The sequence below is a fragment of the Geotrypetes seraphini genome, chromosome 15 (assembly GCF_902459505.1).
Source record: "Geotrypetes seraphini chromosome 15, aGeoSer1.1, whole genome shotgun sequence".
Taxonomy (NCBI): Eukaryota; Metazoa; Chordata; class Amphibia; order Gymnophiona; family Dermophiidae; genus Geotrypetes; species Geotrypetes seraphini.
In genome coordinates, this window is record NC_047098.1 from 4,472,747 (window position 1) to 4,542,678 (window position 69,932).

General features: G+C 46.4%; 4 protein-coding genes across 8 annotated transcripts in view; 2 read left to right on the forward strand and 2 right to left on the reverse strand.

Moving 5' to 3' along the window:
- Positions 1–6,933: 6,933 nt before the first annotated feature.
- On the reverse strand, positions 6,934–33,271 carry P3H1 (prolyl 3-hydroxylase 1). 3 transcript variants are annotated; one of them, XR_004537122.1, is made up of 16 exons: positions 32,726–33,271; positions 30,226–30,378; positions 29,021–29,210; positions 27,054–27,185; positions 26,171–26,310; positions 23,316–23,405; positions 22,172–22,224; positions 18,654–18,775; positions 16,134–16,261; positions 13,750–13,845; positions 12,587–12,737; positions 12,207–12,324; positions 11,985–12,060; positions 9,634–9,774; positions 8,432–8,801; positions 6,934–8,340 (listed from the first exon to the last, which is right to left on the reverse strand). XR_004537122.1 is itself a non-coding variant. In XM_033922285.1 (15 exons), exons 1-15 carry the CDS (start codon positions 33,188–33,190, stop codon positions 8,505–8,507), a joined length of 2,352 nt encoding a protein of 783 aa, XP_033778176.1. In that variant the 5' UTR covers positions 33,191–33,271; the 3' UTR covers positions 6,934–8,504. The 3 variants fall into 3 exon arrangements, 2 of the variants coding, with proteins under 2 accessions (XP_033778176.1, XP_033778177.1); XM_033922285.1 differs by having other exon boundaries at positions 6,934–8,801; XM_033922286.1 differs by lacking the exon at positions 32,726–33,271 and adding an exon at positions 32,140–32,264 and having other exon boundaries at positions 6,934–8,801.
- Positions 33,272–33,671: 400 nt separating this feature from the next.
- On the forward strand, positions 33,672–43,636 carry C15H1orf50 (chromosome 15 C1orf50 homolog). The gene is made up of 5 exons (XM_033922287.1): positions 33,672–33,828; positions 34,706–34,821; positions 36,718–36,804; positions 39,535–39,666; positions 43,317–43,636. Exons 1-5 carry the CDS (start codon positions 33,795–33,797, stop codon positions 43,500–43,502), a joined length of 555 nt encoding a protein of 184 aa, XP_033778178.1. The 5' UTR covers positions 33,672–33,794; the 3' UTR covers positions 43,503–43,636.
- Positions 43,637–49,252: 5,616 nt separating this feature from the next.
- Positions 49,253–56,475, reverse strand: AP5B1 (adaptor related protein complex 5 subunit beta 1). 2 transcript variants are annotated; one of them, XM_033921652.1, is made up of 3 exons: positions 56,258–56,475; positions 54,931–55,131; positions 49,253–52,688 (listed from the first exon to the last, which is right to left on the reverse strand). In XM_033921652.1, the coding sequence occupies exons 2-3, from the start codon at positions 55,078–55,080 to the stop codon at positions 50,058–50,060; spliced, it is 2,781 nt and encodes a 926-aa protein (XP_033777543.1). In that variant the 5' UTR covers positions 55,081–55,131; positions 56,258–56,475; the 3' UTR covers positions 49,253–50,057. The 2 variants fall into 2 exon arrangements, with proteins under 2 accessions (XP_033777543.1, XP_033777544.1); XM_033921653.1 differs by lacking the exon at positions 56,258–56,475 and adding an exon at positions 55,269–55,636.
- Positions 56,325–69,932, forward strand: part of CDC42 (cell division cycle 42) — a 23,501-nt gene continuing 9,893 nt past the window's right edge. The window contains exons 1-3 of one of the 2 annotated variants that reach the window (XM_033921656.1): positions 56,325–56,477; positions 65,744–65,897; positions 69,847–69,919. In XM_033921656.1, coding sequence (XP_033777547.1) covers positions 65,793–65,897; positions 69,847–69,919 — 178 coding nt within the window. In that variant the 5' untranslated portion in view covers positions 56,325–56,477; positions 65,744–65,792. The remainder of the gene's footprint in view (positions 56,478–65,743; positions 65,898–69,846; positions 69,920–69,932) is intronic. The other variant, XM_033921655.1, reaches the window with a different exon arrangement.

Consider the following 69,932-nt stretch of genomic DNA (forward strand, 5'->3'; position numbering starts at 1 on the left):
AGAATTTTTGTTGCTGAACCTGGAGTCACTTCACTGGGTGCAACTTTTTACTTGAGACATCCTTGCAAGTGTATTATTTGCTACCGTTCATTTAAATATGTTTTCTTTGAACCACAACAATTAACAGCTTTTCTGGCTACGTCTCGACTGGATAAAGAGAAAACAACAGCTCCGTAATTATATATCTGCCTATCTCTCAGTTTAGTCTGTATTCTATTTTTTAATAATATTTCTTTGTTCGCTCCAATGAAACCTTGGATCCACATTTTGAGGACTTCAGTTGACTTAGATGGAAGATTTTCTTGTATTTAGTTTTTTTATTGGACTGTATATGATTTATATTGGATATAGGTCATATCCTTACTAACTCACTTTCTGTACAAGTGAATATTGATATGTCATTTGAAAAATTAACAAAAATAATTAAAGATGAAATCAAGACCGCTCTGTTCAATAGATTTATTTCCTAGCCAGTCAACTCCCCCTTTTTTAAGACCTTACTCGTCATGCTGACACTACGCACCATCTCTAACGTTTTTGTGTTTTTTCACAGATAATTCGATGTCTTCCTCACCTTCTGTATTCTGTAAATCGGCATTCCAGCCGTCTCGATGTAACTTGTTAAGATTATTTCTGTAACCTTTTGTACCCTGTAATCACTGACCGTTCAGTGACTTCTTACCTAATATTCACCCTGTAATTCGCTGATTGTACAGCCCTCCTCACTGTGAACCACCTAGAAGTCGCAAGATTATGGCGGTATAGAAAAAATAAAGTTATTATTATTATTTATTATTATTAAAGCAGTGGCTCCCAACCCTTTCCTGGAGGACCACCAGCCAGTCGGGTTTTTGGGATAACCCTAATGAATATGCATGAGAGAGATTTGCATATACCGTATTTCCCCATGTGTAGGCTGCAGAAAATGTCGATTTACATTTTAAAATTCTTAGATAAGCCGCCCCATTAGATAAACCACGGCGTTACTGGAGTCCCCCTGTACCTTTTAAAATCCCTCTTAAATACCTCCCTTGCCGGTAAATAGCTCCCTTGCTGGACGGCTGCCTCCTCCAATGTCGCGGCCAGCGGTACAGGGCAGGAGCAATCTTTTTGGCATCCAACCTGGCCCCGTGCCACTTCCTGAATGGCTGCTGTCAGTTCTTGCGGGACTTGCGAGAACTGACAGCAGCCATTCACGAAGCGGGGCAGGGCCAGGCTGGATGCCGAAAAGATCGCTCCTGACCTGCACCGCTGGCTGCGACATTGGAGGAGGCAGCCAGCAACCATCCAGCAAGGGAGCTATTTACCAGCGAAGGAGACATTTAAGGGGGGATGTTTTTAGATAAGCCGCTCCATATAAGGAAGCCACACTCAGTACTCATGTTAGTAAAATCAATGCATAGGTCGCGGCCTATACTTGGGGAAATACGGTAATGGAGGTGACAAGCATGCAAATCTGTTCCTTGCATATTCATTAGGGCAGGGTTGGGAACCATTGCTTTAAAGCATCAGCCGCGAGGGCTTTGTCAAATCCCCCCCACTGTAACCAGCCAAAACACAAAATGGTACGTTGATGCTCTTTTTAAAATAGAAATCAGGAAATACAAAGCAATGAACATCCATTAGCTGCTGTATAAACACTATATAACAATGAGTAAAGAAAAATCCCCCCCACCCGACTTTCAGGACTTTTGAGATCCTGAAAACAGCCCCCCCCCCTAACTTAATCCTTCAAATTCCACACTTGGAACAAAAATATGATGGTATTTTCAGCCCACAGTGGTCAGCGTGCTTCAAGCCACTTACAGCCATGCGCTGAATTGACCTTAGATCAAGTTTAAATTGAGCGTCACTGCCTTTTACGATCCCGACACAGACTTGGCCCCCTACTCCAGGGTGCCTCCAACAGATATTCCACCAGAAACCTTTTCCACTTAAAATTCCCAGAATGCAACAATATACAGTACTCCCCCCCCCCCAATATTCACAGGGGTTCCGTTCCAGGAACACCTGCGAATTTCAAAAAACCCACGAATACGGTTTTTCGCCCGTCAAAAAGCAGGAGAGGGCAGCTGGAAAGCCGGTGAGTGAAGAAAATGCCTCTTCCTGTTACTAAAGTCAGGCTACACCAATCAGGAGTTGCTTTGATAAGAAGTTGCTGATTGGTGTAGCCCGACTTTAGTACAGGAAGAGGTGGTCGGAGAATACCGCGAATTAGTGAATTCGCAGGGGAACACTGTAAAGTCTACCAGGCAAATTACCTTATCCGTCCAATATGAATTAGCAAAATGCTGGAACCAGCTACCACGTGCCCTTTTACTTAGCCAGTTAGGGGACTGAATATTGCTGCAAACCGGTTTAATTTCAGCTGCACCCAGGCTCAGGTCCTGGAGCCTCTTCTGCCCGATTAAACCCTTCTCAATATCAGTCTCTTTGGGTCTGCTTAACCACTCTTGTCAGCAACTAGCGGAGGCAGAAGCAGCGAAGAAAGAGGCATCACCCTCCTACACCTGTGATAAAAAAATGTTCCTAGTTTTCTAGTGGTCCTGGTTTAAGGCAAAGGTCTACTTTGAAAGCCTGGACCTGACCCAGGAGTTGACCTCCCTAATGAAGGGCAGTGGGGAGGGTAACGAGCACCTGCTGCCCCGGATCTCCGACGGAGCTGTGGCTTCTGGCACCACTTGGTGACAAAACAGTGGACACGAATCAGAAGAGGAGGAAAAATCCCTGGAATGATTTTTCTCTTGACCTCTGTCATCAGCATGAGGAGTGGGAAGAGGGGTTAAGAAGCGTGAAGGGCAGAGAACAAGGAAAGAAAGACTTTATTGAGTGATGCTGGCCCTTCGCTCTCTATAAACATTATTTATCTGGCCGATTGTGTCTCCACATGCAGATGGAGCGGTACCGTTCGCTGCCATTCTCGAGATGCTTATGCAAACCATGTCAGCAAGCTAGACAGTCCCTCCATTTACTGCTGCCCTGGTGTACATACAGGGCTCACATTTTTCCAGTCTTTTTAAGACTTACCCCCTGCCCCTTCTTTTTTTTTTTACAAAACTGCAATAGCGGTTTTAAGCGCAGGCCGGCACGATTAATGCTCTGCGCTGCTCCCATAGGAACTCTATGAGCATCGGGAGCAGCGCAGAGAAATTCATCACACCGGTCTGCATTAAAAACCACCATCAAATTTTGTAATTGGGGGGGGGGGGGGGGGAGGTTAGTTTCCAGAGCCTGAGTAGCCTGGGCAAACTTTGAACCTTGCAGGCGGACTTTATAGTCTATGGCCCAGAAATATCAAAGAAAAAAAAGACCATTTAATTTCATCATGGATTTCTAATGCGTGTAACTTATTGGGCCGACTGGATGGAGAGACTGTTCAGGTCCTTTATCTGCTGTCATTTACCACCCCTCCCCCTTTTTACTAAACTGCGATAGCGGTTATTAGCGCACGGGGCCACGCTGAATACTCTGCGCCACTCAGAGTTCCTATGAGCAGCGTGGAGCATTCAGTGTGGCTCCCTGCGCTAATAACTGATATCACGGTTTCATAAAAGGGAGTGGGGAGTTTACTGTTATAGTTTTTAAAAATTTATTTAAGGAACTTATTATCCGCTTATCTCTTAAGCGGCCTACAAGTGATCATACATTTTCCAATACATTTACAATCAGCTTTCTTCACATTGTTCAACAAAAAAATGGTCCTCATTCTCTCTTTCAAGTCCCCATATACTAAAGAACCGGCCTTCATTCACAAGCTCCTTATTCCACATGACCCTCTAAGAGGGTTCATAGACAACCCCGTGAAAGACAAAGGCGCGCGCCAAAGAAAATTACAGTTTTTAGGGGCTCCGACGGAGTTTTTTGTTGGGGAGCCCCCCCAGTTTACGTTGTGTGGGGTTGTAACCCTCCACATTTTACTGTAAACTTAACTTTTTCCCTAAAAACAGGGAAAAAGTGAAGTTTTCAGTAAAATGTGGGGGGTTACAACCCCCCAAACCCCCCACAACGCGGTGCGATCTCTATTAAGTGGGGGGGGGGTTCCCCCCACGCTGGAGCCCTAAAAACAGTAATTTTCTGTAGCGCGCCTCTGCGCTGCGCTCAATTGTCTGCGCGCGCCTTTGACCTGACACCCTCTAAGAGTCCTAAGATCCTCCTCTCGACATCTTCTTCATACACCGTCTTTGAAAATCACTAGCACGCGTCGGGCCGCTTCAATTGGAGCTCCTTGCCACCTCATATTAGGGGCTGAACAAAACTTGGATAAATTTAAGGGAAGTCTAAAATGCTCTTCCAAGATGCATACGATTGCTGAATAGATTGGATGACAGCCAGGGTGGTTTAATAATCTATATTCCCCACTTTCCTTTAGTTTTTATGTCTGTCAAGTATTGTCTAGTCCAGGGGTAGGCAACTCCGGTCCTCGAGAGCCGGAGCCAGGTCAGGTTTTCAGGATATCCACAATGAAAATGAGATGGATTTGCATGCACTGCCTCCTTGAGATGCAAATCTATCTCATGCATATTTATTGTGGACATCCTGAAAACCTGACCTGGCTCCGGCTCTCGAGGACCGGAATTGCCTACCCCTGGTTTAGTCAGTACTCATCTGTTCAATGTTTTTCCCCTTTTTAAAATATAAATTGTAAAACGCTTAGAATTCATGATTAGCGTTTTATCAAAATTTTAATAAAACCTGAATCTTGATTTTATTGGATGTCAGAGGGACAGCTAAAAGCTAAGGAGAAAAAAAATGAGTCTTAAGTAATTTTTGAAATAGCAGGATATTGTTACAAGAACGTATTGCTCCGGACAGACCATTCCAAAGCACCGGACCCACAATTGAAAAACAAGATTTTCTTATTCTTGCATCTAACTCTATTAGGTTTATATATGTTCAAGCCTTTTTATCCAGTTTGGGGTCTTGACTGAGGAAAAGGAGATTTCCTACTGATGTGCTCACTGGCTCCCTCTGCGCTGTTCGCTTTGTTATTGCCAGCGAGAGGAGACTGTTACCGGAGCCCCTCCGTACAGAATTTGCAGCCTGTACGGTTGCACCACTCGTGCAGTAAAATGGCCCAAAAATGTATGGCCTCTTTACTGGGGATAGGAAGAGGTTATGCTTCATTTTCATTTAAATTTAATAAAAACAAGTGTTTTCAATAATACGGTTCTCTGACTTGTCCTGCATCCTTTCTCGCCTCATCAATAAGGAATACTTTTGGCGCCTTCTGCTGGTCGTACGGCTCACTGCAGTGTCTTTTGATTTTCTTTACTGCCTCCTGCACATCAGGGATGATGAGTCTCCGTCATGAAAACAGATGAGCACAAGTAAAACATTGAAAGGTCACAGATACCTCCAGAAGAGGCGAGGAGAGCAAAGCTCCCTTGATTAGTTAATAAACAAAATAGGATGTTTGGTCATCTGGAAAAACAAAACCCCGATTTATGAATTAAGATAACAGGGAACGTTATATAGAGGAACCTGAGCAGATATGTATGAACGCCTAACTTTGTAGTACATGTTTTAATCCATGTATGAAACAAATCAAGTTGTTTTATTATCACTGGACCATGGATGTGGTTTCTTTTCTGTGAGCCAAAGTTTCTTCATGCTACTGGAGGAGAGTGTGGTGCAGTGATTAGAGCCTCGGCACCCTGAGGTTATGGGTTCAAACCCCATGCTGCTCCCTGTGACCCTGGGCAAATCACTTAATCCTCTACTGCCCCAGGTACAGTAGATAGACTGTAAGGCCACCAGGACAAACCTGAAAAATGCTTGAAGTACCTGTATGGAAACCACTTTGAGTGTGCTTGTAAAACCACAAAAATGGTTTCTCTTCTCTGGGCTTCCAGCAGTTCTTTGGAACTGGTCTCCGATGGATTATGGTTCCATATTTTTTTAATTTTGTTTTTACAGCCAAGGTTCCTCTCCTCCCCCACATTATCCATCCAAATTCTAGGCAGGGACAAGAACCCGAGCCTGACCACTTGTGAAGGTCTGCCCGAGGAGAACCTAGGGCTGAGAACTGAACTCGGGTCTCACAAGTGGCAGGACCGTTAACACAGGTCAACAACTGGGTTTGACTAATGCTCATTCTGTGAAAAATTAGATGGATGCGGATTGCCGGTTTGAGAGTTTGGCAATTCATGAGTTGCGGTTAGGTCCAAGAGAAGGGAAAAGAGGTGGAGGAGGAGGGTTCCCATAGGTTCTTTTTTAAGAGGACATGCTCTCTTTTTGGACTTCTTCAGAAATGTTTTTTTTTTTTAATTTTTAGGAAAATACTCTTCCTTTTATGTACCTGAGACCTACATACCTAGTACTGCTATAAATTATTTCTATAACGCTACCAGATGCTGTACAAAGTCTCAAAGAAGACAGTCCCTGCTCCAAAGAGCTTAGAATCTAAACAGACAAACGGGATGTCATGGATACAGTTAATCTGCTGGCTGGGTTGGAGGGCAATCGAGCCGCTGTGACATCACTGATGAGGTTGGCTCTTACTGGTGGAAGGAAGCATTATGACATCACAATTTCAGCTCTGGTCACCAAAGACAAAGTATTCATTAGAATGTCCGATGTAATTTCGCTGTAAACTGCTCTGAACTGCTAAGGTATTGCGGTATATAAAGTTATTATTATTAGGTGCGCAACTCACTTTGCGCATAAACACAAGGGGGAGGGGCATAGTGTGGGTGGGGCATGTGTGGGCCCCACATTTACAGAATTATGTAACTTATATATACGTAAGTTATGCACGATGACTCTGCATTTACACCTGCTATAGACATGGCGTAGTGGGTACGCTTTTCCGGGGCATAAGAGAAAGGACAGCGTCCTGCTGAGAGCTGAACTTACGGAGCCAGAACCGGGGTTTGTACCCTTATGCTGCAACTGAACACTTAGCAGGACACTTGTTTATCACACTCAAGGCAGGAAAGTAGAAAAGAAACCTTTATTTAGCAAAATTCTACATATAAGGCACTTAAATAACCCAGCGGAAGAGGTACTGGGAGTACGGGACGGACACCAAGGGGAGCATTCAGTAAATGGCGCCGATGCGTGCTAAGCTCTGCGTGGAACTGTCATTACAGAACACTAGCGTAAATCATCTAAGCGTGCCAAACGCTGGCCTAATCTCTCATGCCCAAGGACTGTCAGCTGGCACAGAAATGGAAGTTTTCTATAACTCCGCCTCTAAGGCTTGGCATAGTAAGGGGTGGGGGGGGGGGTTCCGCCCCGGGCTCCTTCCTACTCCTCCCTACCCCCGGCTGAACGCGCACTTTCACTTCCTCTCCACCGTACCTCTAGCTTGCTCCAGCTCTCCCCGACATCACTTCCTGGTCCCGCACCAAGAAAGTGACGTCAGAGGGAGAGCCAACGTGGGCAGCATGTTGGCGATGCTGCTGGTGCTGGGCAAGTTAAAGGGGTACGGGAAGGAGAAGCGGCGGGAGACACCGCTGCCCATGCGCCTCCCTCAGTTACGCCGTTCTATGAGCTGTACACAAGTGGAGTTAGGTGCTGGGCTTGCAGAAGAGAGGCGCCAGTCAATTACACATGCAAATGATAATTACCGCCAATTGGGCCTTGTCTCCAATTAGCTAATTATGTGCGTAACCGACCTTATTCTGCGACCAGCACGCGCATTTCCACGCCCAACTGCAGGCACCATTTACAGAATCGGGAGGTAAACGCTGGCTGAAAGGTCCACCGTGGCAAGTGACCACTGTCTGACAACCTCCGAGATGCTGCGTTCGTTCTGATCCACGTTCCAGCCATGTTGATTTTAGCCACCGTCACAGGCACCGAGCCAAAAAAAAACAAGAGCAGCCCCTGAACACCTGGTGAAATAACCCTCCTCGTATGAAGAGCTGAAATCTCCCATTTGGCACTTAATGCTACACCTGAATCCTTGTTAGCAATGAGTTAACGGAGAGCTGCCACAAGGACACTTCCCGGAGGTGGAGGGATGAAATGGCGGCATCAAATAAGCCCGTAAAAGACAGCAGTAAGAAAGGTGGTCTGCAGGAAGGAGCCGATCGCTTGTGCCGCACGTTGACGTGTGATCTGCTCCGTATCAAATCAGCCTGGGCAAGCACCAGCAGCTACTGCCAACCTCGCATTGCCTGAAAGAAGCCAAGCAGTGCTTGCGGAACAAGCAGCTGCCCCAGTACTGCAGCAATACCCCCAAAACTTCTCTGGAGTCTGTCAGCTTAGAGGGAGGCTCCATAAGTCACGGTATCCGTTTCCACGTGCTTTCATAACCAGCTCTTCTTGGAAACAGTCCGGCGCTCCTGGGAAGCTAAAGTTTTGTTGTTTTTTTTCTCAGTGTGTAGATCACACCTGTAGTGAACAGTGAAAACGTGGTTTAGTTTTGTCTTGATTTAAAATGGTCTCACTATTATTTTTCAGTAAAATCCGAGCACCCCTTTACCATGGACTCTGCCTACGTCCCCTCTCCTGCAGCGCAGAGCTGGGTCGGGGCTCTTGCACAAGCCCAGTGACGGTCATAACTCCGTCTTCTTTCCCGATGACTCCAGGGCAGCGACGGAGGGTGGGGGCTGGGGCAGGGGCTCCTGGGAAGCCTTGGGATTGTCCGTTGCAGACGGATCTTGTGGCGCAGTTGTCGGAGCTGCGAGATCCATCTCCTGGGCTGCGGGGGTGGCCTCTGTTGTTGGCGGTCCTTCACTTTCTCCATCTATGCCGGAGAGCATTTCGGTCTTTTGCGTTTCCTTCTCCTGGGACAAGTCTGTTAATTCTGTCTCGAACAGCATTTTCACCAGGTCATCAGCCTGGACCCGCTCCTGCAGGAAAACAGGATGAAAACAGCAGCTGATGCTCACTTAAAAATATACATTTATTGAGTCATTGAATGTCCACATATCGTACATTCTCCAGTCAAACCGTGCGCGCATCCAGGAAGCTGTCCTGGATGTACAGTAAAGAAAGCAGTGGGAACGGACAATGAGCAAGCCACAAGAGCCAGCGGTAGGAGCCAAAAACCTTGTTTATTTTAATCCTGTTACGTACAGTAACAGGGACCCAGCTTATGTTCGCCGAAACACAATACTGTGTCGGGTCCATGTTACTGTACGTCCTGGATTAGAATAAACAAGGTTTTTGACTCCTACCGCTGGCTCTTGTGGATTGCTCGATGGCACGGGGACAAATATTTCCCCCATCCCTGCGAGAACGCATTTTCCCGTCCAAGCGAGTTCTTTTCCTATGTACTTCTGAATCCCTCAATGGCTGTAGTTTCAAGTTTATTAATTTTTAATATACCGACCATCAACTGGTATCTAGCCGGTTTACAATAAAATGATAAAATAAGAATAGGAGTAATTTTTATAAAAATTAATCCTTACGAGAAGGAGGGGATGTGTACATAGAAGATATTTGACAGTAACAAACATGATGTACAGAGTTGAATTGTGAACGCCGTTCGGTATTCTGGCCCACAGGGAGGGGAGACACTTTGTGCAGAGCGAACGACGTGGCTGAAAGACAAAGTTAGATGGGTTCCTGCTGGACCAGAACGTACGCAGGTAAGGCTAGACTCGGTTAGGGCTCTGGTCCTTTACTTGGGGGCTGCCGCGGGAGCGGACGGCTGGGCACGATGGACCACGCCACACTTACCCGCTCATTGTGTCGCGCATCCAGTGTAAACCACAGGGCAACTGCACAGCGCCGACCTTTAGTCACTGCCTTAACCCCATGAGGGTTTTCTGACCCGGAACTGAATCCCACCACACGACCACACTGCGGCCTCACTTCTGCCTGCGCAAAGAAATGGTTACAAGAAGATTAAACGCCAGCGGGCAGGATATCTGGTAACCCTAAAAATATCCTCAGTGGAGCTCCTGTACGGCTGAGGAGAGCAGAAAAGGCAAATTTATTTGTCTAAAATTTTTCTATCCCGCTTAAGAATTAAACGGTTCCACATGAGTTAAAACAAACATCATAATGATGACAAACTAAAATCTTTTCTTTTCCAAAGAACGGTTAAGTCACAGGAATTGTGGGAGTGTGTGGTGCAGTGGTTAAGAGCTACAGCCCCAGCACCCTGAGGTTGTGGGTTCAAATCCCGCACTGCTCCTTGTGACCCTGGGCAAGTCAGTTAATCCAATACCAAAAATACTCTCTTTACTGGTTTAACTTATATTTATTCCTTACTGTGGCATGGACATAGGTTATGACAGTGCGATTGCTAAGATTGGAGGAAAATCTTAGCAATCACACTGTTATACCTATGTTCATGCCACAGGAAGGTACAAATTAGAGAATGACACGGGGAAAAAATCTGTCCCCGTCACCGCCCCGTCACCCTCTGCACCGCCCCATCACCGCCGTTCCCTTCACCGCCCCGTCACCGTCATCCCTTTCACCGCCCCGTCACCGTCCCCGCTGCATCCATATAAGCCTTAGTACTGTAATATTTAGCTTATTCCTTTCTTATAAATCAAAGTTCCTGCTGCTGAACTAGAGAAAGAGATGTTCAGCTGGCAGGGCTTTGTTTATAAATTTTTATCAACACAACTAATATACTACTTTATCCTAAAGCAAAAAATAAATAAATAAATAGAATTTTTTTTTCTACCTTTGTTGTCTGGTTTCTGCTTTCCACATCTTCTCATTCAATTCCTTCCATCCACTGTGTGTCTTCTCTCTGCGTCTTCCATTTGCTGTTACTGTGCCTCTCCCTTCACCCCCCCCCCAATTGGTCTAGCACCCATCTTCTTCCCTCCGCTCCCACATAGTCTGGCATCTGTCTTCTTCCCACTCTGTCTTCCACATTTCCCTTCGGGGTCTGTTCCTCTCCACCCTCCTTCAATGTCTGTCCTATTCCTTTCCACCACCACCCTTCCCTCCCTCCTTTACCATCTGTTCCTTTCTACTACCCTTCAGCTCCTCTCGCGTGGACTATCTATCTACCTTCCTCCCTCTTATTTTCATGGCACGTTGCAATGTAATTTGTGCAAGCCACTGGAGCCTGCGAGCTCGGTCCCTGTCCCATCCCCACAAACCATCTCGCTTCTGTGCTCCTATTTTCTCCATTTCTAATATCTCCCCTATGTATCTGTCATTGCCCCCCCCCCTCGTGTCCATATACCATCCCCATGGCATGTCCCCTTTATGTCTCTGTCCCTATGCCCCATGCACATAATTTCCCCTCTTTCTGTTACCTTCCTGTGTCCAGATTTCCCCTATCTTCCTCTTCCATACCAGTGTGTCTCTTCTTTTCAACCCCATCTAGCTTTTTTCCCTCTTTCTTCCCCCCCCCCCTGCTTCTAGCATCTGGCTCACCTGCCTGTCCTTCCCTTTCTTTCCCGCGGTGGGTTTTTCTTTCCGTCTTCATCCCCTTGGCCCAGAATCCTTTTCCCTTTCACTCCCTCCTTCCAATTTGAGCCGGGAACACGAGCGATCGCACGGTCCCCGCAGCCACCACTCGCCTGCCCAACGGATCCTACTGTTTAGCCAGCTCTCTCCCTTCTCCTCACCTTAGTTTGTAGGTTTTGTTTTTCGGCGACATGCACGCTTTCCCAAAGAGCCGCGCACGCGCAGCTGCTCAGTGTTCAATCTTCTGCTCTGCTGCAACTTCCTGTTTCCGGTTGCGTCAGAGCAGAAGATCGAAACTGAGCAGCAGCGGGTGCCCGGCTCTCTGATAGTGTGCGGGTCGCCGAAAAAGAAAACCTACAAACTAAGGTGAGGAGAAGGGAGAGAGCTGGCTAAACACTAGGATCGATTGGGCAGGCGGGTGTGTGCTGCGGGGACCGCGCGATCCTTCATACCTCACTGCGGGGACAAAACCATTCACCGCCCCACGGGCGGTCAGAGAATGGGAAATGGGAAAAGGTAGGTGAAGAGAGAGGATCAAATGATATGTATAAAGAAGGGGAGGGGTGGCTGAAGCTGTGGGAAATGGTGAGGAGAATCTGCTGCCACTGATGCAAATAAGGAAAAATAATAATGTGGTGACCGTCACGTACCGTCACTGTTTTGGCATCAAGCTCCGTAAAATAGAAATTTCCTCCTTCAAAGTCCTCATTTAGATAAAGGATGGCACTGAAAGAGAACACGAGACCCATGTTAACGTCGACTCCAGAGATGGTGCAATTTAAATGACTACAATGGTCCGGCTAACGGTCCGGCATCATGATGTCATCCCTGGCGTTCTCATGTCCAAGTAAACCACACGAGAGCAGCGTTACCTATAATCACGGAAGGTGTACGCAGGGTAATCCTTCACACACATCAGGGCCTCAGCGTTCAAAATGCAGTTGTCCACGTGAACGGAATGGCTCTCGTCCTTTCGGCCCTCCTGCTTCCCTGAAAAACAGACGAGAGCATCTCTCTTACCGGCACACTGACAAATCCGCCCCGTCAACTGCTCACACCAAGTGGATATCTGGAAGGCCCCGTCCCTTGGGTGGGGCTTGAGGCGCCTCAGGTCCTCCTACATGTGAGTGATCTTTACAGAATTACCCCCCTGCCACGGGTGTGCTAATTAGCAGATGAGAAGACTAAATATTTGAAATCTTTTTTCGTTTTGGATGATTTCGGCAGTGTTTTGCGCTCCCCGGCCACTCACCTTCGATGGCCGTTCGACAGACGAGGTGGGAGTAGGAGAAGTGGAGAGGGGTGTCCAGGCGGAAGTACGACGCTACCACTCTTCTCACTTTGTCTGTGGCATTGTAGTACAGGAGGGCACTTCTCATGGGCACCTTCCTTTCCTGCCCCAGCTGAAAAGCACATAGGCCTAATTAATTTTATCTGACTCGCAGGCAGACACTAAGGGCCGGATTCTGTATAGGCCGCCCGGCCTCAGAAGCCGCCTATGCGGCTTTTGGGAATCACACGCGGGCGTCCTATATAGAATCGTGTCTGTCCTCGTGGACAGACGCCTAAGCCTGCCTAACACCACAATTCTCTAACTGGCGACCGTGTCACAGGCGCTGGTTAGAGAATTGGGTTGCCGCTGAGCTGATCACGGCAAGGGAATCTCCCTGCCGCGATCAGTTTAGCAGCAGGGAACCCGTCCTCCACCCCCCACAGAGACTACCGGCAGGAGAGATGCCCAGTCTCTCCTGCCAAAACCCCCTAAGCTACCCCCCGCCCCTGAATGTCAGTGGCAGAAGTGCCCAATTCCTCCTGCCATCACTACCCCAAGACATCCCATGGCAGGAGGGATGCCAAGTCCCTCCTGCCAGAACCCCCACTCCTGAGACATCCAATGGTAGGCCTTCCCCTTCCTGGTGCATTGTGGAATGCACTGGGGTGGGTCGAAAGGCCCTGATTGGCTCAGGTGCTTAAGGACCCTCTTGCAGTGCATTCTGGGATGCACTGGAAGTGACCTAACATTCCGATTGATCAGATCCCTTAGGCCACTCCCATGGTTTTCTTCTGACATGTTCTGTGGTCATTTTCACCTTCCATGAGTAGAAATAATATCAGGGTGTGCAGCATCCCTCTGTCTCATATAATCAATATACAAACTCTTGAGTACATGCTCCGAGGTACCTGAGATTCAACTGCTCTTGTGCATGACGCACTCCTAATCTTTCTGGATCCCATTGGTGTTTGCACATCCTTCCCCCAATTGCTCATCCAGCTCTTTCAGCATTTCCCTCACCCCATCAATTCCTTTGCTCAGAACCTCCGAAGCCCTCCCCAGCTTCTGCCTATGGAATCCTCCCCCCCTCTCAAGCAAATGCAACTTTCCCAGCCCCCACCCCCGTCTAGACGCAAACTCACCTTCAGCGCTCTGTACACAGTTACACCAGTGAAGTTTTCGTGGGGCGTGTGAGGAGAGGTTTTACCACCGTATCCATCCCCGACCTTGGCCGAAGCCTGCAACAGACAAGGCAGAAATGAGACAGAAGTGATGTGCCCCAGCCTGCAAACAGGATATCGAGTCTGTGCAGAAAAGAGTATGAGGAGACAAATACGTAACGAGAACCCTCAGGAATTTCATCCCCTCTCCTGAACAGACAAGGCAAATTTTGACAGTGTTCAGGGAGAAATTGGGTAGAGATTAGAAGGAAAAAACTGAGCCTGTGGTGGTCAGTGTTCTTTTAAAATACTAGTTGCTGTTTAGGACAAGACATTGTGAAAAGAGACTGAGAGGGGACATGATCGAAACCTTCAGGATAACGAAGGGAATAGACTTAGTAGATAAAGACAAGTTGTTCACCCTCTCCAAGGTACAGAGAAAGGGAGGGCACTCTCTGAAGTTAAAAGGGGATAGATTCCGTACAAACGTAAGGAAGTTCTTCTTCACCCAGAGAGTGGCGGAAAACAGGGACGCTCTTCCGGAGGCTGTTGTAGGGGAAAACACCCTCCAGGGATTCAAAGAGAGGGAAACACCCTCCAGGGATTCAAAGAGAGGGAAACACCCTCCAGGGATTCAAGACAAGGTTGGACAAGTTCCTGCTAAACTGGAACGTACGCAGGTGAGGCTGGACTCATTTAGAGCACTGGTCTTTGACCTGGGGGCCGCCGCATGAGCAGACTGCTGGCCACGATGGACCACTGGGGTCTGACCCAACAGCGGCAATTCTAATGTCCTTATGTGTCTGAGGGGAGTATACGAGTTAAACTCTCCCAGCATGCCGTTACGTTTCCTAGGGGGGATTCTCGTTTTGAGGGTTTGCCTGTCTGCAGTTGTTCTTTCTGGGTCTTCCTTTTCTCCCCCCTCTCGTTTCAGACGGGGGATGGGCAGCGGGACCCTGCATTGTGTCGCTTGTTGAATTTCACGTGTTCGCTCCCCATAGCTAGTCTCAACGCATGCCAGTCATGTTGACCTATCACGTGGCGTTTAGCCGAGTAGGTTAGGAAGGTTCACTGTACAAGCTTTCTTCATATGCAGGGGTGCCCCTCCCCCGCCCCCCTTTTCCCATATCTTTTTAACATCTCGGGCGTGAGACGCATGCCCAAGTCGATGTTGGCTCGCCCTTTGACATCCCTTCCTAGGTGCGGGTCCCGGAAGTGATGTCAGAAAGCGCCAATGCCTACGCGGGCAGCAACCTCGTGCTGGGGGGGGGGGGGAGGGCATGGGATTCCTGGTGCAGCGTTCATCAGTTGAGGGGTGGGCTTTTTTTTTATGGGGCAGATACTGTGTGTGTATAACACGCACAGCATCTGTGTCCATTAAAAAAAAAAAAAAAAAAAAAGGTTTCCTGTCCCGACCAGCGTGGCAGGAGGCTTTCCCCTGCCTCTCAGTTGTTCGGGCTTCCCCTGCCGGCTCTGCGCATGTGTGAGAGTCGCTCTTACAGCGAACCATCGGATCGGAGAGTCAGGGATTACGGCGAACATCTGCGTGAATCATTTGCAAGCAAACCTTTCAATGCATCAACAGCGCTTTCTGAATCGGCCCAAAAATCGCTTCAGTGCAGACCTACACGGTCTTACCCATCCTCTTAGTGCATCTAAGCCCCAGTCACCAGAGGGAATGGAGGAGGATAGGGGTGGGGGGTTGAACTTGGCCACCCAAGTGTGGCACCCCAAGGGCAACAGAGAACTCCTTGGGTCTCAGCCCCTCCAGCAAGCAAGCAGCCTGAAATTAGCCTATAAAATATATTTTCTTTTTTAATCCTGAAAGAAATAAAACCTAGCGCCCTCACCCAACCAAGACTGCACAGGCTCACCACATCCACCACCTGAGGGAGACTGAGAAATACTGATTCCCTGAGGGGCTGCACAATTCAATCACTGGTTCACTCAGGAATCAGGGATGCTCAGTCTCTATCTGCTGGTAGGAGGGCATAACCTATCAGTCTCTTCTGGACTGGACTGGAGGGATGCTAAGGAATGCCCTGTCTGCACGCCCCTATTCTGCAACGCGCTATCTTGGGCCATGAAGTCTACTCTGTTTGAGGAGACAAATCTTGGCAGGACAATACCACCGCAAAGCTGCAGAAGACAAGGAACGATGGTTAAACCTGACAGATCTTCCTTCAAACTGGGCTACCATTGTATTTAATACAGGAAAAGTAAGAAGGGTGGTAAAGGCGTCTCAGAGGGGCTGAGGCCAGTACAGTGCCAACAGGTACAAGGTAAAGGCAGTGGGCACAGGGAAAAGCCTGCGTCCGAGGTGTTTGTGCTGGGGACAGGGCAAACGACTCTTCTCAGGTACTCACAGTGGCCAGTATTTGGAGCTGATGACATTCATCCGCAGACAGGAAGCCGTCCACCACCACTCGCTGGGAGCCGTTAAGCGATTTGGAATTCATGGCGACGGTCATCCCATCGTACAGCAGCGAACCCCCTGGAGAAGAGGAGAGGGGTAATTCCTGGGTTTATTCCCAACCCAACAAACCCTATGCAGAAGTTACAGTGAAATCTGGTTCTCATATCGCAGAAAAGACATGTTAACAAGTGCTCGGACAGTATCTAAATGGGGAGGGGGGGTGGTTAAAAGAGGGATATTTTACACCACGGGAAAGAGGACTGTGTGCGAGAGAAACAATCCAAACTACAGGCTTGGGATGCAGGGGTTTCATGAGAATCAGGGACTCTGTTTTCTCCTACGAAGGGGTAAAGGGGCCCCTCGATGAACATCTTTGTACGTAATTTATAATGGTAGCGTTTGTAAAATTGGTGACCTGTCAAAAGCGCACCGGACATTCACTTACTACTCCTTGCGCTCCCGTTGAGGGGGGGCCTGGGCGGCTCTTCCGCTCTCTTAGCGTATCAGGCATTACGGGATAAACAAATTAGTATATACCTTTATATCCCTACTTCTTATTTAACATCTAGAAAATTTACGAAGACTGATCTATTTGGTAAATATTGTAATTAATTATGTTTATACCGTGTATATCTGTATTTTAATTTTTGTTAACCGCCCAGAACCGTGAGGCAGCTGCGATATATAAGAAATTTTGTTCTGTTATCGCATGATCCCAACAAATTTTCAGGTTTTCTTAGAGAAAACACAGTTAAGCCATCAGAGGCAACTCTTTTCACACAGATACTCAGCCTCCGACTTGCTCACTCTCGTCACTGACTCAATCACCCTTGTGGCTATTTTTAATAAACCATATTTCATTTTTTTTTTTTTTCTCTCTTTACATTAATATTATCTTTCATAGCTATAAATACCCAAATCTCACAACTTGTTCCGACAAACGTTCAATAGTTCTAAGTAACTACTGTATTTTCACGCATATAACGCGCGCGTTATACGCGTTTTTACCTACTGCGCATACCCCTCGCGCGTTATACAAATTTTTTTTTACATAGTTCCCACCCCGCCCGATTCACCCCCCCCAGCAGGACCGCTCGCACCCCCACCCCGAACGACCGCTCGCACGCGCTCCCACCCGCATCCACGATCGGAGCAAGAGGGAGCCCAAGCCCTCTTGCCCGGCCGACTCCCCATCTCCCCGACAATATCGGAGAGGCGGGGCAGCGCACGGAGAGTCGGGGAGGGCGAAAGGAGAGTCGGGGTGGCCAGAGGAGAGTCGGGGCGGGCGAAAGGACAGTCGGGCAGCATGCGCGGTATACCCGTGAGCGCGGTATACAAAAGTTTTTGTACATAAAATCGTGGTTTCTGCGCGCTATACCCGTGTGCGCGTTTTACACGGGTGCGCGTTATCTGCGTGAAAATACGGTAAGTCACACTTATTTTGCTAATCCGGAGCAAACACCCTCGTGGATGTTTTGGCATCTGCATAAGGGAGTGATCCTTTACGAACTATCTGTATCCTCTGTAACATTTCTCTACAAAATAAAACCCAACTTCGACTCCCTCCAAATTGCTTCCAACTCCACAGTCCTGATATTAATTAAAATGCGCTTTGTTCTATTGTCCCTTGAAACTTAAGATTTTGGAAATCCATTTGGGGGTCAAGTGAATAATTTATTGAAAAATCCAGTGGCGTTGACGTACGATACTGTGCTATTTGGCACGTCAATGAGGGCTAAAAGCCAAATATCTTCTAATAATAATAAACTTCTATTTATTATGACAGGGGTGGCCATATAACTTATTATGAAGAACTGGAAAAACTGGGACTTTCTGGTGGAACTCTTTGTGCCATATTTTTTAAATGATAGCCATACACAGCAAGTGCATCATAATAAATTTAAGGATGTTTGGGAGCCATTAACAAAATTTTGTAAGGAATGATTATTATTTTTCCCTTTGAATATACACGTCCAGGGTGGGTTGGGGGGATACTTTGATCTATTTATGGTTGAGGGCAATTGTTGGATGTATAATACGGGGGAGAGGTTGATATATATAATTGATATGAAATAGAATTTGATAGAATATTAAGTGCTGTTAAAGAGTAAAATCTTTTTATTAATTATGTTGCACTTATTGTTAGAATTTTTTTTTTAAACTGCACTTTGGGTGAGGACTGGAGAAAGAACAGTTAGAGGAGGGGGACAGCTGCAGATCTCGGAGAGGAAGATGGTCATGGATTGGAGGCAGAAGTGGGGAGCCTATGTTAGCACGTGAGATTCGATGGACATTCAGCTAACAAAGGACCAGGAATTCTCATGGAAATGCGGGTACGCAAGGATTATCAGCAGACGCAGTGTCAGGCTGTAGGACAGGGGGATTCTGCAGAGACAAGCTGCAACTTTAGAGGTGGGGGTGGGGGGGGGGGGGGGAGGCACTGTAACCCTGGGGATATTTGAAAACCCACCTTCCCGTACAAACTTCGACATGTCTGTCGAATCCTTGCTCTTCTCTTCCACAAGCGTTTCAATCTCTTTCATCAGGCTCTCGATTTCCTCCGAGATCCGTGCGGCCGTCTCACGCTCCACTCTGTGGTGACACGGCAGGATAAAAATCTCACAAAAAAGTAAAAGTCCTGAAGAGCAACAACTAGGAAATCTGACAGATCAGCCTATCAGACGCAAGAGATCACATGGGATTTCAACCACTAGACAGACGATAGCCTGGCTGTTCAGTGTACAACTTCTGTCATTTCCAACCAGAATGCTTTACTATAAATTACATGGGGGCTTTTTATATGTGGTCTTTGCATGTACTTTCCTTTCGAAAACTGCCACAGACTTTAGCGTCTGCTTTAGTGGCAAAAATTTAACCCGAAAACAGCCTAAAGCAGGGCTGCCCAAGTCCGGTCCTCGAGATCTACTTGCAGGCCAGGTTTTCTGAATATCCACAAAGAACATGCATGAGAGAGATTTGCATACCAAGAAAGCAGTGCAGGCAAATCTCTCTCATGTATATTCATTGTGGATATCCACAAAACATAGAAACATAGAAGATGACGGCAGAAAAGGGCTACAGCCCATCAAGTCTGCCCACTCTGCTTACCCACCCCCTGTCTATGCCCTAATGACCCAATTTCCTTATCTTGACCCTCGTAGGGATCCCACATGGGTATCCCATTTATTCTTAAAGTCTGGCACGCTGTCTGCCTCGATCACCTGCACTGGAAGCTTGTTCCAATGATCAACCACTCTCTCTGTGAAGAAATACTTTCTGGTGTCGCCATGAAATTTTCCGCCCCTGAGTTTGAGCGGGTGCCCTCTTGTGGCCGAGGGTCCCTTGAGAAAGAAAATATCATCTTCCACTTCGACACGTCCCGTGAGGTACTTAAATGTTTCGATCATGTCTCCCCTCTCCCTACGTTCATCGAGAGTGTAGAGCTGCAATTTGTTCAATCTCTCTTCGTACGAGAGACCCTTGAGCCCCGAGATCATCCTGGTGGCCGTCCGCTGAACCGATTCAATTCTGCGCACATCTTTACTGTAATGTGGCCTCCAGAATTGCACACAGTACTCCAGATGAGGTCTCACCATGGCCCTGTACAACGGCATTATGACTTCAGGCTTTCGGCTGGCCTGCCAGTAGATCTCGAGGACCGGACTTGGGCAGCCTTGGCCTAAAGCAATTTGGAACTTCAGTCTTTGAAATGGGCACAGCTCCCTCCAATCCAGTTAACAACATGTGCTAGAGAAACCCGTGCATTGTTCTGGCCAGAGTGAGGAGCAGCAATTTTCAGAGTCAATTCATCAGCTCGGAAAATAGCCCTCCAGCTTTCTCTAAAAGTAGTTGAGAAATGAGCGCTTCTGGCTGTGAACATTTTAATCGTCCATTCGAACCATCGACTCCTGCCGTCGACCACTCGGGGCGAGGAGTGGCCTAGTGGCCGCGCTGCTGCCTCAGCGCCCCGAGGTTGTGGGATCGAATCCCAGTGCTGCTCCTTGTGACCCTGGCCAACTCACTTAAGCCTCCTTTGCCCCTGGTACAAAATAAGCACAGTAAAACCTTGGATTGCGAGTAACTTGGCGTGAGAGTGTTTTGCAAGACGAGCAAAACGTTTTATAAATTTTTAACTTGATCAACGAGCGTGGCTCTGCAATATGAGCATGTCGACGCGTGCCACGTGCAAGTACGCACAACGCTGAGCAACTGAGAACAATATAAGTGTGACACAAGCACACACACCAGCGGAGTATTTTGTACTAAAGTTTTGGGGTCGTGGAATGAATCGTCTGACTTTCCATTACTTCCTAGGGGGAAATTCACTTTGATATACGAGGGCTTGCTTCCGGAACGAATTGTGCTCGCAAACCAAGGTTTTACTGTACTTGTCTATACGCAAACCGCTTTGAATGCGAAACCACAAAAAGGTGATACACACGTCCCAGTCCCTTTCCCCCTATTTCCTGCAGCCCAGGGAGCAGAAATATTCTGAGTTCACTTATGCCAAGTGTGACTGCATGGGTATTTCTGCAACGTAAAACACTGCTTTTGGATTTAATCCCTTGCCTTTCCAACCTGAGCTCAGGATTACTTACTAATTCAGGTGCAATTCATCAGTACTGTCCACCATTTAGTGAATGCCCCATAATTCTCTACAGACTCTATTTAATATCATCAACACAGAGAAAAAGTCTGTTCCCTCTAAGCTGAGCAGGAGTCCTCCACCCACAGTCTCACCAATAGAGGGTGCTGTTTTACTGTCACATTTTTCAATTGTGAGGGACAGGCAAGTTCTGCAGGACTCCAGGGAACATACCTGTCCTTAGCGACTGAAAATATTCCACCCCCTAGTGGTAGCAATGCAGCTGGAGGACACCTGCTCAGCTTAGAGGGAACAGATACGACCCATCAAATCTACTAGTCTCCACCGCCCTCTGTGCTAGTTCCAAGCTTTCCTGAATTCCGATACTGTCCTCATCTCCGCTGTACAGAAATATTTCTTTTACCCTTATCCTTTGATCCCTCCAGAGCTTCTTTCGATTATAAAAAGCCCGAATCCTGTGCAATTGCACCAATTAATTTGATCCTTGTAAAATTGGGTATATACAGATCTGATAAACGGTCTATTGTCAGCTGCTGGATCTGTTATAGCCAGGGCAAGGAGAGGTTCTTGTCCACCATCCATCGCAGAATGGTTTGATAAGTTTTGGATGATTTACAAGATACAAAAATTAATATCCTAACTGAAAAGTTATAAGGTAAAATTTGATGAGGACTAGAATTCCTTTCTACTTTGGACAACAAAAACAGTACTCCTGCGAATACGGTTTTTTAGGCAGCTGAAGAGGCAGGAGAGGGCAGCCGGAGCACTGGCGAGTTGAAGGAAATTACTCGCAGTAAGCTCCGACCACTTCTTCCAGTACTAAAGTCAGGCTTTGACACGCAGCTCCTGATCGGTAAGGCCCGACTTTAGTACAGGAAGAGGCAGTCGGAGCATACAGCGAGTGATTTCCTTCACTTACCGGAGCTCCGGCTGCCCTCTCCTGCCTCCCCTTCGCGGTCGGAAAATACCGCGATTTACCGGGACTGCGAATTCACGGGGTAGCACTGTACGTAGCTTTTATTTTTGATTCAATTTGGGCCTTTCTTTCCTTTCAGATATGATCTAATTTCCTGTCTATTTATTGTTAATGCCACGTAAAGTTGTACCTGTTAAAAACTGAATAAAAAAAGATTTGGAAGGAAAAATAAATCTCTATCATCTCGCTCCTTCCCCGCCTCTTTTCCAGGGTATATATACCGAGATCCAAATAATCAAGGTCACAAAGAGCATCAGTGGGATTTGAGCTCAGCGTCCTTGGTTCTTGGCCATTCCTCCAGTCTTCTATGAGTCGGTGCCCTGTAGCCTCCCATGTCTTCACGCATGCCGAGTGCCCCTGATAAAACAGCATATGATAGGAAGGTTTGGCGCAGTTTTGCAGTTACCTTTGCTTTTCTTGGAGTCTCTTAGGCATCACCTCCACAGGGGTCCAAGTGTCCTACAACCCAAAAAAACAAGGGGGGAGTACTGAGACAGCCATCGATGAGACCTCACTGTGCACAGAGACGCACATCCCATGCAGAGGACGGCGGTTAGCACCTGCAGGCACTTCTTCACTTCTGCCCACTGTGGCTCATTTTCAAAACTGAAATTCCAGGGTAATTTCTGAATGAAAATGGCCCTAGGTCCAGGTGGACCAGACAGATGAAGTTGTGTCTGCTATATAATTTATAAACACACCCTGAAACAATTTTCTTTACTCAGGCTAACGGGACTAGATATTGTGAAAGTCCACCTGCACTTTAACCAAATTAAGGGGTGTAGCTGTCACGCCAGGGAATCCAGCCACCTAACATCTCAGATAACTGGATATAGCTTACCAGATATCCGAATTTCCCCAGACATGTACTCCTTTTGAGGACATGTCCGGGTGTCAGGATGGCTTTTCAAAACCCAGCACTTTGTCCGGGTTTTAAAAAGCCTCCTCTAAACCGCGTCGGGCAGGAGGAATTTCCTTCTGTCCGATGAGAGCAGGCAGCAGGAGGGGAGGGGACTAGGGCGGGATTGGGGGCGAGACTGGGGCAGGGATGGGTGGAACTCGGCGGGCCTAGGGGCGAGTCTAGAGGGGGGTTCGGATTTTAGTATAGTAAAATCTGGCAACCCTATCCACTCATAACTTCTCCCTTTACAGGAAAATTTTCAAACTATGTCAGCACTCATTGCCTTTAGGCCAATTTTCAAAGTACTCGGAGAGAGAAAGAGATAATGGTTACTGCGGATGGGCAGACTGGATGGGCCATTTGCCCTTTATCTGCCATCAAATTTCTCTAACCATAAAGCTCTATGACCTCACAATGCAGGTGTAAAGAGCCTTAGCCTATAGGAAGAGGAGATGCAAAAGTTAAGAGCCTTAGCCAATAGGGAGAGGAGGAGATAGTGGATGCTGCGGATGGGCCATTTGGCCTTTATCTGCCATCATGTTTCTATAACCGTAAAGCTCTATGAGCTCATAATGCAGGTGAAAAAATGATTCTACACGTTACCCAAACCTTAAATCTGGCCCCAATTCTCAGAGGTCCCATCACTCACAGGATCAACAAAAGGAATTCCAAAGACGTCGTAAGCGAAAAAGAGCAGCTTCTTCTCCCGCAGGCTGCGCTTGACGTAACTTTGGATATTCTGAGACAGGAGGAGAAGGACATAAGGCATTAGTCTCTCGTCAATACATTTCCTTTTCAGGTCTTAATTGTATCTCAATTGCCGTCACAGGATGTATAACTGAAAAGACGCAGGAGGAGGCTGGATAATCAACGGCCATTCTGCTTACGGTCCTGTTAACCTGATAATCCTCATTAACGCTCATTAGCTAGAGAACAGCCTGGGTTATTTCTCAAGCTGAAATCATTTATTTTATTTTTAAAAATTTGTTTGGCTATAACGGACATGCAGGCTCCGCCTACAAGGCGTGGCGTGCCGGTGATATAGTATCAAAATGCAGCCCAGAAGAAAATGACAGAGTATTAGTCTTTCCAGTACAGTATGACATAATGCTTTAGAACATCTTCTAGTGTTCTGGTTTTGCAATCGTTTCGTGCCATATCAATGTTTTGCTGACTTTTGTTCTTGATGTTGCTCATATGTTTGTGCAGTGACTGTTGTTCATTGATTAAACGTTCTTTCAAATTGACCTAAATAAAGTTTTTAAAAAAAATGCAACTCTGGGTATAATGGACTGTTTTTCCAGGTCCCTTGAAGTCCGTTATAACGAGATTATATTGTGTGTGTGTGTATCTATCTATATACATATATACACAGTAAAACCTTGGTTTGCAAGTGTTTTGCAAGACAAGCAAAATATTTGATTAAATTTTAACTTGATATACAAGCGAGGTCTTGCAATACAAGTACATACAGTATACTTAACATCACAAGTGAGCCGATGGTTTCTCTCTCTCTGATGCTGCAAGAATGAAGTGACTGTTCTAAACGAGCAAAGTCTTGCAATATGAGTACATACAGTATCCACGCGTCACATCATCACAACTGAGCCATTGGTTCTTCTCTCTCTGACGCTGCAGGAGTGTAGTGACAGTTCTAAACGAGCGAGGTCTTGCAATACAAGTACTGTATAGCATTTTGAATTAAAGTTTTGGGGTTGTGGAACCAATCGTCTGAGCTTCCATTATTTTTTATGGGGGAAATTTGTTTTGCCATACGAGTGCTTTGGATCACAAGCATGCTTCTGGAACGAATTACGCTCACAAATCAAGGTTTGACTGTATATCTATCTACACACACAAAAAAAAAGTGATTATAACCTACAGGGAGACATGAGAAAACAAGGAAAAAGGGGAGAAAGTGGAGAGGTCAGCTTCATAGGTCTGAACTCCATTTTCCCCTTATATTTAAAGTTCACAATCACTCGCAGTTTCATGTATTTCAAAATACTAAACCTCGTCTTCAATCGAAAGGCTTAAACCATTATTCAGACCCGATGGATATCATTTTACTTGTAACTCCCCCAAGAAGGCTGTAGGACAGGGATCTCAAAGTCCCTCCTTGAGGGCTGCAATCCAGTCGGGTTTTCAGGATTTCCCCAATGAATATGCACTGAAAGCAGTGCGTGCACATAGATCTCATGCATATTCATTGGGGAAATCCTGAAATCCCGGCTGGAAAACGGCTGTCGAGGACCGGAGTTCCCTACCCCTCTCCTAGGACAAAGCAGAAGGCTTTAGGGCAGGGGTCCCCAAAGTCCTTCCTTGAGGGCTGCAATCCAGTCGGGTTTTCAGGATTTCCCCAGTGAATATGCATTGAAAGCAGTGCGTGCACATAGATCTCATGCATATTCATTGGGGAAATCCTGAAAACCCGACTGGATTGCGGCCCTCAAGGAGGGACTTTGAGACCCCTGCTGTAGGAGTATTGCAGGGAAATATAGCCACACCCTGTCCACTGAAAGTATCACATCCAACTTAACCGCGTGCTTGCCAAGGCGTCCTTCTCTTGCCGCATCAACTCTTTCACACTGGGTTACGTCGGGAGTATAACTGCAATTTTATCCACACGTTGCCATTCGTGCAGGTCTTGTTTTCACAACATAATTCCCAAACTTTTTCCCCTTTTGCCTTGTTTTCTGAGGACTCCCTGTAGCTTATAATCACTTTTGTTTCTATATATATGGGAAATAGCTTATCCATTTATAAGCCTAAGCACATTAATTCCTTTTGAGTTGGTTAGTGTTTCCGCCACCCTTAACCCTTTCAGGACCATAAGGATCGTAGGCCAATTTTTGTGGTTTTGACGACATTTTTATGGTAAAAAGGGCTTGCAGATGCCAAAAAATTGATTTTTTTTTGTGAAATATCATTTTTTTTAAAAAAAAAAATCACACTTCTGGCTTATGGACAGTGTGGCAAGTGAATCTTCTCATCAATCTGGCAACGACGCTAATGAATGAATGTCGGAACCAGTTTGTTTACATAAAGGCAGTATCATATGGAATCCGTACATATCAAATTTAGAACTGTAGACTATCCCAATCAAAATTTATAGGATTTTAAAGTTATGGGACAAATATGTCCCTTGGTCCTGAAAGGGTTAACCATTGTGAACATGAGGATTAAGCCTGCCTTAAATTAACAGCACTGAATAGCAGGCCTGGACTATACACCTCTCTGGGATAGATTAGTTAAGCTCACAGTACACTTAGGTACTAAGGATAGGTTGGACTCCAGCAATTATTCTCCAAGAGGTCGTATCAGTCCGTATGCAGGTTATTTCTGCCTGGTCCATTTCCTTTGGGGGAGGAGCTAGGACTGGGGCGGGTTCCTCATAATGGTCGGACCAGCTGGTGGTGGCAGGAACCTGGCCTGCTACTTGGGGAGCTGGAAGCGCGGACTTGAGGGAATGGAGCTGTCTCTCTGTCCGGGATGAACACTCACCTCCCGGGGGGAGATCAACTTGGCTTGGTCTTCACCCAGGACGGCCGTATAGTAGGCCAGATTCTGATTCATGACCTCGTCGTCGGGGAAGAAGAGGAGAAATGTCTTGGCACATTCGATGGCTTTGGTAGAATTTCCATCTGCCCAAAAAGAGAGCAAAGAAACGTGAGAATGACCTTCCTCTGTATTTTAGGCCATCTCCTCACCAGCTGACCGTCTCTTTCTGATTTTGATATCTTACAAACAGTATTACCACTTACATGTTTGTTTCTAAAAGATGGGAGAAACAAATAAGATGTCTCGGAGTCAGTAAAACAAAACATTAATTTTGCCATTAAGAAATTTTATAACGCTCTTCAAAGTTACAGAAAACCAAGCTCAGCCCTTAGGAAGTCACTCATGTTTCACATCACCTCAACTCTAGATTGTGCCAGTGGAGTGGTAAGGGGGGAGGGGGCGGTCCACCCCAGATGCCATCTTGGGAAGGGAGCAGGTACCCGTTCTGCTCTCTACTCTCTGCTCCTTCCCAGCTCCCCCCCCCACTGCCGCACACGCACGACGCTTTCCTTCTCCCGTATCTCTGTAACGTTCCTGGCGCGAGCGGCAACCCCCAACCTGCTGTGGTGTCAGCACAGGCTTTTGCTCCGACGTCAGAGGAAGAGCCAACGCTGACGCGGTGGCAGGTTGGGCATTGCTGCTCGCGCTAGGATCGTTACAGAGGTACGGGAGAAGGGAAGCGGTGCGAGAGCGGCAGATGGGGGCGGGGAAGGAGCGTGTGGAGGTTGGGGGAGGGTTAAAAATGGGGGTTCCACCGTCCCGGGCACCTGTCACCCTCACTACGCCATCGGATTGCGCCTTCTTTTACAGCCACAAAGAAGATTACCATTGTAATAAGCAAATTGTAGGTAGTTGAAGTGCGAAGGAAGGAAATCTTCAATTGGCTTTTCTTGTCCTGACTGCAGTGCGAGCTCATGAACGCAGTTCTGTCGACAGTTCAGGATCTGAATGTAGTGATCTGAAGAAGAGGAGACGGGACAGTAAGTCTTAAGAAACGAAAGCCAATTCTCAAGTCTAGGCTCCTCTGTAAAAAAACAATAATCTCTAGGAGGATGTTGTGAAAGTAATTAGCATAGCTGGGTTTAAAAAGGTTGGCTTAAGATCCCAGAGGAAAAGTCCTTAATCTGCTATTAAGACAGACAAGGTAAAAGCCAAAACTTATCCCCTGGGGTCGAAGCTTGCAATGTTGCTACTTTTTGGTAAAGTGGGTGATCATGTGGCATCCAGTGTTCACTGCATGGTATGGTTTAATATTAAGACAGGTAAAGAGAGGGTTCTAGATTTTAAAAAACCAACTAACTTTGATCAGATGGGGGAATCAGAAAGTAGTAGGAAAGCACTGGGCAAAACTTAAAAGGGCAACAAACCATATTTAAGGAAAGTAAACAAAAGTAAGAGGAAAAGAATCTGCTTTGATTCTCAAAAATAGTAGCTGAGCAGGTAAAAAAAAAAGTTAGCTTTCATAAAGTACAAAAAGGTCGCAGAATGAGGAAGACAGGCTAAAGTATCAGGAAAAGTTAAGAGAGGCTGGTCGAGTTGTCAGGAAAGCAAAGATACAAATGGAAGAAAAAAAAAATAGCCGACATAGACAAGACATTTTTTTTTAGATATACTAGTGACAGGAAGAAGTGCAAAAGTGGCATTGTGAGACTCAGAGGTGAAGGGGAGAAATGTATGTAGAAGCTGATAAAGATAAGGCTGAATTGCTTAACAAATATTTCTATTCTGTGTTCACAGCTGAAGCACCAGGAGCTGGACCACACAAGACAAACGCAATAAAGTAAACACCCAGGATGGTGTGAATAACATGAAGAAAGACCTGGCAACGCTTGAAGAATGGTCTGAAATTTGGCAGCTAAAATTGAATGCTAAGAAATGCAAGGTCATGCATTTGGGCTGCAAAAACCCGAGGGAACGGTACAGTTTAGGGGGTGATGAACTTATGTGCACGACGGAAGAACAGGACTTGGGTGTGACTGTATGTGATGATCTTAAGGTGGCCAAACAGGTTTAAAAACTAACAGCGAAAGCTAGAAGGATGCTAAGTTGCGTAGGGAGAGGTATGGCCAGTAGGGAAAAGGAGGTATTGATGCCCCTATATAAGACTTTGGTGAGACCTCGTTTAGAATATTGTGTACAATTCTGGAGGCCCCACCTTCAAAAAAATATAAAAAGATGGAATCGGTCCAGAGAAAGGCTACTAAAATGGTGTGTGGTCTTCGTGATAAGGCGTATGGAGAAAGTCTTAAAGATCTCAATCTGTCTACTTTGGAGGAAAGGCGGGAGAGGGGATATTTGATAGAGATATTTAAATATCTACGTAATATAAATGCACATGAGGTGAGTCTCTTTCATTTGAAAGGAAGCTCTGGAATGAGAGGGCACAGGATGAAGTTAAGAGGTGATAGGCTCCAAATCTAAGGAAATACTTTTTTACGGAAAGGGTGGTAGATGCATGGAACAGTCTCCCAGAAGAGGTGGTGAAGACAGAGACTGTGTCTGAGTTCAAGAAAGCCTGGGATAGGCATGTGGGATCTCTTAGAGAGAGGAAGAAATAATGGTTACTGAGGATGGGCAGACTGGATGGGCCATTTGGCCTTTATCTGCCGTCATGTTTCTATGTGAATAACTCGTGTATTGCACAGCTACCACCTGGGGTTCTGGAATCTTGCTACTATCTGGGTTTCTGCCAGGTACTTGTGACCTGGATTGGGCCCAGCTGGAAAAAGGCTATTAGTCTATTCTTATGTTCATACGATTCAATTTGGACTCCTTTGGTGATGGAAACCTCACCTGTGATGCTTTGGAAGAGGTCGGCGCTGTATTCCATGTAGTTGTAACCATCGTAGTCATAGGGACCCTCGCAGAGGCTTCGGCATTCTGCGTCCGCCAAGAAATACTCCTCCAGCGCCCGCTCAAAGTGCACCACAGCAGCTGCCGGCTCCTCGTCATTATAGAAACTCACGCCCAAACCGAACTCTTGCTGTGAACAACCAGCATTCATTTTGGATTTAGCCCATGGATTTTCAGTAGTAGTTTAAGGTGAGTTACATTCGGCTACACTAGGTATTTCCCTGCCGAGGGCTCACATAGTGCATTAAGAAAAAAATAAATAAAAATAAAGCCGCTGGTATACAATAATCCAAATACCACCCTTCCAGTTAGCACATGGGCAGTGATTGATGGTGTCAGGTCAAAAGCGCGCTGGGACAAAGGCGTGCGCAGACAATTGAGCGCAGCACAAAATTACTATTTTTACGGCTCCGACGGGGGGGGGGGGGGCATGGGGGGAACCCCCCTTTACTTAATAGAGATCGCGCCGTGTTGTGGGGGCGTTGTAACCCCCCACATTTTACTGAAAACTTCACTACTTTTTCCCTGTTTTTAGGGAAAAAGTTAAGTTTACAGTAAAATGTGGAGGGTTACAACCCCCCAAACCCCCCACAACGCCGGCACCTGACCTCCTCGACTTACTTAAAAAAAACATTTCTCTTGTGTTTAATGCACCCCCTTCCCTCTGGAGCCCCGACCTCTTACCCATTAGCGTAATGATGTTCACTTGCGCCTTCCCATTTTTGGAAAGTGGCGTTACCTGACTCCGTACGGTGCCTTCCACGATGCACAAGCAAGCTCAGTCGCTGTTTTCCAATACGAAGGTGCCAGAGACAGAAGGGATCAAAGGGGGGTAGGGATACACACCAGCAGGGTACATTTTAAAGGGACCGAAGGGGGTGGGAATGCGCTAGACACCAGGGATTTTTATTTTAACCACAGTCAGGGGCAGGGGGCACTAAACACCAGAGACGGAAGCAAAAAAGCTGTTGAGGAGAGGGAGAGGTTGCTTCTAGACAGACAACCACCCTTCTACTTAGCAGAAACATTTCCTGCATTGTGCGAGCGCCAAAAGCCACTCTCCTTCCGTGCATTGGAATGCACCATTCAAGGATTGAAAATCTAAAATGGCAAGCGATAGCAAAGAATGTTAATCTATGGCTCACCATGTGGGGCTTGGCCTCCAGGTCCTTGAAGTCCGACTCCTTGACTCCAGCCATCATCATGTAATACTCGAGGTTCTGTTTCATTTCCATGTGGTCTGGGTTGGCCATGAAGAACGTCTGAGCAGCAGCGACCGCCTTACTCACCTTGTGGATCTGAAGGAAGGAAAGGCCAAGAAATGAAAACCACCCCTGTCTTAACCTGCAGCAGTTAAATTGAGAGACGAGCAGCAGAAAGCTCCGTCAAGATCAAAACATCACAATTGCTGCTGCTGGGTCAGTCCAGTGGTCCGTCGTGCCCAGCAGTCCGCTCACGCGGCGGCCCCCAGGTCAAGGACCTGAGCCCTAACTGAGACTAGCCCTACCTGCGGACATTCCGGTTCAGCAGGAACTTGTCCAACTTTGTCTTGAATTCATGGAGGGTGTTTTCCCCTATAACAGAGAGTGGTAGAAAGCTGGAACGCTCTTCCGGAGGCTGTTATAGGGGAAAACACCCTCCAGGGATTCAAGACAAAGTTAGACAAGTTCCTGCTGAACCAGAACGTACACAGGTAAGGCTAGACTCAATTAGGGCACTGGTCTTTGACCTAAGGGCCATCGCGTGAGCGGACTGCTGGGCACGACGGACCACTGGACTGACCCAGCAGCGGCAATTCTTATGTTCTTATGTAACAGCCTCCAGAAGAGTGTTCCAGTTTTCCACTACTCTCTGGGTGAAGAACTTCCTTACGTTTGTATGAAATCTGTCCCCTTTTAACTTTAGAGAGTGCCCTCTTGTTCTCCCTACCTTGGAGAGGTTGAACAACCTGTCTTTATTTACTTTGACTTGAATCCCTGGAGGGTGTTTCCCCCTACAACAGCCTCCGGAAGAGCGTTCCTGTTTTCCACCACTCTCTGGGTGAAGAAAAACTTCCTTACGTTTGTACAGAATCTATCCCCTTTCAATTTTAGAGAGTGCCCTCTCGTTCTCTCTTCCTTGGAGAGGGTGAACAACCTGTCCTTATCTACTAAGTCTATTCCCTTCAGTATTTTGAATGTTTCGATCATGTCCCCTCTCAATCTCCTCTGCTCGAGGGAGAAAAGGCCCAGTTTCTCTAATCTTTCACTGTACGGCAACTCCTCCAGCCCCTTAACCATTTTAGTCGCTGACTCGTGTTTCATCGAATCTGCTGGCTGTTATATTTCTATGTAACCTGACCATTTTTGGCCGATATTCCCCCATTGTTTCTTCGGATTTCAGCTTCCCCCGTTGTAAGACATACTTGTCTCCCTTTTAATTGTGGACTAATATGCTTTAATTTCATGACAGCATTTTTCTTTGTTTCTCTTGAAGGCTCATCTGTATAAAGGCAGCTTTAAGTTTTCAGGTAAACAATAAAAATATATAAAAATGTGTTTATAAGAAGCATAAACATTAAAAAGAACAATACAACATATCAACAGAAATATGATAATTATCCACAGTGTACAAATGATAAAGCACAATAGGCAGCATGGAAAGAAAATTCACATGGAAACACACAGAGGAGAAAATTCCTTCTCTATTACCGAGGGCACTGCATTGGCTTCCGGTATACTGGAGGGTTCAATTTTAAATGTGCCAGTGTCGTATTCCAAAGTTTATATGGGATCTTTGCCCCATTACTTAATTCCCAGCAACCCCTTTCGTCTAGAGCAGTGGGCTGGCTCCAACTCAAAGCCTTTGCAGGGCCACATTTTGGATTTGTAGGTACTTGGAGGGCCTCAGGAAAAAAATAGTTAATGTCTTATTAAAGAAATACTAATTTAAATTTGTGCATTCCTCTCTTTTGAGGCCCTGGGTAAGTTTATTATAATCATCAAAGTAAATCTGTCTCTTCAGCTATAAATGACAATATTATTATTAAGACTTAGATTTATAACTATAAAGAGTTTTACCTCCTGCAAAATTGTCATTTCCTTCCTTTGACACTTTTTAGGAAAACTTGAAATCCTTGTTTTGCTTTGTGGACTGGATCGAGTCCCTGCTCTGTGCAAGGAGCCTCCTGGCTGTCTCTCTGGATCTCAGCGCAGCCCCCAAAGCAACTACGTGGCAAGGCAGCCTGCAGTCTCTCTCTCTCTCTGACCCTCCCTCGGCTATAGAGCGCTTCTCCCGCATTTAGGTCTGCAGAAAATAAAGATGCGGCAAGAAACTAGGCCAGCAAGTCACGTGCATTTCAATATTTAAGGGCAAGAACCCCCCCCCCCAAATTGAAATGCTCAGCACTCCATTGCTGAGACGTTGCACGAGTCCTAAGTTAACTACAGGAGAAGGCTGGAAATTATACAGGGACCCCCCCCACCCTGGAAAGGGTCCCAGGGCAGTCACTGCTCCCCCCTCCCTCCCGATCCACCTGGGCAGTCGCCGATGCCCCCCCCTCTCGATCGGGGTCCCCCTGGGGAAAGTCACCGAAGACCCCCCTATCGATCGGGGTCCCCTGGAAAGTCACCGAAGACCCCCCCCCTCTCGATCGGGTCTCCTCACCTTGAAGTACGCCACCTGCAGGTAGTTGTAGGGGCTCCTCTTGCGGAACTCGAGCTCCAGCTCCTCGCTAGTCATATAGACGGTGAGGGGGGTCCCCCGGAGCCGCCGGCGGTGGCAGGAGCTCAGGCACCGGGCACGGCTAAGGACGTGGCGGAAGAAGAAGAGGTCATAGAGGGCTGCGGCTGCAGAGCCAGAGCCGGGACCCCCGGGCAGCGCCCCGAAAGACGGGTCCCGGCCGTCGCACTCCCGGGCACACCGCGCCCGCACTTTCCGCAGCGCCTCCCGGCCCCGCAGCGCCCGCTCCATGTGCAGGATCACCGAGGGCCAGTCCCCGCGGGAATACGCCTCCACCCCCTTGTCGAAGAGCAGATCGTAGGGCTCCAGCCCCGGCTCGGCGTCCTCCGGCTGAGCCAGGGCCCGAGTCCGGCAGCCCACGAGCAGGACCTGGAGCAGCAGCGGCAGCATCGTCGGGGAGCGAGAGGCAGGAGCAGGCCGGGAGCAGGAGACACGTGGGCGGGGGATTGGGCGGAGTCCGGAGGGAGGGGCGGGGCTGGGCGGAGTCACCGAGGAGACAAGGGCCTCTGGGGAAGGGAGGAGGGGGAATGGGCGGAGTCGGACGAGGCCCGAGGCTGCTAGTCGAAGCGGCAGAGGGGCGGAATCAGGAGGGAGGGCGGGGCTGGGCGGAGTCACAGAGGAGACAAAGGCCTCTGGGGAAGGGAGGAGTTAAGCGGAGGAGGGGGAGTGGGCGGGGTTCAGTACGATGGGCGGAGTCGGACGAGACCCGAGGCGGCGAGGCGAAGCGGCAGAGGGGCGGAGTCACAGAGGAGGTGGTGACGGGAAGAATCGGGGGGCGTGGCAGGCGCGTGGTTCGGCGGGAAAAGCGCAAGCTGGGGAGGCGTGGCCTGACGGCTGCGCGCCTGCGCCAACTTGGTTGCGTGGCATAGAGCTGAGTATGACGTCGCCAGTTGCCGCCCCCAGATCCTCCCACTGCGAGGTGGCAGCAGCGCGCGCGGCGGAGCCCGGCTGAGCCTCGACCGCTCTATGGCAGAGTGCAAGCGCAAAGTGCAGCATGAGCGAGCCGCAGCCCGAGCCCCTCACCACCGGTATTGTGGGGGAGGGGGCTGGACAAGTTCCTGGAGGAAAAGGCTGTTCCTTGGGATTCCGCAGGGAATCTTCAGCCTCTTTGGCCACCGGGCTCTTCTAAAATTCTAGGTTCTGTTCGATGAATCGCCCAGCAACTGGGTCGGGGGAAGAGTAGTCCTTCCCTTTCCCCCCATCCCTCTGATGCAACTTCCTATTTTCGCCTGCAGAACAGCATTAGAGAATCAAGAGATCAATCCAATTAAATACCCCCCAATCAAACTATTGGCAACTAGATTAGAAAGATACCTCGTAGGCACTTTTTAGCTTGGGACAGCTGTGCTTTGAGGCTTTTTATTCCACACTGTGAAGAATCTGACTAACATTTTTAGAGTTTTCTAGTACAATAGAGTTGACAATAGTTTGTCTTGAGTGGTATTTAATCGGATTGATATATGTTGAGATTCCACCAGAAAAGGGAAGGATATTTCAGCCCAAGAAGCAGCTAATTTTAAAAATGAAGGGAAGGATGCTGGATAAGAATGCATTTGGAGGGGAGGGGAAGGGAGAGATGCTGAATGGGGGGGGGGAAATTGGGGGAGAGGAATTGGGGAGGACCCTCATTAATTTCTGCCCTTGGCCCAGTGCTAAAAATCATGCTACGGTTTTGTAAACAGGGAGGTTATTTGTTTGAGCAAGCACTATTAAAATAATCTGAAATTAATTTGAGTAAATACCAAAAAATCAAAGTAAGGTTCTTGGGTTTTTACGGCTCTCATCCTCTGAGTGCACTCGCCAGATTAATGCTGTCTTTTCCAACTGATCTGCATGAGTCGGAGATTTTTTTCCTGTGCTCCAGCCGCAGCTAATTGTTCCTGCAATTCTGCTTTTCCTTGCCAGTTGCCCTTGTGGAGAGCAGCAACAATCCCATAGGACTCCAGCTAGTTGACACTGAGCATACGTGCCGTGTCGGGGATCCATCAGACCTGGTCGTCCTCGCTCAGCAGGTGCAGAAGGTGAGATATTCAGAAACTGCAGTAGGATCGCAGGAAAATAAGATAAAACGGAGGTTAATTTCTCAACCCAGGCCTCAGGTCCTTCACCAGTCAGGTTCTCATAGAAACACAGAATGTGCATGAGAGATTTGTATACACTGCTTCCTTGGTATGCAAATCTATCTCGTGCATATTTAGAGTGGCTATCCTGAAACCCTGACTGGCTGGGTGTGCCCAAAAGATTGCACTGAGGCCCAGATGCCCTAAAGCCAGCGATTGTCGCTAAACCTATTTTAACTGCTTTAGCGATGATCGCTTTTGCCGACCCAATGCGGAAAACGTCTCACCACCTGGTTTTCTGCACGATCGCTCATTCCCTGATCCAACCATGCAAATAAGCTAATTAATATTAAAATGCCATGTAAACTAGTAGAGCAATGGATGCTCTAACATGGCTTCCTGATCGCTTTTAGCAATCCAAAAAAGTGACTGGTTAAGACCAGTTGCTTACCTCTCTATAATCTTTTTTTTTTTAAATTTAATGGGCATAGATGCTCCACGTGCACAATATTTGTCCCATTAGGAAAAAAAAAGCACCCCTCCCGCACCAGCGAAAATGGCAGGAGGAATGCTCACTCCTTCCTGCCAACGCAACTCCTCCCCCTGCAGCAGTGATATGAGAAAGCCCACTTCCACCTCAGCCCCCCCCCCCAAACATCCCCTACCTTCCCCCCCCCTCAAAAAGGCAAAAGGGATGCCCACACCCTCCACCACCGGAGGTCCCCCGCCACTCCCGGTACCTTTTTAGACAAGTTGGAGCAGGATGCAAGCTCAGTCCGTCCCGCTCATAGGCCGCTCCAAAATGGCGGGCCTTTCCCTCCTTGGTGCATCGTGTGATGCACAGGGAGGGGCCTAAGGTCCTGATTGGCTCAGGCACTGATCCTCTTAGTTCATCTAGCCCTGATCCCAGCAGGTTCTGAATCCAATGCACAGAAACTGCTAGGTCAGTCTAATTTCCAGGATATCTCTAATGCAACCTTTTTCTACCATGGCGACCTAAACTTGGGGCCACATTTACAGGGCCTCTGAGCATGCGCGGACGTCAACCGGTGAGGTCGGAGGCATGTATGTGACATCATGACATTGATGTCCGTGCATATTCAGAGGCAACCCTGACCTCTGGGGGCCTTCCAAAACCTGGACAAATTACCAGGTTTTGGAAATACCTTCATTGTCGGGGATGGGTGGGAGGAGAGGTGCCGGCTTGTGGTTTTGCAGGGGCACACAGTTTGTGATTCACTGTTTTATTGAATGGCATGAAAGATTTTGCATATACTGTTCCTGATATATCTCGTGCATATTCATTAGGGTAGGAGTGGGCAACTGTGGTCCCTGAAAACCCAACTAGTTTGTCCTCAGGATTTCAACAATGAACGTACAAGCAATTGATTTGCATATTCTGTTTCCATTGTAGGCAAATAGATCTTGTGCGTACTCTCTATAGAGATCTTGAAACCCTGACTGGGTTGTGGCTCTCGAGGACCGTTAGTTGGCCACCCGTGCATTAGGGGCATCTTGAAAACCAGACCGGCAAGTTAGTCCCTGAGAATTTGTGATCTAGCCTCTATAGTTATACGGTTATGTGTTGGAGACGTAGAGTTTGCAAATGTCTCTCATAACATATTCATTAAGGTGCAGCTGGCTGTGAGGTCCCCGGGCAATTGTATGTACGTATGTTATCTTGGAAACCGCTGAGACTCCAGGCGGTATATGCATTTTTTAAATGAGTAGGCTGGGGAGGAAATAACTATTTGATGTATTGTGGCCAGCATGTTACCCGGGGAAAATGATTTTTTTTTTTTTAGGGGAAATGCTGAATGTATTCCTACATCACTAATAGTGTCCCATTTATTGTAGGCAGATGAGTTTATCCGAGCGAACGCCTCGAACAGGCTGACTGTGATTGCTGAACAGATTCGTCTCCTCCAAGAGCAGGCAAGGAAGGTAAACCTGAGCCAGTTGCTTCAGGCTCTAGTGCTAGGGTCCCCACTTGAAAGCTCACAAGGGGCCAGCTCAAGCCTCGGAAATGGACGGTACAGGGAGCATGACCAGAGACGCTGTGGGCCAGGAAGTGGCTGGGTGGGAACCAACAAGCTCCAGCTGAGTCCATCTAGCAAGGCCTTGGGACCCAGATGACCAGGCACCAGCCTTGCTAGTTTTGGTGTCTTGTTTTAGATCAGGGATTCTTAATCCAGTCCTCAAAACATAGCCAGCCCGTCAGGTTGTCAGGATACCCACAAAAGCTCCTGGCCGTTTAAATTGCCTCGCTGCAGGTAACCAGGCATTTTCAGCGGCACTTAACCTTATAGTTAAGAACATAAGAATTGCCGCTGCTGGGTCAGACCAGTGGTCCATCCTGCCCAGCAGTCCGCTTACGTGGCGGCCCTCAGGTCAAAGACCAGTGCTTTAAATGAGTCCAGCCTCACCTGCGTACGTCCCAGTTTAGCAGGAACTTGTCTAACTTTGTCTTGAATCCCTGGAGGGTGTTTCCCCTATAACAGCCTCCGGAAGAGCATTCCAGTTTCCCACCACTCTCTGGGTGAAGAAGAACGTCCTTACATTGAATCCCTGGAGGGTGTTCTCCCCTATAACAGCCTCCGGAAGAGTGTTCCAGTTTCCCACCACTCTCTGGGTGAAGAAGAACTTCCTTACATTGAATCCCTGGAGGGTGTTCTCCCCTATAACAGCCTCCGGAAGAGCGTTCCAGTTTCCCACCACTCTCTGGGTGAAGGAATACTTCCTTACATTGAATCCCTGGAGGGTTTTCTCCCCTATAACAGCCTCCGGAAGAGCGTTCCAGTTTCCCACCACTCTCTGGGTGAAGGAATACTTCCTTACATTGAATCCCTGGAGGGTGTTCTCCCCTATAACAGCCTCCGGAAGAGCGTTCCAGTTTCCCACCACTCTCTGGGTGAAGGAATACTTCCTTACATTGAATCCCTGGAGGGTGTTCTCCCCTATAACAGCCTCCGGAAGAGTGTTCCAGTTTCCCACCACTCTCTGGGTGAAGAAGAACTTCCTTACATTGAATCCCTGGAGGGTGTTCTCCCCTATAATAGCCTCCGGAAGAGTGTTCCAGTTTCCCACCACTCTCTGGGTGAAGGAATACTTCCTTACATTGAATCCCTGGAGGGTGTTCTCCCCTATAACAGCCTCCAGAAGAGCGTTCCAGTTTCCCACCACTCTCTGAGTGAAGAAGAACTTCTTTACATTGAATCCCTGGAGGGTGTTCTCCCTATAACAGCCTCCGGAAGAGCGTTCCAGTTTCCCACCACTCTCTGGGTGAAGGAATACTTCCTTACATTGAATCCCTGGAGGGTGTTCTCCCCTATAACAGCCTCCGGAAGAGCGTTCCAGTTTCCCACCACTCTCTGGGTGAAGAAGAACGTCCTTACATTGAATCCCTGGAGGGTGTTCTCCCCTATAACAGCCTCCGGAAGAGTGTTCCAGTTTCCCACCACTCTCTGGGTGAAGGAATACTTCCTTACATTGAATCCCTGGAGGGTGTTCTCCCCTATAACAGCTTCCGGAAGAGTGTTCCAGTTTTCCACCACTCTCTGGGTGAAGAAGAATTTCCTTACATTGAATCCCTGGAGGGTGTTCTCCCCTATAACCGCCTCCGGAAGAGTGTTCCAGTTTTCCACCACTCTCTGGGTGAAGAAGAATTTCCTTACATTGAATCCCTGGAGGGTGTTCTCCCCTATAACCGCCTCCGGAAGAGCGTTCCAGTTTTCCACCACTCTGTGGGTGAAGAACAACTTCCTTATGTTCGTACGGAATCTATCTCCTTTCAACTTTAGAGAGTGCCCTCTCGTTCTCCCTACCTTGGAGAGGGTGAACAACCTGTCCTTATCTACTAAATCTATTCCCTTCAGTATCTTGAATGTTTCGATCATGCCCCCTCTTTTCAAGGGAGATGAGGCCCAGTTTTTCCAATCTCTCACTGTACGGCAACTTCTCCAGCCCCTTAACCAGTTCTGCTGAAAATGCCTGGCTCGCACTCCAGCCAAAACCAGCTATAAACCAGCTATTTTGGGAATGTTCTGGGAGCAGAGTTGACACTTCTCCTAAACCCAGCACTCAACTAGCCAAGATAACTATCCACTCCCCATTTTTAATCCTGTGATTGCCTCCCCTCCCCTGTTTATTCCTCCCTTCTATGCGGTGTTACCTTTTAACCACTTCCATATGTACTTCCAACATTGTATCCTTTCTCATTGATATGATAAATCCACTATCCCTCAGGCTTGGTTATGGGCCTCCTAACTTGTAAATTGTCTTGAACGTGTACTAGATAAGTGCGATACAGAAATTCAGATTAGATTAGAAACCACAAACCATTGACACTGAATGAGTTACCAGTTGATATCCTGCTTCACCAGTGTTTGGACTTCGTTAATGGTGTGTGGTTGCCGTTTTGCTTTACCAGCAGTTGGATTTCATCATTCATTATTGGTTTGTGGTTATTATTTGGGGCTCCTGAGTCGAGCACCGTAGCCGAAACACGGTCTGTGTCAAGTCCATGTTTTAGCTGCACTTTGATGTGACTGTTTTACAACACTTGCATAGGCGGGTTACAAATAATTTTAAATTAAATAAAAATATTTTCTATTAATAAAGAGGGTTTGTAGACCAGGCACATGTTTTCTGACAGAGGCTATGCTTTGTATTCAGGTTTTGGAGGATGCAAAGAGAGATGCTGACCTGCACCATGTGGCTTGCAACATGGTGAAGAAACAGGGAACCATTTATCACCTGTATGTGCGGGAAAGTGGCCAGAGATATTTCTCCATCCTGTCTCCAAAGGTAGGTGGGGAACGTGGGTCTGTTTATTGAGAAGGGAGAGGAGATTACAGGAGGTACCAGTGACCTGTAGTATTTCCTTTTGGTAACAGTTTGTGTTAGAGGACTCGACAATGGTTTAACAAGACTGAGAATGTTATAATGCCTCTGTATTGCTCCATGGTGCGACCTCACCTGGAGTATTGCATTTAGTTTTGGTCTTATCTCAAGAAATATATAAAGGCACTAGAAAAGGCTCAAAGGAGAGCGACCAAGATGATAAAGGGGATGGAACTCCTCTCGTATGAGGAAAGACTAAAAAGGTTAGGGCTCTTCAGCTTGGAGAAGAGACGGCTGAGGGGAGATAGGACTGAAGTCTACAAAATCCTGAGTGGTGTCGAATGGATACAAGTGGATCGATTTTTCACTCCGTCAAAAATTACAAAGCCTAGGGGACACTGATGAAGTTACAGTGAAATACTTTTAAAACCAATAGAAGGAAATATTTTTTCACTCAGAGAATAGTTAAGTTCTGGAACGTGCTACCAGAGGTTGGGGTAAGAGCAGATAGCGTAGCTGGGTTTAAGAAGTTTTGGACAATTTCCTGGAGGAAAAGCTCATAGTCTGTTATCAACATGGGGAAAGTCACTGCTTGCCCTGGATTGGTAGCATGGAATGTAGGTTTTGGCCAGGTACTAGGGTCTTGGATTGGCTGTGAGAATGGGCTACTGAGCTTGATAGACCTTAAAAAGTTTGCGATACACTGATCTAGAGTCTTGAGATTGCCTAGTAAAGCTCTACTAGAAATCCCTTCACCGCCTGTTGTGAGATTAGAAGAATATTGCTCCCATAGGCCTGCAATTATGGAACACTCTGCCGCTTCTGGATCAATTTAAAAAGGAGTTAAAAAAACCAGGCATTCAATGTGGACTAAGACTGTTGGTGGAGGAGCTTTTCCATAGTATATTTGACAAAGGAATATTGAGAGATTTTTTAATGATGATGGCTTTATCTGTAATCTGTTGTATTCAGAATTTATGCTAGGAATTTTTAAGATTATTTATTAAAAACTTTATATACCAGGTCAAGATGGCTGCTGAAGCTCTAAGCTGAGCGTCACGCGCTGGTGAGCTCTTCACTTACTTTTGATTCCGCGTTGAATTTTCGGCAGAATGCCCAAGCGGAGAGGTCGGAGCACGGCTGGGGCCTCGCGGAGCTCCGTCGGACCCAGCTTGGGAAACATTGAGGAGCTGTTTCGCCGCATGCAGAGTTCCCTGCAGCCGGAGGCGTTCCCGCTAGAGACGCCCCGAACGGGCAGAACGGAGGCGATCTCTCAGGGACTTGAGACCATGCTAAGCCCCGACACAAGGGCTCCGCCCCCACGCCCTCAGGTTACCAGATCCCCGCGGGAGGGGGAACTCTCCAAAGAGGGAGTATCTTCAGCCCTGGAGGCCGTTGTCAATCATGGAGGGAGCAGGGATCCAGACGCTCCACATTTTCAAGAGAGTCTGTTTGAAGAAACAGAGGAGTCGACAGCAGAGGAGAGCGGACAGATCCAGGAGTTTCACCAGTGGGAGAAGAGTCTGTAGCTTATTCCTTTCATCTTCAGAGACCCCAAGAGGTAACACTTGAAACTATCTGGGACCTGGTTGCTAATATTCCTAATTTGTTAAAACCTCAATTAAATCAAATAGAAGGGGAAATAAAACATCATGATAAAGAAATAAAAGAAGTAAAAAAGGAAACAACAGAGCTTAGAAAAGAGATTGTCAGCATTAACCAGGAGTCAATTAAGACCAAACAAATTTATGAAACAATAATTAAGGACAATACCAATCTTAGAAGAAAGTTAGAATCCTTGGAAAACTTTTCCCGTGGAAATAATTTAAGATTGGTAAATTTTCCTAAGGTCTTGATGATTACACCTCGGGAGATGCTGAAAAGATATTTGATGGAAATTTTGAGTTTGTCTGAAAATATGATACCACCATTTACACAAGTTTACTATCTTCCTACGGAAACAACAGCAAGAGGTTGAACAGGAAAATTTGGATGTGTCCACTATATTGGAATCCTCGAATACTGAAAAGGCAGTCCCAGCAACCTTATTAACAGTGGCATTGGCCCCGGACAAAAACTGGTTACTGAGACTTTTCTTTAAAAATAAAATGAAAACCTTTTTAGGAATGCAGATACAAATGTATCCTGATCTTGCCAGAGAAACCCAGAGGCATCGTAAATAATTTCTACTATTAAAGCCAGCAGTGTTGGCCCTTGGGGCAACCTTTTATTTACGTCACCCATGTAAATGCATAGTGTATTATTCTTCTCAGAAATTTGTCTTTTTTGATCCTTCACAGCTGGTGACCTTCCTGTCGCTGTCTCGCTTGGAAAAAGAAAAGGACAATAAGATCTAGCCCTAGATGGGAAGTTATTAGGGAACTTTGAGCTCAGCTTAGATTAATCTCAGCATTATTTGTTTTTTCTTTTTTAATTTAAACTGTCCTTTGTACATCTTGATCTTCAAGGTGGACTTGAGTTAAAAATTTAACTAACATAATGGAGTTTTCTTTTTGTTTTCTCTGAAAATATGGATATGTATTATTCGTTTGTTTCTTTGATTTTTGGACTTGATTATGGCTATGTATCCTTAAACTTAAATTTTTGCTTTCTGTACAAGTTATATTTGATAATTATTTATAAAATGATAAATATATAATAATAATAAAAAAAAACCAAAAAACTTTATGTACCGCATACAACTATGCGGTTTCCATATCACATACATAAAATCTTGTTTCCCTGCAATTTTCACATATAACGTAGACAAGTCTGGACAACATCATAAACATCCCTCCCCCAATATAAAATATCAGTAAATCAGGACAAAACAACATTCATCAATTAAAAAAACAAAAGACGTCAGATCAAATGATTGATTCTAAACCAATTCACATTTGCATCCAAAGCAAGTCTAATTCCAGCAGTTCATTTGTTACTGTCAAGGAAATCTAAAGAGGATATTATCAGATGAAATAAGCCTTAGCATAGGAAGGCATTGGCAAGTAATTGTGTTCTTAAACTCCATCCTCCCCCATGCAGAATCACATTTCTGTTTCCTTTCCACACAACCAACGAATGCCTGGAGTCTGAAAAACAAAGTATGCCTACACTCTGTGTCGCAGCTGAATGAGTACGATCAGTGGCGTAGCGAGGGCGACAGGCTCCTTTCCTGCCACATGCACCGCCGTGAGCACCAACTTCAACGTGCTCCTTGCGACCCCGGCAGCCCTCCCTCTGACGTCACTTCCTGTGCGCGGCACCAGGAAGTGATATCAGTGGGAGAGCTGACGCAGTTGAAGTTGTTGCTTGTGGCGAACAACTAGAGGTACAGGGGATGGGAAGGGGGTGCGCGTGTGGCGAGGGGAGAAGGGGTGCTGACCGCCCTCCTTGCCCCCACCAGCATGGCACTCGTAGTGGACCGCCCTCCTCAGCATGGGGTGGACTGTCCCCACTAGCATGGTGCCCGGGGTGGACTGCCCTCCTCGCCCCCACCAGCATGGCACCCCTCCCCCACTTAGTACACCGCTGGATACGAGGTTTTGAACGTCAGAATGTGTACATGCAGAAGTGTTTTGTGAGCTGAGCAGTAATACTTTGCTTTCTTTTTACAGGAATGGGGGCCCAACTGCCCCCACGAGTTTCTTGGCTCCTACAAGCTACAGCACGATATGTCTTGGACGCCCTATGAGAACACTGAGAAACGAGACCAGGAGATTAACATTATTGACAAAGTGTTGAGTCAGCAGATATCACTGCCGCCTTCCAGAGAGCCCAATTTCCAGGGATTTGTCAATTAATACTGCAGGCGTGGGGGGGGCCATTCATGGTGGCTGCTGCAGTTTGACCCCAATGGAAACTTTTCAGCATTCCCACCCCTTATTTGCTGTAAAACCCAGAATGTCAAGCCTGATTAAAGATGTAATAGATGACAGCTGGAAAGGGCAGTGGTCCTGTAATATACCAGACCCTCCTCTAGACATAAGTTTACCTTTTCTGCTTATGGGAAAAATCTTTAGCTACTATATCTGCTCCTAGTGGCCTTGACCACCACGAGCCCCTGTGACTTTAACTGCTGGCAATGGTATATAAATTTATACCTGCATATCTAGCGCAGTGTCTCTCAAAAAATTTTTTTTTTTTTTTTTACCTCCGACACAGTAAAAAGGGCAAATGTTTTTCATGGCACATTATAATTGAAATGATAAAATTGCAAAACCAACCAAAAATTAATTTTGAGAGCTATTTATTTGAAGTTCTTTAAGCTATGTACAGATAGTTGTAACAATGGTGAAGTAGATAGAATAGAATTGCTAATCAATGCGATGGATGAGCTTGTTTTTGAGTGCAAATTAACTCAAAACGCGTCTCGATAGTCAATAAGCAATTCATCTGCAGTCATTCTCTTTTTTTTTTAAATTTAATTTCTGTCAGAGCTGAAAATCCAAGTTCGCAAAGATAAGAAGATCGAAACGGTAACAAAGCCTTGATTGCTTTGTTGCTCCAGTAAGGATGACTATCGTTATCGCTTACCTTCCAACCCTACCTTCTGTCTTAACGTTACTTCTGCTAAATCTCAGTTAAAGAGTTCCCCACGCCCCCCCTCTTCATTGTCTGTAATTTTGTTAAAATTTTGTAAATCTGTGTGTCACCGCAGACCTTAATTAATGGATGTGAACCGCCTAGAACTTTTTTGGGTATGGCGGTATACAAGAATAAAATTATTATTATTATTATTAACTACTGCGTAAAAAATAAAATGAGTTGCCGTTAGTTTTCAAGGACCAGTCACGTCAAAGAATGAGGCTTGTCGGGGTGGTTGTATCTTTATGTACACAGACGCTTATAACATTGACAGACTCTTGCGTACACGACGAACACGTCATCTGTTCTAGTGTATACTTATGAAGGGAATTTTTAAAAAGAAAGTAAAATTCTGGGCTCTTGTGGCACACCCGGAATCTCTTTGGGGCACAGTTTGAGAGACACTGCTCTAGTGCCCGGCTATACATTGACACGGTGCTGACTTATTTATTGATTCATTCAATTTTCTCTACCATTCTCCCAGGGGAGCTCAGGACGGTTTACATGCATTTATTCAGGTACTCAAGCAGTTTTCCACAACTGTCCCGGTGGGCTCATGGGGGGATTAAGTGACTTGCCCAGGGTCACAAGGAGCAGTGTGGGCTTGAACCCCCAACCTCAGGGTGCTGAGGCTGTAGCTTTAACCACTGCGCCACTCTAGAAATCAAAATGTAGCAAAAGTGGGCCAAGTATAGGACAATCAAGCCATTGTGACATCACTGGTGAGGTTGGCTCTGATTGGTGGAATGAGGCATTGTGACATCACAGTATCAGCTCTGGTTACCGGAGATAGAAGCTTTTCACACTATGTATTCAATTTTCTCTACCGTTCTCCCAGGGGAGCTCAGGACGGTTTACATGCATTTATTCAGGTACTCAAGCAGTTTTCCCTGTCTGTCCCAGCAGGCTCCCAATCTATCTAATGTACCTGGGGCAATGGGGGGATTAAGTGACTTGCCCAGAGTCACAAGACGCAGCGTGGGTTTGAACCCACAACCTCAGGGTGCGGAGGCTGTAGCTTTAACCACTGCGCCACACTCTCCCCTACCGGCACTTACTGCTGAAAAATCCCCCCTGTTTTGATAGCGATTGTAATTTTTAAAGAACCATCACGGGCCTGCAAGCCTCTGGAGGTTTCTACCTCCCACAGTGCTGCCAGCTTTATTTTAACCCATAGGGACAAACCATGCAGGATAAATCCTGCTCTAGCTCTGCCTGTTCTCTTTAACGTGGTGGGAGGAGATGGTAGGTGTGGAATCCATTTTTAATGCTCCAAAACTTGGAGAACACCTTTAGTATGCAGTCCATCATATACTGTGGTGTGAAGGTATTAATCCTATTCCAAGTGTGTTGGGCCAGTACAGGGAGAAGCTTCATGGGCAGATCCAGGTTTCTGAACCATCCTGCTTCTATGTGGTTTTCAGGGTTCTGTTGAGAGAGATTTCATGGGAAGGGGTAAAACACGGACCTTGTGGATCTAAAACCGCACATCCTTAAAAATCTGAGGTCCGTGTCACTCTGACAGACCTCTATGACAGTTTAGCTCTGACAGATCCTAACCTATGCTGAGACTACAAGTGGTGTGGACCTCACATTTTTAAGGATGTGCAGTTCAGATCCGTGAGGTCAGATGCATTGCAGACCTTTGAACACATTTTTTACCCCTTCCCCCCCCAACCCAGCTATTTGCCATCCAGTGTCATATTGTGGGGGCTCTCGGAATCAGCGTAGAGAGATCTGGAGGAAGGGACGATTGGGCTAATTAGCAAAAGCCACGGTGCGCCTCCTCCCTCCTTAGTCATTAGGGAAAGCAGAGCCGGGGGCCTGAGCAGAGCGTGCAGGGAAAGCGGTAGAATAAGCTAAAAGGCGGACTTGTCAATGCACGGACCTCAGATTTTTAAGGACGTGCAGTTTTAGATCCGTGAAGTCCATAAGGTTCGTGAGATCCGCATTTTACCCCTTCTTAGATTTCATCGCTTGAAAGAAAATTTTTTTTTTCAATCAGAGAATAGTTAAGCTCTGGAACGCATTGCCAGAGGTTGTGGTAAGAGTGGTTAATGTAGCTGATTTTAAGAAAGGTTTTGACAAGTTCCTGAAGGAAAATGTTACTGAGAAAGACACTGGAGAAACCACTGCTTGCCCTGGATTGGTAGCATGGAATATTGCTAGAAACATAGAAAAATGATGGCAGAAAAGGGCCACAGCCCATCAAGTCTGCCCACTCTAATGACCCACCCCCCTGACTTTACCCCCCTAGAGATCCTACATGCGTATCCCATTTACTTTTAAAATCTGGCACGCTACTGGCCTCAATCACCTGCAGTGGAAGTTCATTCCAATGATCAACCACCCTTTCAGTGAAGAAATACTTCCTGGTGTCGCCATGAAATTTCCCGCCCCTGATTTTCAGTGGATGCCCTCTCGTGGCCGAGGGTCCTTTAAAAAAGAAGATATCATCTTCCACCTCGATACGGCCCGTGATATATTTAAACGTCTCAATCATGTCTCCTCTCTCTCTATGTTCTTCCAGTGAGTATAGCTGCAATTTATTCAGCCTTTCCTCATACGGGAGATCCTTGAGTCCCGAGACCATCCTGGTGGCCATTCATTGAACCGACTCAACTCTTCGCACATCTTTTTGGTAATGTGGCCTCCAGAATTGTACACAATATTCCAGATGAGGTCTCACCATGGATCTGTACAACGGCATTATGACTTTGGGCTTCCGGCTGACAAAACTTCTGCGGATACAACCCATCATTTGTCTAGCCTTGGATGAAGCCTTCTCCACTTGATTGGCAGTTTTCATGTCTCCACTAATGATCACTCACAAATCACGCTCTGCTTTAGTCCTCGCTAAGGTCTCACCATTTAGTGTGTAGGTTCTGCTGCCAAGGTGCATGACCTTACATTTTTTTGCATTGAAGCTTAGCTGCCAAGTCGAGGACCAGTGTTCTAATAGAAGTAGGTCCTGCGCCATACTGTCGGGCAAAGTGCTTTTACTTACTATGTTGCATAGTTTGGCGTTATCGGCGAACAATGTTATTTTGCCTTTAAGCCCTTGAGTCAGGTCTCCTATGAACATGTTGGGTTTTGGACAGATACTAGTGACCTGGATTGACCACCGTGAGAACGGGCTGCTGGGCTTGATGGACCATTGTTCTGACCCAGTAAAGCTATTTTTACGTTCTTAACCTTGAATAAGCCCCAGGTTACACTCATGGTACAGTTTGATTACAAAACCAACAAACACAAAAGTCAGGAAGAAGAGATGCTATCAACCAGGGTGTAATTCTGTCACACAGAAGTCTTTATTCATCTGGACTCAACACCAGTATTTCAGGGTTTAAAAAAAGGCTTGGATAACTTCCTAAAAGAGAAGTCCATAGGCCATTATTGACATAGCTTGGAGAAATCCAAGTTTTGAGTTTCCAAGTTTATTTATCATTTGATATACCATCTATCAAATATTAGCTAAACAGTTAAAATATAACTAAAAATATTAAAAAGATAATAAAGGCTAAAATGAGCTGAAAAGAGAAAGGGGGTTCCAAGACAGATGATATCATTGTTCATTCCAATAATTAGTGGGCGGCATCACAACCAAGTGTACCTCCTACTTCACACAAAGACCTCAGGGCTTATGTCCTTGTTAGGCAGTGGTGCACTTGGTCTTTCTTCTTCCTTTGAGGTAATGCAATCTAGTTGGATTAGGCTTAGTTTAGGCATTGAGGCTCTGGCCCTTATAAGAGCCTCTTCTGCTAAATGTCCCTGAAGCTTCCATTATCCTGGTTTCCTTGCTGGGTAAATGCAGTGACTGTGGACATTTTGGAGGGACTTGTTCTCATTGTTTTTGGTTTGAGGAGATGCTGGTTCTGGACTCCCACAACCTTTCTACTTCTGTTCAGGGTTCTAAGGTTCCTGGTTGCACAATTACAATGACCCGGGTGCTGTCAACTGGACCAATAGAAATGATTTCAGGTACCTGATTTTACCTTGTATCACCTCTTTAGAGACCCTCGTAAGAAACTGATTAAATTGGACCCAGAGCAATATGAGAAGGAAAAGTTAACTTAGGGAAAAGGACTATGGAAGACACAAAAGCCCTGTGCATCAGGTGTTAGATGGCAAAGCCAGTAGAGGGCAGATTTCTACAGTCTGGGCCCTGATTGTGGCTGGACCAATTTGGAAGGACTGGAGTGGAGCTTCATTAACAGCTTCTGAAGTTGGGAGAACAAGGCTAGAACTGGGCAGATTTCTAGTTTGTGCCCTGAAAATGCCAAATCAAGATCACCTTATGCTGTTTATCTTGTTGGGCAGACTGGATGGCCTGTACAGATCTTTAACTGCTGTCATCTACTATGTCACCATGTTGACACAAACAAACATGGATGAAGAGAACGAAAGCAGCACATGAACAAATGAGAAAAAGTCTTCTGTAATTCACTCCAAAATTCCTCTAGTACAACCATCACTGCTATGCACAATATTTGGTGTAAAAAGATATTGTCTGCTCTTAAGTCTTACCTCATAAGACTTGAAATGTAGAGAATGACATGGGGACAAATTTTTCCCCGTTCCTGTGAGTTTTATCATTGTCCCTGCCCCATTCCTGTAAGCTCTGCCTTAACCACATAAGCCTCAAACACTTATGATTTTAAAGGGTTTGAGGCTTGTGCAGATGAGGACAAAGCTTAGACATTGGTGGAATGAGACTATATGACATCATGACCTGAGCTCTAGAATGTTGCTACTTATGTTAAAGTGTCTGAGGCTTGTGCGGATGAGGATGGAGCTTAGGCATTGGTGGAATGAGGCATTATGACATCACAATCTGAGCTGTAGAATGTTGCTACTTATGATTTTAAAGGGTTTGAGACTTGTGCAGACGAGGGCGGAGCTTAGGCATTGGTGGAATGAGGCATTATGACATCACAATCTGAGCTCTAGAATGTTGCTACTTAGGATTGTGAAGTGTTTGAGGCTTGTGCGGATGAGGGCGGAGCTTGCAGGAATGGGGCAGGGATGGGAAAATGAGTTCCTGCGGGGATGAGGAAAGATTTGTCCCCGAGTCATTCTCTAATATAGTCTACTGCACACTCCACCTCACACCATGCACCCTCCCACTGCCCTGGCAAAAGTAACAGCTACTCTGATAGCATTCATTGGTTCTTGGGGGTTTTACATAACATCATATTCAAACACAACCTTTGCCAGAGAGGACCAAAATATTTCAGGATTTTCAACTAAACCTTTTACAAACTTTTGTAGAGAGATTTTCAAATGAGCAGCCCAGTTTGTTCAGACCTATGACTGTAGACATAGGAAAAAAAAAACCCCACAGTTGAGAAATAAAAAACTATTACTGTGTACCAAAAATAATTATTTAGAAGAAGACAAAAATATTTAAATTTGTCATTCCAATTCACTTTACTGATTAATGGAGAAAAGGTGGTGGTGGTTCCAGTGCCGCTTCTGAAGCCACCGTCTGTGATCTAAAAATGCCATCTTGGAATACTTTTGATGGTGCTTTCACAGCTTACAAAGACTTCAGTTTCAGGATGGCTACAAGAGCTGTACATGATTTAAAAAGACAAAGCCCAGTCTTTGGCATTATTTGATAGCCTTCTAGTTCAGTTTAAAAGATCAAATCTTTTTGTAAACACTTTAATTTTGCAGTCATAAATAGCATGAACCTGCAAAAGGCACAGTCTTCCTTCACTTTGTTCCATCCTCTGGCAAAGTCTCTCTTTGCCTCCCTGAACTGTAGATTAGTGCCTTGCAATAATCTCTCTTAGGTAGGAACTTAAGTGGGGTAACAGTTTCCAGTTATCTGTTCTAATCCTAATAGTAGCTGTGCCATCCAGGACCTTAATTTGCATCAAAACATGGAATTTTGGAAGCAAAAATATTCCAATCTTATAAACATCAGAGTGTGTGGACACAACAAATCTTGCAAAAACATTTTGTACAAAATCACCGAGGCTCTGCTGGGAGAGTGGGAAACAGAAGAGACTCTCGGTGCATAGAGCTGCATCAGGTTGGAAAGACTGCCAAAGCCCTTCAAAGAGCTGGCAATGAGCTTCCAAAGGCCATGCAGTAAGCAGGGGTAGTGGAAGGAATACATTGCAGAAATTGATTTTCAATGGCCGCAGCTGGCTTTGATAGGTGATCCCATCTTCAGTACTGTACGTGGCAGTCACAGAAAGCGTGGTGGGACAGGGGCTCCGGGGCTCCAGGGTAAGAGTTACCACTTCAGGTTTTCTGTCAATAAACAGGCAAGGCACGTGAATGTCCTGAATGGGCTCATAACTAGAATCAGACTGCTCAAACTGCAGCTCAATGCAAAAGAGCTTGTGATCCTGAGGCCTAATGTCATTCGTGAAGGTCAGATGGTATTGCAGCGTCAATACAGATGGAGCCAGAGAGTTTGCAAACTGATCGTAATACTCCTTCAAGCAGTAGCTGGTTGTAAACTCTTCTGACAAAGAGCTTGAGTACACGGGCGATGCACAAGCCTTCTCATTAAGTCGACAGAGCTGAAGAACGGGCTGCTCTGTGGCATGAACAGCCATCAGTGAGGAGAAGTTCTCATCTTCAGACATGATGGAGGACAAGGACTTGGTCTTGCTTTGTCCTCCAGTAGATGCCATGGACAAGATGGTGGCGAGCTTGTCCTTGGAAAGATTAGTGAGCAGCATATAATAGAAACGGGCACGGTCTTGGATATCGACGTCTTCAAAATGGAGCAGCAGGTACTGGAGCAGGTCTGCCAAGATGGGAAAGACGGCATCAAGCTGATGGTGCTGTAGCATGTTCTTGCACACGGAAAGGATAGCATTTCCGGTTCTCCAATCGCCTAAACTACATAAGTCCGTGTAGAGCGCGATATTCAGAAGAAGCTGAACGCTGCTCTTCTGTGAGATGGCGTTCTCCTTTGCTATCCTAGCAAGGACTTTCAAGTGCCAATGCAACAGCTGTGGCGCTAGTTTCTGAAGAGGCAGCTCCACTATAAGCGTCTGCAAGGCCTTGGACAGGGCAGTTGACCAACTGGGGACATCTAGCAGCTTATGTGTCTGATTAACAAGGTTGATGAGATATGGAGCCAAGGCACTGTTCTTCCGGTAAAGCTCTAGAATCTTCTGTATCATGTCCTCCATCAGACTTTCAGAGCAGCTGAAGTAGCGAACAAACAGAAACACGGTCCGAAAGAAGATGGCTGTGAACTCTCGATTGGCATTATGCAGAACTATGGAATGGAGGGACACGATGTGCTCAGAGAGATACCCCATCCCCCGCTCAGTCTCGGGCCCTTCGTTCTCTAAGTACACCAAGCTTAATAAATTCTGTCTGGAAAGCATAGTGCTGCCGTCGTGAAAAAGCGTTGGAAACAAGGATGCAGTCATTTGAATAGAGAGGAGGACGGGCAGGTTCTCTTCTGTGTTTGAATTCAGAGGGCGGTTTTCTGGAAAATGCAGCAGGCAGTCGATATAGAAAAGCTTGACCGGTGTGCTTAGCAGTGGGTGCTGCGTCATGCCCACCAACCTTTTGAGCAGGAAGCTTTCATCCTCGGCCGTGAACAGGCTATCCGTAAAGAGCCCCTTCATTTGTAGGATGCTGTGGAAAAGGGAAATGTCCATGGTACCAAACAAGCGTACTAGCTGCGACTTGAAGATGACTGGCGAGAGGGTGCGAACGGTGGCCACAACCTGAATCAGCTGCCAGAGGAGATTGCTCTGGGACACAGAGGTGAGGAGATAGAGATCCTCCAGCAGGAGGGACAAAATGGACTTCAGCTCTTTAGTTCCTCCATTAGCAGGAAGCAACAAGAACTGCTCTCCTGTCACAGCCAAGCCTCCCCCGGTATTCTCAACAGCATGCCACAAGAATCCTTTGTTTCTTGATAGCATCTCTTTCAGGGCCCCATCTGTGGCAGCCCCTCGCTGTGCCAAAAGCTGAACTGCATTCTTTAATGCGACACTGTACAACAGTGTGTAGGCTTGGTGAGCGGCTGTCATCTCCTGCTGTCGCATGAAGTAGAGCTGTTCCAGCTTCTGCGACAACAGTCCAGGGTAGCAGCTCTCCAGCTCTCGAAGGCCTTCGCAGGCCGTGATCCTTAGAGGCCTCAGTGCCTCCCCCAGCTTTTTGTCATTCAGGTCGGAGACCAGCTGCATCAACAGTGACAACAGGTCCTGCGCCACTTTCACATCTTCCTTGAACCTGTCGGTGCTGATCAGGAGCGTCTCGATGGTCAACAGAAGGTGACACTTCAGAGTCAGAAATCTGGCAGAACTTGGCATCTGGGAAAACACATCGAGCAGTATTTCTGCAGTTTGCTCCCCAGCGTCTGCATCTGGACAGAGGAGCAGTGGAAATTCCAAAAACAGAGTCAACATAGAAATCTGGAAAAGAAAGAAGAAGAATTTTTGTACATACATGTAACACGTGAAGAGATGTAAGATAAAAAAAACAACACACATGGCATTATGGTATGAAGATGCATAGAAATAACCAGTTATCACTCACGATGGACAAACATCCAAATATATAAACAATGAGCATTAAACAGATGTGAAACGTTTGTCAAGCTGTCCTGTGTATAAGACCATGGACACATACACTACATCTACACAACACGTATCATTGAGAAAAGCTAGCCAGTGCTGAGAGATGAGCTGTTGGGGAGAAGGCCAGTTGCCACAGGTCATAAGAACAGCCTTACTGGGTCAGACTAATGGTCCATCAAGCCCAGTAGCCCGTTTTCAAACTGGCCAATCCAGGTCACTAATACCTGGCCAAAACCCAAGGAGTAGCAACATTTCATGCTTCCGATCCAGGGCAAACGGTGGCTTCCCCCATGTCTTTCTCAATAACAGACTATGGACTTTTCCTCCAGGAACTTGTCCAAACCTTTCTTAAAACCAGCTACGCTATCCGCTCTTACCACATCCTCTGGCAACGCGTTCCAGAACTTAACCATTCTCTGAGTGAAAAAATATTTCCTCCTATTGGTTTTAAAAGTATTTCCCTGTAACTTCATCGAGTATCCCCTAGTCTTTGTAATTTTTGATGGGGTGAAAAATTGATCCACTTGTACCCGTTTTACTCCACTCAGGATTTTGCAGACGTCAGTCATATCTCCCCTTAGCCTTCTCTTTTCCAAGCTGAAGAGCCCTAACCATTTTAGTCTTTCCTCATTTGAGAGGAGTTCCAGGTCTTTGACAGCCACTAGGCTGGTAGAGGGAAGAGGGGCTATGTGTATGTTGACACGAATGGAGGACAGAGCAAGGTCATTAAGAGTATGGTTTGTTTAAGATTCCCTACAGGGGAGGACAGAAAAGAGCAAAAGCAGTCCTGCAAATTATCACAGCTAGGACAGAAAGACTGCTAGCTGGAGAAGGCAAAGAGCACGGTGCCTGTGAGCTCCATTTTCATTCTTAACTAGAGAAAGCTAGAAGCTAAGTTAAAGGAAAGATCTTCAAGATAGTGTCGCTTCTCTTGTTTAAATACAGGGTGGGCCATGGAAAAGTATCCTGCCTCTGGAGATAGGATGACAAGATGAATGAGTCCTTTCCGAACCAGACTCTGAATACAATGTTTAGCTGGTGGTTTTGTTCTTGAGTACTTGTCGGCACAAAGCCTTCCACAATCACTCTTCACTGTTCCAGGGAGAACACCATCTTTCTGGCACCGGTATTAGTGGAGGCCTACTTTTCCTTGGCCCAACCTGTACTTTCCTTCCTTTGGAGAGGAGAGCCGCTGTGCTGGGAAAGGTAATAGCTCTCAGTACTGGGTAAGAAAAGCTTCTGGAATGGTGACCTTAGAATACAACTTCAGAAAAGCTTAAATGGAGATATTTTGATTTTAAAGGGGCACCCATGTTTGCCACACAGGTTGCTGGTCAAGAGGAAGGGCCTAAATAGGGAGAATTCATTACAACAGAGACAGAATCATGTCAGGCACTTGTGACCTAGACTGCCCACTGCTGGAAGCAGGATACTGGGCCAGATGGACCCAGCAGGATTACCTGGTAGGGCAACTCTTATGTTCTTATGGGAGATTACAACAACTTTAACAAAGTCCCCTTGTCAAAAGGTAGGTTTATCACACATACTACACAAAAAATATCAGCATAAGCACACACATGTAAATACATGCATGCACAAACATCTGTGCCATCAGACGGCAGCAGTGCAAGTTCCACTACTGAACATACAGAGCACTGATGATGGTAGGGCAAGCTCCCCCCACAGCCAACACTGCTCTACCACTGAACAGGTGCAGCACAGATGGCGACAGTGCAAGCTGCCCCCTACCCACTTCCACTGAACAGGTGTTTACCCTCTTCTAGGTGGGCTGGAATAAAAGGCATGGGAAAGAAAGCAGGCGGGAACCAAGAACAGGGATCATGGGGGGAATATTTTGAGTGTGTGGGGTGGGTGACAATTCTAGGGTCTTGTTGGGAATGTCTGGGGGCATAACAAAACTGGGGATAGAAAAGTCTGAAACAACAAACCTATAGCATGAACATTTCCTTTCATAAGACTCAGATATGCAGCTCCTCGGCCCTCCTCCTCCTCCCCTAAGATAGCATCTGGAAATCAGCACTAGTGCAGTCACGCTGGGCTTAACTTGCCATGTTACCTTTCTTGGTTCCGTGACCTTCTCACTCTTCAGGTCTTGTAACAATTCCTCAACAAATTCCTCTGAGCCTTCGCTGGACAAAAAGCGTCTAGGGCTGAGGCGGAATGAGGCGATCCGCTGGACCCAGTCAGCCCCATTCCCAGCAACCATTGTGTGTTGAAAGATCACAAAGGTCAACACCAAGGACAGCTAGAAGGAAACCTAACAAAAGGGAGAAATAATGTTGTAAACATAGTAAACCAGTCTCAGAAATTCATCCTTTATTTATTTTCTATCTTGTCCTCCCCAAGGAGCTCATTAAAACATGAAGAACTGGAAAAGCATCTCCCCCCACACACCCCTTTTGCTGCAAAGCCTCATCTTCAGTGAATTATCAGTCACCAATGGATTTAGTCCTCAATGGGTGCAAAATATCAGCTTAGATACCCATGTTAATGTGTGGCAGTATTAGATAACTATTCTGATATATTTTAAAAGACCCTTGTTCTCTAAGAAAAATTGTAGTTGAGGTGCTTAATAAAATAAAATTCTTCAGTTGTTTTTCTTAAAATTTATGATCTGCTTGATATTTATTTATGTCTGATAATTTTTCTAGTTTCCAATTTTCTCTGGTTTGTTTTGCACTTGGATTCACTCCATAATGTGGACTAATTAAGTGAAATTCTGTTGCAAAGACATAGAATTCTGTACTGTTGTCCTCCTTTAGTCAAGAACTTTGTAGAAGGGTGTCACTCATATCTTTCAACTCCTCCCCTTCACCAGAATATGCATGAAATGGATTTGCATCTCAAGGAGGCAGTGCATGCAAATTCGTCTTGTACATATTCATTGTGGAGATCCTGAAAACCTGACCAGCTGCAGCTCTCAAGGACCGGAATAACCTATCCCTGGGCTAGGGCAGGGGTAGGTAATTCTGGTTCTCGAGAGCCGGACCCAGGTCAGGTTTACAGGATCTCCACCATAAATATGCATGAGATAGATTTGCATCTCAAGGAGGCAGTGCATGCAAATCCATCTCATACATATTCATGGTGGATATCCTGAAAACCCGACCTGGCTCCAGCTCTGGAGGACCGGAATTGCTTAACCCTGCCCTAGCCCAGGGGTAGGCAATTCCGGTCCTCCAGAGCCTGAGCCAGGTCAGGTTTTCAGGATCTCCACCATAAATATGCATGAGGTAGATTTGCATGTCAAGGAGGCAGTGTATGCAAATCCATCTCATGCATATTCATGGTGGAGATGCTGAAAACCCGTCCTGGCTCCGGCTCTCGAGAACCCCTGCCCTAGCCCCATGCCATTGATCTATCGACGCTTCTTTCCTACTCACAGGCCCGAGGGAGGACTCGACTGGCTCAGCAGCAACTTCCGCGATCCTCACGTGACCCCACGCGCCGCTTCCTCCTCCTCCTCCTCTTTCGCGCGTCACCCGGAACGTCAACGCCATTACGTCACGCGGCCTGCGTGCCCCTGCCCCTTTCCCTAGGAGACCCTGTGCGGAGCTGCCAACGCCCGGCGAAAGGCGAGCCAGAGCGCGACGGGGCCGTGAGGTGAGCGACCGGCGATTGGGAAGAGCGGGAAAGCGGCACGAGACGGGGCGCCGTGAGGTGGTGCTGGGACGGTAGAACCGTCGCGGAGCCTTGAGGGAGAGGGGGGGGGGGGGAGGGGCGCGAGGACGAGAGAGGCGAGGGGGGAGGGGGGGCGCGAGGCGCAGCCGGAAGTGGCGGGCGTTGGTGAAGTCGCTCGAGCCCGTCGCTTCCTTCCGCCCTGAACGGGTGAGGTGGCTGCCGGGTCTTTCGTAGATGGGGGGCGGGTTTCTGTGGCGTCTTTTCGTTCTGGCTTCTCCGTGAAATTCTCTAGACCAGGGGTGTCAAAGTCGAGGGTTTTCAGGATTTCCCCAATGAATATGCATGAGGTCTATTTGCATGCACTGCTTTCATTGTATGCTAATAGATCTCATGCATATTCATTGGCGAAATCCTGAAAAGCCGACTGGATTGTGGCCCTCGAGGACCGGAGTTGCCCACCCCTGCTTTAACCCAGGGGTGTCAAAGTCCCTCCTCGAGGGCCGCAATCCAGTCGGGTTTTCAGGATTTCCCCAATGAATATGCATGAGATCTATTTGCATGCACTGCTTTCATTGTATATTCATTGAGGAAATCCTGAAAACCTGACTGGATTGTGGCCCTCAAGGAGGGACTTTGAGACCCTTGCATAAATTAGGCCTGGGGAGGCATCTTTTACTGCAGGGGTGTCAGTCCCTCATCAAGGGCCTTAATCCAGTCGGGTTTTCAGGATTTCCCCAATGAATATGCATGAGATCTATTTGCATGCACTGCTTTCATTGTATATTCATTGAGGAAATCCTGAAAACCCGACTGGATTGTGGCCCTCAAGGAGGGACTTTGAGACCCTTGCATAAATTAGGCCTGGGGAGGCATCTTTTACTGCAGGGGTGTCAGTCCTTCCTCAAGGGCCTTAATTCAGTCGGGTTTCCAGGATTTCCCCAATGAATATGCATTGAGAGCAGTGCATGCACATAGATCGACCACAGTTGCCCACCCCTGGATTAGAGCAAAAGCCTCGGCACCCTCAGGTTGTGGGTTCAAATCCCTGGGTAAGTCACTTGGGTATATTAGATAGATTGGGAGCCCACCAGGACCAAGAGACAACTTTGATAGGCGGTATAAAAATGTGGTTTCTCTTCTCTAGAGCTTTATTTCCCAAATTGGTCCCAGATTACTCCCCCCCTTTGCTAGAAAAGCTTTCAGGATATGTACAGTGAATATGGATTACATTTATTTGACATACACTGCCCCTATTGTATGCAAATCTCTTTCATGCATATTCATTGTGGATATCCCAAAAACCTGATTGGCAAGGAGGGGTACTCCAGGAGCAACTTGGAAAACACTGCTCTAGAGAATGTGCTTTGAGATAGTCTGTTGTCTTCAGCATGACCATTTTGGGGAGGGGTGTTTGTACCCCTAGATAGAGGGAAGAGTGTTCATGTAACTTAATATGCATGAGAGATATACATAATGTTAATATGCTTGTATGGGAGAGGAGAATGAATTTTAACCTTTGTTAGATGGGGAAAGGGGGTGTGAGTGTGAGGTTGCTTGGGAGGGAGGGCAGTGACTTGTGTGCTTAGAAGATACTCTTGTGAAATGGCACTTTTGGTTTGAAAGGGAATGTTGCATGTCAGAAATAAACAAAATGGTGAGAGATGTAGCCTGTGCTGGGGAGGGGGTGCAGGGGCCCTATTATGTATTGATAATCATTCAAGTTTATTATGGCTTGATATACTGCTTTTCATTTCAGTTTATTATGACTTGATACAACATTTCAATGTTAAAAACTAAAAACAATAAAGTTGTAGGAGTTACAGACTCAAATACATTGTTAGACAAATCTTATAAACCATAACACCAGATACAAAAGGGAAGAGGGTAGGGTTACATTGTTATGAAATAAAAAAGTGGAGGGGAAGGAAAGAACAGAAAGGCATCTCAAAGTCTAGGTCTCATATGCTTCTTTTAAAGAGAAAAGTTTTGAGCATTGATTTGAATTGGGGAAAAATTGGATTCTTGCCTAAGAGTAAGTGGCAGAGCATTCCACAATGTTGGGGCTCCCACTGTAAAAATTGTTTTTCGAGTGGTGTCATAAAATAATTGACGAATGGAGGGAACTGCAAGAAGTGATTGTTGGGTCAATCAAAGTGGTCTGGTTGTGGAATTAAGTCTATCAACAAAAACAGGCAAATGGTTAGAAAGTACCTTAAAGGTTAGAGAAAGTGTAATTCGGTGGGATATGGTTAGCCAGTGTGCCTTTTTCAAAAGTGTGGTATCATGATCAATTTTTTTTGGCCTGAAAGATAATTTTTTGCCAGTATTTTGAATAATCTGAAGTTTCCTGAGGTAGGTGGCTAAAAAAAGCCCATAGGGAGTGGAGATGAATTTCTTGCAAGGAGATTTTCATTAAAATTACTAGTTGGCAAGATTTTGCACTGATATGGGGGAAAAAAAAAACCTGTGAAAGGACTACTGTATTTGCATTTTATTTTAAAATGATAGTATTTTAAAGTCACAACTATTTTCCCTCAAATGTGAAAATTCAGGTAACTATTTTGAGGGGGTATGGTTAGGGAAAAATAATACTACACATACTGGAATCTAAAACAAGATTTTTTTTGGGAAACAAAATGGCCCAAAAATGGAAGTCTCAGTTTATTTTTGAGTCATCAAGCTGTTCATCCATCTGCCCTTCTCCTGGACCCGTTGCAGATCTCCCCCGGGCTTGCCTTGAGCCCTGGTGGTCCAGCAGTGAGCTGGGACTGGAGCAATCCTATCCTTTCTTCTGTCCCAGTTGTTCCTGTCTCGGCTCACCGCTGGACCATCAGGGTTCAAGGCAGGACCGGGGAGGGGGCAGAGCCGGATAGGACAAGGAGGGGATTGCTTCTGTCCCGGCTCACCACAGGACCACCAATTCCTATTAACCTTCAGTGTATTCTCAAGTCAACCTTTTTTTCTACATTTTTTGGGAGAAAAAAAGGTTACCTAAGTTTATTTCGATCGGTTTATATTCAAGTATATATAATAGGCTTTGAAGAAAATGTTAAGGCACAGGAATATTTACTAACTTGAAAATTCTGGCATGTTCAGATATACTCTGTTCAGTATTTTCAGAGCATGGAAAACTATCATGAGACTGTTTTAGGCAACTAGGCTTTTTTGCACTGTTCTGCATATATATATGCCTGTTTCATCCATAGATACCAGAACTTCATTGGAATATTCCAGAGGTTCTCAACGCAGTCCTTGGCCAGATTTTCAGGATAACTATGATGCTTTTGCATAAGAAACTCGCATGCACTGCTTTCATTCTATGCACTCTTCTCATGCATGTATTCATTGTAGGTATCTTAAAAATCTGAGTGGCTGGATAACTAGGTTGAGAAACACTGATACATTCCCAGCATGAGACTCAACATCTTACTGCGCCCTATCCTGGACCTCCGGGTGCTGAACAAGTTCCTGGTCAAAGAAAAGTTCTGTATACTCTCTCTTCCCACGTTATATCCCCTGCTGGACGAGGGGGACTAGTTATGCTCCCTGGATCTGAAGGAGGCCTACACTCACATCCCGATGCACCCGGCCTCTCGCAGGTTCCTTCGTTTTCAGGTGGGAGACCTTCACCTGCAGTATCGGGTCCTCCCGTTCAGGCTCGCTTCATCCCCACGAGTCTTCACCAAGTGTCTCGTGGTCGTGACGGTGGCCCTGCGGTCGCAGGGTCTTCATGTGCTCCCATATCTCGACGACTGGCTTATCAAAGCACCGTCATGGCAGGAGGTTATTGCAGCGACCCTGTGGACTATTTTGTTCCTTCAGCGTCTGGGCTTCGAGATCAACTTTCCCAAGTCCCAGTTGTGCCCCTCTCAGTCTCTGCAGTTCATTGGGGCGGTGCTGGACACGGTTTGCCTCCGTTCGTTTCTGCCTCAACCTCGGCAGGCCGCCGTCATCCACCTGTGCCGGCAGGTCTCCCTTTGGTCCACGGCCTCCGCCAAGCAGATGATGATCCTGTTGGGTCACATGGCCTCCACCTTTCATGTGACTCCTTTTGCCAGACTTCATCTCTGAATACCTCAGTGGACCCTGGCATCTCAGTGGAGACAAGACCGGGATCCTGCCTCTCAGCGCATTGTGGTGACTCCCTCCTTGAGGCATTCGCTCCGTTGGTGGACACACTCTTCCAATCTTTCCAGAGGTTTTCTCTTTCTCACGCCTCCACCGCGGAAGGTCCTAACAACGGATTCCTCCACATATGCCTGGGGGGCTCACCTCGACGGCCTCCGGACCCAGGGTCTTTGGTCGAGCGCCGACCGTCGCTACCACATCAACCTGCTGGAGCTTTGGGCCATTTTCAATGCCATGGCCACCTTCCGGCATTTGCTTCAGGATCAAGTAGTCCTGGTGCGCACGGACAACCAGGTGGCTATGTATTATGTAAACAAGCAGGGGGGTACGGGTTCCCTGTCTCTTTGCCGGGAGGCTCTTCGGCTCTGGGAGTGGGCGATACGCCACAACATCTTCCTTCGAGCGGTCTACATCCAAGGCGAGCACAACTGCCTGGCGTACAGGTTGAGTCGTCTTCTCCAACCGCACGAATGGTCCCTCCATTCCTCGACGCTGCGTCAGGTGTTTGCTCGATGGGGGACGCTGCAGATAGATCTGTTCGCCTTGTCCCTCAACCACAAGTTGCCTCTCTTCTGCTCCAGGATTTACTGCCCAGATTGTCTCGAGGCAGATGTTTTCCTTCTGGATTGGACGGACCGGTTCCTTTACGCGTTCCCTCCATTTTCCCTGATTCTGAAGACTCTCGTCCAGCTCAAGTCGGTTAAGAACATAAGAAGTGCCTGTGCCAGGTCAGACCAGAGGTCCATCGTGCCCAGCAGTCCGCTCGCGCGGCGGCCCAACAGGTCTAGGACCTGTGTAGTAGTCTTCTATCTATACCTCTCTATCCCCTTTTCCTTGAGAAAATTGTCCAATCCCTTCTTGAACCCTATTACTGTACTTTGTCCTATCACGCCCTTTGGAAGCTCATTCCAGGTGTCCACCACCCGCTGGGTGAAGAAAAACTTCCTAGCATTGGTTTTGAAACTGTCTCCTTTCAGCTTTTCCGAATGCCCTCTCGTTCTTGTAGTTTTTGAAAGTTTGAAGAATCTGTCCCTCTCCACTTTCTCTATGCCCTTCATGATCTTGTAAGTCTCTATCATATCCCCTCTAATCCTCCTCTTTTCCAGGGAAAAGAGCCCCAGTTTCTCCAGACTCCGTGTACGAAAGGTTTTCCATACCTTTTATCAATCGCGTCGCTCTCCTTTGAACCCTCTCTAGTATCGCCATATCCTTCTTAAGAAAAAGACCAGGCTTGCTCTACAGTTTGCCATTTCTTTGAGGTGTTCCTAAGTTTCTTTCTTACCGTTACTCTCATCGCATTGTAGTTTCCTTTCTTGAAGTTAAAATTGTCGCTATGGTTCTCTTTCCCTTTGGTATTCCTACTTCAACTTTGAATTTGATCATATTGTGATCGCTGTTTCCCAGCGGTCCCACTACTTCCACTTCCTTTGCAGGTCCTCTTAGCCCATTTAGGATTAGATCCAGTGTGGCATTCCCTCTCGTCGGTTCATGATTTTGATAGCTCCACGGTGGCCCAGACAACCTTGGTTCTCCCTTCCACTTCGACTCAGTGTCAGGGAGCCTCTGCTTCTGCCTGTGTTTCCTTCTCTGCTATCTCAGAGTCAAGGCTCGCTGCTACATCCCAATCTGCCGTCTCTTCACTTAACAGCATGGTTCCTTTCCACCCGACTCCCTCCGGTTTTTCTCCGTCAGTGCGGGATGTCCTTGAGGCCTCTCGGAAGAGTTCCACTAGACAATGCTACTCTCAGAAATGGACTAGATTTGCTGCATGGTGTGCTCAGCATCGCCTGGAGCCACTGTCTGCCTCCTTGTCTTCTGTGCTGGATTACCTGTTGCACTTGTCTCGGTCTGGCCTCAAGTCGACATCTATTCGAGTCCACCTCAGTGCGATTGCTGTCTTTCATCAGCCGCTTGATGGGAAACCGCTCTCGGTCCATCCGGTAGTTTCCTGTTTTATGAAGGGCCTCTTCAGTGTCCATCCTCCACTCAAGACCCCTCCTGTGGTTTGGGATCTAAATGTGGTTCTGGCTCAATTGATGAAACCTCCATTTGAACCCATTGATAAGGCTCATCTGAAGTATCTCACTTGGAAGGTGGTGTTTCTGATTGCCCTTACGTCTGCTCGTAGAGTCAGTGAGCTGCATGCTCTGGTTGCGGACCCGCCTTTTACTGTTTTTCATCACGATAAGGTGGTTCTTCGTACTCATCCTAAGTTCTTACCAAAGGTGGTTTCGAATTTCCACCTCAACTAGTCCATTGTTCTTCTGGTGTTCTTTCCTAAGCCCCATTCTTATCCTGGTGAGATGGCGCTTCACACTCTTGACTGTAAGAGGGCGTTGGCTTTTTACCTCCAACGCACCCAGTCTCATCGGATGGCTCCTCAGCTCTTCATATCTTTTGATCCTAATCGGTTGGGCCGTCCTGTTTCCAAGCGCACCTTGTCCAACTGGTTGGCTGCTTGTATTTCCTTCTGCTACGCTTAGGCTGGTCTCTCGCTGCAGGGTCAGGTCACGGGGCATAAAGTCCGAGCGATGGCGGCATCTGTCGCTTTCCTCAGGTCCACACCTATTGAGATTTGCAAGACCGCCACTTGGTCCTTGGTTCATACATTCACCTCTCACTACTGTCTGGATACTTTCTCCTGGCGCAATGGCCAGTTTGGCCAGTCTGTTCTACGTAATCTGTTCTCCCAACTCTCCCACTGTCTCATCCTGGTTAGCTTGGAGGTCACCCACATGTAGAGAACATACTGCCTGCTTGTCCTGGGATAAAGTACAGTTACTTACCGTAACAGGTGTTATCCAGGGACAGCAGGCAGATATTCTCGCAACCCTCCCACCTCCCTGGGTTGGCTTCTTTGCTAGCTATCTGAACTGAGGACCACGTTGAGGAGATGCACCCTCTAGCTGAGCAGGAAGGCACACGCATGCGTGGTGCAGCACTAGCAAACTTTAAGATCTTCAATCAAGTTTGCTTGAAAAGCTGTCTGCGACGGGGCTCCATGGATGACATCACCCACATGTAGAAAATATCTGCCTGCTGTCCCTGGATAACACCTGTTACGGTAAGTAACTGTACTTTATTTCTAGGATAAGCAGTATCAGATTTGTTTTACTCTTTTTGGATCTTGCCAGGTACTTGTGACTTGGAGTGGCCACTGTTGGAAACAGGATACTGGGCTTGATGGAACTTTGCTCTGTTCGAGTATGACAACTCTTTATGTTCTTATGCCTCCTATCCCATGCCTTTCTAATTTTCTCAGACTTTGTTCATGAGAAGCTGCACCAAGTTTAATTATAGGCTACCAGATTCAATACCATCTGAACTTTATCTTTCCCCTTAGGATATCCTACCTATAAAATACATGAAATAGTTTGATTTACAGACTATCACATATCATAGTATAACCTTCCATTTTATTTCCATGATGGTCAGAAGCAGTTAATTTACTGATCCAGTGGTGTACCTGATGGGGCAGAAATCTGAGACAGGCAGTGGGGAAGGTCTATAGCTTGATTGCGGGTTTGTGGGACATCTGCGCATAGACGTTGGCTCTGCTGGTCCTCTTCTCCAGAACAGGATGTTATCTGAGAGGGAGGGATCAGCGTACCGCAGATGACTGATCCAGCACCCACAGACTTCTGCACCCGGAGCAGACTGTTCTGTCATTGGTATGTCACTGCATTGATCAAAACATTTACAGCTAGTATTTGTTTTTATAGTGCTGATTCTGGTAGTAATACTTAAAATCCAGAACATTTTTGCTGAGACATTTTTGATAAGAAGATTGTTGTGCTTACACTGCATGTTGCTATGCAATTATCAGGGAATAGTGACAGCAGAGTTGATAACTCCAAGGCTGGCTTTAGGTAGGATGAGTGTCAGCAGATGTTCACCTAGCCTAAGGTGGATTCCTTAGTTGCTCAGGAAATCAAGCACACGTCCCTACCAAGTGAGGGAGTCATACTGAAGGATACGCAGGATTGCAGAGTTGATATGGTCCTAAAAAAACAGTTTGAAGCTTTGGCCTTGGGGATCAAAGCGGCTAAATAAGCCTCTTTTGTGCAACACGCTTTGTCATACCAAGATGCGTGGGCTCACCCTGGCAGAGAATGAGTCTTTGCCCCAACTTTTGCTGACGGGGGTAGATTATGTGGCCGATGTTCTCTATATAACAAATAAAGTGAATTAAATTATTTAAAGTATATACTATAATATTAAAAATAATTATAGAGTGCTCAGTGTAATATCTTATTCAAAACTAACAGGTTAATAGAATGAAGATGTAATAACCTTTAATTTCTGTGTATCCTGTATTGTCATATTTATTTTAGTTGTGCATGTTTCCTCATTTCATATTGTAAACTGCTGAGGTTTTACATCATTTTATATTTGTGGCATATCAAATTAACTGAATTGAAGTGGGCTTTTTATTTGGAGGGCCTGAAGGGGTCTTTGAAAGCTTTTCCCCTCCACAAGGCTGTACTTGAGATGATACTGGCAATGTGGGAGGCCCTGAATCTGTTTCTCAAGGGGATGAGATTGATGGAGATGGCTTAATTTCCTTTCTCAGGATGATGACGAGCTGGATAGTACTAGAGATCTGTTTTGGATTCAGTTTTGGTTTTGGTTCTTTTGTTTTCACCTCTGAGTGGCTTTGGCATTAACATAATGCTTTGGTTCCCTAACCAATCCTGGAGACTCAGGTTTTCAGGATATCCATAGTGAATATTCACATGAGTTGCATGCAGTGAAGTTAGTGCATGCAAATCTGTCATGAATATTCATTGTAGATATCCTGAAAACTTGACTGGCTAGCCCCCTCCCACACACACAGGGCTGGTTTGGGAACTAGTGGCATATTTGGAGTGTTCTGGTTGCATCATTTGCTAAACTGATGTCATTGGAATCTTCAAATCTGCCTCCATTTGCTGATAGAGGAGAGATGATCCTTCAATCCAGACTGGTCTAGCAGGAAATTATATACTGGGTAAGAATAAATTTCACCATAAAAAGAAGTAATGCAGTGAGGAGTTCTTCTGGCACTTTGGTAAGGTGGCAGGGGGCAGTGATACGAATTGAGCATGACTTATTAAAAAAAATGTTTTCTCCTTTCCTAGGTGCACATTGGATTACATTGCTGAAAGTGGATGCCAGTAGAGTGCAGCTATGCAGACTATTAAATGTGTAGTCGTGGGCGATGGTGCTGTTGGTAAAACTTGCCTCTTAATCTCCTATACAACAAATAAATTTCCATCAGAGTACGTACCAACGGTGAGTAACATTTTCACAAGGCTTGGTTTTCTATTGTGGAGTATAAGTCACAGTTGGAAATTTCTTTGGCGAGGGCATAAACCATTGTCAACACAAGACAGCTGTTCTGAGTATCTTATTACATTTGTAGATTAGTTTATAAATTGTCAGGTGTTAAGATTAAGATGACCAATGGAACGTTAAGTCCATTAATATAACTAAATATAAAATTTGGACAAATGAAAGACCAGGCAATAGATCTTATCTTCATGCCTTTCAAGAGGAATACTTGAACCCTGAATAGCTTGTTCTGCTTGATGTATCGATCTAGTTTAGGCTAGGCGAGTTAGTGAGTTGCAGGCTTTGGTTGCGGACCCACCTTTTACTGTATTTCATCATGACAAGGTGGTTCTTCGCACCCATCCTAAATTTTTGCTGAAGGTTGTGTCTGATTTCCACCTCAATCAGTCCATTGTTCTTCTGGTGTTCTTTCCGAAGCCTCACTCGTATCCTGGCGAGGTGGCGCTTCACACGCTTGACTGTAAGAGGGCGTTGGCTTTTTATCTTCAACGCACTCAGTCTCATCGGAAGGTTCCTCAATTATTTTTGTCCTTCGACCCTAATCAGTTGGGACGTCCTGTTTCCAAGCCCACCTTGTCTAACTGGTTGGCTGCTTGTATTTCCTTTTGCTATGCTCAGGCTGGTCTCGTGCTGCATGGTCAGGTTACGGGACATAAGGTCCGAGCAATGGCAGCTTCTGTTGCTTTCCTCCAGTCTACTCCAGTGGAGGACATCTGCAAGGCTGCCACTTGGTCTTCGGTTCATACTTTCACCTCCCACTACTGTCTGGATACGTTGTCCAGAAGCAATGGCCGGTTTGGCCAGTCGGTTTTGCGTAACCTGTTTTCCTAAATTGCCATCCTCCCACCTGCCCTTTTTTGGTTGGCTTGGAGGTCACCCACATGTGAGAATATCATGCCTGCTTGTCCTGGGATAAAGCACAGTTACTTACCGTAACAGGTGTTATCCAGAGACAGCAGGCATATATTCTCACAACCCGCCCTCCTCCCCGGGGATGGTTTCTTTGCTGGCTATGGAACTAAGGACCACGAGGTGGGGATGCGCCCTCTAGTGGGCAAGAAGGCATGCACATGCGTGGTGCAGCATAGCAAACTTGAAACTTCAATCAAGTTTGCTTGAAAAGCTGTCCGCGCTGGGGCTCCGTAGATGACGTCACCCACATGTGAGAATATATGCCTGCTGTCCCTGGATAACACCTGTTACGGTAAGTAACTGTGCTTTTTTGTATCCCCATAGCTTGGTATAATCTTTGCCTCTTTGGTAGTGGAATATTTCAGTTAGACACATACTAGCCCTTTCTTGGCTGGCAGTGAAAGATGTTGATAAAGATCTTGCTCTATGTAAGAATTGAATGTGTGCTTATGTTAATATTTTAATATTGCAAGATATTGAATTATGCTAGAACAAACAAGAAATATCTTTATCCTAGGTCAAACAAACAGTATATTCTTACATGTGGGTGATGCCATCCATGGAGCCCAGTACGGACAGTGCTAAAGTGTGACTGTCGCTTGAAAAATTGTAAAAATCTCGTTCCTCAGCAACAGCAGCAGATGAATCCAGAGACTAGTGGGATAGTACACATCTACCAGCAGGTGGAGATAGAGAACTGATTAACAGGTGGTCCTATTGGTTGGTACGCTCCCTGTATCTTCAGTATTCTCTATCTCCCAGCAGGTGATGGTCGCTGTTCCACGAGCTCCTGGATTCTGGCTGGATTTTTGTGTATTTTGCTGTTGAATATTTCTCTTCAGACAGTTTGGGGTGTTTGGCTGAGCGGTGCCAACTTTTGGAGTCACACCTGGGCCCCCCCAAGTCCCTACTCCACCTTCTCTCCCCTGATTGAGGGTTCTTACTGGTCCTCTGTGTTTTTCTTCTTTCCCACTGAGAAAAAAACCCCAAACCAACAACAAAAAAAATACCTTGTGCAGAGAGGCCACTGTGCTGTTACTGGACGGTGCTTTTGCTGTCTGTTCCAGTCTGCAGCTACCGGCATTAACAACGGTGAACTCCGGGGTGAGTGCTGTTTATTGTGCTCATTGGTGTTGGGTCTGCCGGGTTAGTCGCTGGGGTTCTTTGCCACGTGGTTTTGTGGGTCGCTGCGGTGCTCAGCGGTTGTATTTTCATGGCGGCAGAAGCAGTTAAAAGGTGTTCCCGCTGTGGGAAGTGGCAAACACCGTCGGGCCTATGTGCTGCGGGGTGTGCGGACGATGTGAAGATCGCACCTCATGTGCCGGCTGTTTCCCTCACTGTAGAAGTTGGCCCTGCGTCTCCCGCGCTCACGGCTGCAGCCGTTCCGCTTCGGTGCATGTCGGCAGCCGCGTCGGCTGTCAGCGATTTTGATTCATCTTCTGTTGCGGGTCTGATGTCGGGGCAGGAGATGACTTTTTCCATCCAGGCCCATACGACTCCGGTGTTTTTTTCCCCGGAGTTTGTGATGTTAATGCACAAGGCCTATTTAATGCAGTCCCCTCAGCCTACTTGGTGTCAGGCCGGTATTTTGGGCCAGGGGTTGGTCCTTCAGGCCAGTGGACCTCCTCTGGAGTCTCAGGCCGCTAAGAGGCGCAGGGTGGCATCTATGGACGTTTGGAGAATCATTTCAGACAGGATTGTCAGTTCGACCAAGTAGTTCTGCCAGAATTAATTCTCCATTTAAATGCTAACTTCCCTCCAGCCCTTTTTGGTTTCACCAAGATCTTAAGTAAGATCCTGGTAGCTAGGGAGTTTCACAAGTGAGAATATACTGCCTGCTTGTCCTTGGATAAAGCACAGTTACCTGTAACAGGTGTTATCTAAAGACAGCAGGCAGATATTCTCACAACCCTCCCACCTTCCTTAGTTGACTTCTTAGCTTTTTTAATTTTTCTTTACTGAACTGATGGTCCTGCAAGCTGGCGTCAGGCTGGAAGACACTAGTGCAGGAGTCCCCAAAGTCCCTCCTTGAGGGCCGAATCCAGTCGGGTTTTCAGGATTTCCCCAATGAATATGTATTGAAAGCAGTGCATGCACATGGATCTCATGCATATCCATTGGGGAAATCCTGAAAACCCGACTGGATTCGGCCCTCAAGGAGGGACTTTGGGGGACCCCTGCACTAGTGCATATGCGGTACGAGCAGTCTTGAGACGTTCAAAAATTTTAAAGTGACAGTACTCTAGCTCTGTCGATGACATTACCCACATGTGAGCTTATCTGCCTGCTGTCCTCGAATAATAACACCTGTTACAGTTAAGTAACTCTGCTTTTTCTGTAATCTCTGGTTTTACCATTTAGCAGTAATTGTTGGGAGATGGTTATGCCTTACCATTAAATTAAACCATGTGTGTTTACACTCAGTTCACATGCTTAGTTTGAACATGTTCTGGACATATAAATGGATTTCTGTTAGTGGTGCTCTAAAGTTTGAACGTTGCAAATGTCATTCTAATTTATTTTTTTAAAGTTAACCCCCTCTTTTACAAACGCATAGCGCGAGTTTTAGCGCCGGCAGTGGCGGTAACTGCTCTGACACTCATAGGAATTCTATGAGCATCAGAACAGTTACCGGGGCTAAGTTTTATAATACTTGATACAAGCATTTACTTGATAGGAAAAGCATTAAAGATTCAATTTTAAAACAAGGAAAATGCTACATAGACCTCAAAACAGAGAGAGACCACTATAATTCCCAAAGCACAGATTCCCTGTGCAAATTTCATTCTGCTCATTTTATTTATTTATTTTTGATGGAGGACGGAAGAGCAGAAACTTTTGTAGGATAGTGTGGAATAGTGACTACTTCTTGATATGCTGTGGTGAAGGCCTTGCTCTCCAAACATGCATAACAGCACCTCATATTTAGGCAAAATTTGCATGCCTCAACCGAGTTTTCTGTATGTTGCTTTTGCAGGTATTTGACAACTATGCTGTGACAGTTATGATTGGTGGAGAGCCATACACCCTAGGATTGTTTGATACTGCAGGTGAGCTACCTTT

Excerpts from the sequence above, each read along its gene's own strand:
- AP5B1 (XM_033921652.1), bottom strand. The coding sequence starts at position 55,080 with ATGGTTGCTGGGAATGGGGCTGACTGGGTCCAGCGGATCGCCTCATTC. Across the intron at positions 52,689-54,930 it reads AGGTCACGGAACCAAGAAAG|ATTTCTATGTTGACTCTGTT; the intron begins GTAACATGGCAA and ends TTTCTTTTCCAG.
- P3H1 (XM_033922285.1), bottom strand. The coding sequence starts at position 33,190 with ATGCTGCCGCTGCTGCTCCAGGTCCTGCTCGTGGGCTGCCGGACTCGG. Across the intron at positions 22,225-23,315 it reads GAATTCCTTTTGTTGATCCT|GACACTTGGACCCCTGTGGA; the intron begins GTGAGTGATGGG and ends TTTGGGTTGTAG. Across the intron at positions 13,846-16,133 it reads AGCTCCAAATACTGGCCACT|GCTTCGGCCAAGGTCGGGGA; the intron begins GTGAGTACCTGA and ends TGTCTGTTGCAG.
- C15H1orf50 (XM_033922287.1), top strand. The coding sequence starts at position 33,795 with ATGAGCGAGCCGCAGCCCGAGCCCCTCACCACCG. Across the intron at positions 33,829-34,705 it reads GCCCGAGCCCCTCACCACCG|TTGCCCTTGTGGAGAGCAGC; the intron begins GTATTGTGGGGG and ends TTTCCTTGCCAG. Across the intron at positions 36,805-39,534 it reads TCCAAGAGCAGGCAAGGAAG|GTTTTGGAGGATGCAAAGAG; the intron begins GTAAACCTGAGC and ends CTTTGTATTCAG.